General features: G+C 39.9%; 2 protein-coding genes across 2 annotated transcripts; both read right to left on the bottom strand.

Annotated features, from left to right (window-relative positions):
• Positions 1–26,253: 26,253 nt before the first annotated feature.
• LOC130949543 (uncharacterized) lies at positions 26,254–27,767 on the bottom strand. The gene is made up of 3 exons (XM_057878228.1): positions 27,224–27,767; positions 26,893–27,125; positions 26,254–26,781 (listed from the first exon to the last, which is right to left on the bottom strand). Exons 1-3 carry the CDS (start codon positions 27,765–27,767, stop codon positions 26,254–26,256), a joined length of 1,305 nt encoding a protein of 434 aa, XP_057734211.1.
• A 9,384-nt stretch (positions 27,768–37,151) lies between these two features.
• On the bottom strand, positions 37,152–38,951 carry LOC130949542 (uncharacterized). Its single transcript, XM_057878227.1, has 2 exons — positions 38,718–38,951; positions 37,152–37,868 (listed from the first exon to the last, which is right to left on the bottom strand). Exons 1-2 carry the CDS (start codon positions 38,949–38,951, stop codon positions 37,152–37,154), a joined length of 951 nt encoding a protein of 316 aa, XP_057734210.1.
• Positions 38,952–53,856: the final 14,905 nt, after the last annotated feature.

Genomic DNA, 53,856 nt, shown 5'->3' with positions numbered 1-53,856 from the left:
CACCTTAATCATACTCCATCACTATCCTCTCTCTCTGCCAAGCTAATTCCTCTAATCACAGTTCAACTCCAAGCATAACCATCAAACTTACTTTCTTTTTTTCAAACCCTCGAATTTCTATATGACTTGCTGTTATAAAGTCTCTGACTCATTAATCAAAAACCCCTTTCATTTCTAGAAATCAAATGTGTTTGGAATAATAAGCTAACAAAATCATAAGAATCCGGCTTCCTTTAATAATCTATAAAAGTATTTGAAACACATCTCTTTTGTTAAAGTTATTCAAATCAAAGGTCCTTCTCAAAACTATAACCAACACTCTTTCAAATTCTTGGAAAAAATTGACAGCACCTCTCCTAAAAACTGGAGTTTACCACCCGTCACGGGTTCCCTCAGACCAATCTCAGTACCACATCAGTATTTCAATTTAATGGTTTTCACATTTGTCTTTCAAAACCAATCATTATAAATCTCAATCTAAATCCAAGGTCACTATGATCAAACATCATAGTACCCATCTCTCAAACATGACAACTTGCACTCTCTCATCATCTAAATCCAATTAGGTATCAATGATAATTTCCTCATCTGCTTTAGAACCATCAAAGCTCGCAGCCACAATTAATTCCAACTATTTGGGGATCATTACTTGCAATAACCCGCTTAACCCTTCTAGTATTCAAACTTAAGATATTATAGTAAACTTTTACAGCTCCTATTCGTAGCTATCATGTGTTACTGCTTCTGTAAGTTTCTACTGCTTTATTCTGATCTTTCGTCTAATACTAGCTCTATGATGACCCTCATTCACTACCCCTTTTAAAAATTTAGTGAACGAGTTCTTTTGGCAAGCGCACCAAAATTATCGCCAAGTAATAACCCACAGTGGAGTGGGATCATTTCCACAAGATTGGCAAATCCAAGCAGTTTTAATTGATTGATGAATTAGTAAAGTGGATTAATAATATTGTGAAGTGCAGAATTGTAAATGGCATAAATGTAAATGACTAGAATGTAAAGAAAAGCAATAAAGTGCAGGAATAGAAATTGGAGAATGTAAATTGCTGAATCATAAATGGCTTGAATGTAAATGGAAATGGGGAAGTGCTGAATGTAAAATTAAGTTATAAAGAAATGGATAGATAAGAATGGGGGAATTCATTGAGATTGGGAGATGTTGCCTCTCTGGATCAAATCTAGCTTATATCTTCTTCAATCATGCAACTCATTGACCTCTTGACAATCATGATTGATTGAGCCCCAATCCCTTGGTGACTTAATCTCTCAGATCTTGATCAATAGCCAATTCCTTGGTCTAATTGCTAATGAAGAGAGATATGCTCGGACCCTCATTATACCACACACCCTTGTAGATTCAAGTAGAGGGGGGATTATATGTCACGTATCCCATCACCAAAACCCATAATCTACTTAAATGTGAGAAGGAATTTTAAGCATGGTTTCATGTTTCCTTTCCCAAGGTTCCCATGAAACCCAATTGCATTCATTCTTTTTCCCAAGATGATTGAATACTAAGCATTAAAAATAAAATTCCTCCTAGCAAATCAAGAGAAGATGAAGAGAAGAAGAATTTCACTATTATCAATTTATCAAGTACAACAGAGCTCCCTCTCTCAATGAGAGGGAAGTTAGCTACTCATAGCTTAGAAAGTACTCAAAAATAGAATGTAAAAGTGGATCTAGAACTAGCTGTTTATCCCCTTCTTCAGTACTCTTTTGGGGTATATATACTACTCTTTGTAAAAATAAAAGAATTACAGAAGTGGAAAAGGGAAAATTACATTTTGGAGGGAAAGAAAGCACTCAATAAACGTGACCCCTTAGCTGGCGTGTGACTGGCACTTCTCAAGCGTGTCACGTGCCCTTCAAAATGGCTTGGCATGCTACGCTCAATCCTTCAAGTGGCACGCTCCTCCCCCTACCAACCTTGGCGTGCCACGCCTTCGAACTCAAGTGGCACGCCGAAGTGGAATTCTTGTGTTGGCGTGCCACGCCTTCGAGCTCAAGTGGCACGCCCTTTGCTTTTCCTATTTCCTTTGCCTCTGGAAAATTGAACTGGTGTGCCACGCCTAAAGGTTGGCATGCCACGCCCTTGTTGTGTGCTTGGCTAAGCTCTCTGAAAAGTTGAACTAGCGTGGCACGCCCAGGGTCTGGCGTGCCATGCCCTTGTTAGGTGAATGGCCCCTCTGCTTGGCGTGCCACGCCACGAACTCATGTGGCACGCCCTAATGCTTCCTTGCCTCTGAATGACACTGGCGTGCCACGCCTTGTTGCTCAAGTGGCACGCCTAAGTGAGGAATAGTGAATGGTGTGCCATGCCTTCGAGCTCAAGTGGCACGCCCCATGTAATTGGACTCTTCCACCCTCTCTGGAAAGTTATACCAGCGTGCCACGCCTGAAGGTTGGCGTGCCACGCCTTGGCCTTCAAGTGGCACGCCAAAGTGACTTTTTTGGAACTGGCGTGCCACGCCTTCGACACCAAGTGGCACGCCCAGTTCTTGCATGTGTTGTCTTGTGCATTGGCGTGCCACGCCTGGTTGCTTAAGTGGCACGCCTAAGTAAGGTTGAGAGGTTGGCGTGCCACGCCTTCGACTTCAAGTGGCACGCCCAGTCTTCGATTGCCTTCGGCCCCTTCTTTGGATTATTGTACTGGTGTGCCACGCCATGCAGCACAGGTGGCACGCCCATGTATTTGTTCACTCTTCAAGCTTGGCGTGCCACGCCTGGGTCTTCAAGTGGCACGCCAAAGTGACTTTCTGGAACTGGCGTGCCATGCCTTCGACTTCAAGTGGCACGCCCATAGTATTTGATGGATCCGGCATGCCACGCCCGGCCTGGCGTGCCACGCCCGGCCTGGCGTGCCACGCCCGGCCTGGCGTGCCACGCCCTTCTTGTGTCCTCCTTTTTGCTCTATGGAATTTATTACTAGCGTGCCACACCCAGTCCTTGGCGTGCCACGCCCTCATGCATGCTTGGATCTACCTCTGGAATCTAGTACTGGCGTGCCACGCTTAGCTCCTGGCATGCCATGCCAGTGCATTTTTATGGCGTTTGCCCTCAAGTGTCATGCCAGTTTCACACGCCCAACTTCTTGCTTGTCTTTTACCCATTTTTGATACCTTTTTCACCTGCAATTCAGCACAACTCATCTCAAAGTAGTGTACCATAATATTCATCAAATAATGCATGAATTGTGCTGATCAAATGAGATTTGTGCCCTTTTATGGTCTTCTTTATGCAAGAAAGAAGGGTAGATGATGCAAGTCATCACAACACCAAACTTAAGTTTTGCTTGTCCCAAGCAAATCAATGTGAGTAAACTTTTATATATTGAGGCCTTGGCTTCAAAAGATTTCAATACAACTAAGAGTAAAACTAAGTGTCTAACACATGTATGAATGTTTTAATTGTCATGGAAAGCTCTTGGATCCTTGAGGGTTCACTCAGGTATAGGCCTTAGGGGTCCTTTCTATTGATTGTCACCATGAAGTAGTAAATGTTGTTTTGCTTTCTTGACAACGACTCTAAATGTTTTGTCTCAAGACAACCCTTTAATTAGGATTTCAATTAGCACTTGGTGCACGAAATTGTGATCATCAACAATGGCACCAAAAACTTGGTAGCGCTCTCAAACGTGAATCACACTTAGTCACAACTCTGCACAACTAACCAGCAAGTGCACTGGGTCGTCCAAGTAATACCTTACATGAGTAAGGGTCGATCCCACGGAGATTGTTGGTATGAAGCAAGCTATGATCATCTTGTAAATCTCAGTCAGGCAGATAATAATTGATTATTGGGTTTTCGAATAATAATAAATAATAAACATAAAATAAAGATAGAGTTACTCATGTAATTCAATGGTGGGAATTTCAGACAAGTGTATGGAGGTGCTGTGTTCCTTCTGAATCTCTACTTTCCTACTGCTTTTATCCAATCCTTCTTACTCCTTTCCATGGCAAGCTGTATGTAGGGCATCACCGTTGTCAATGGCTACATCCCATCCTCTCAGTGAAAATGGTCCAAATGCTCTGTCACAGCACGACTAATCATCTGTCGGTTCTCGATCATGTTGCAATAGAATCCCTTGATTCTTTTGCGTTTGTCATCATGCCCAACAATCGCGAGTTTGAAGCTCGTCACAGTCATTCAATCCCGGAATCCTACTCGGAATACCACAGACAAGGTTAGACTTTTCGGATTCCCATGAATGCCGCCATCAATTCTAGCTTATACCACGAAGATTCTGACTAAGGAATCCAAGAGATATGCGCCCGGTCTAAGGTAGAACGGAAGTGGTTGTCAGTCACGCGTTCATAGGTGAGAATGATGATGAGTGTCACGGATCATCACATTCATCATGTTGAAGTGCAACGAATATCTTAGAATAAGAACAAGTGGAATTAAATAGAAAATAATAGTAACTGCATTGAAACTTGAGGTACAGCAGAGCTCCACACCCTTAATCTATGGTGTGTAGAAACTCCACCGTTGAAAATACATAAGTGATGAAGGTTTAGGCATGGCCGAATGGCCAGCCCCCAACGTCATCAGAAGATTGAAAAATACAATCCAAGATGTCTAATACACTGGTAAAAAGTTCTATTTATACTAAACTAGCTACTAGAGTTTACAAAAGTAAGTAATTGATGCATAAATCCACTTCCGGGGCCCACTTGGTGTATGTTTGGGCTGAGCTTGATCTTTACACGAGCTGAGGCTTATCTTGGAGTTCAACGCCAAGTTGTAACGTGTTTTTGGCGTTCAACTTTGGTTCGTGACGTGTTTCTGGCGTTTGACTCCAGAATGCAGCATAGAGTTGGCGTTGATCGCCAGTTTACGTCATCTAATCACAAATAAAGTATAGATTATTATATATTTCTGAAAAGCTCTGGATGTCTACTTTCCAACGCCGTTGAAATCGCATCATTTGGAGTTTTGTATCTTCAGAAAATCCATTTCGAGTGCAGGGAGGTCAGAATCCAACAGCATCAGCAGTCCTTTGTCAGCCTTTTATCAGAGTTTTGCTCATGTCCCTCAGTTTCAGACAGAAATTACCTGAAATCACAAAAAAACACACAAACTCATAGTAAAGTCCAAAAATATGAATTTAGCATAAAAACTAATGAAAACATCCCTAAAAGTAGCTAGATCCTACTAAAAACTACCTAAAAACAATGCCAAAAAGTGTATAAATTATCCGCTCATCACAACACCACACTTAAATTGTTGCTTGTCCCCAAGCAACTGAGAATAAATTAGGATAAAAAGAAGAGAATATACTATAAATCCCAAAATATCATTGAATATTAATTCTAATTAGATGAGCAAGACTTGTAGCTTTTTGCCTCTGAACAGTTTTGGCATCTCACTTTTTCCTTTGAAGTTTAGAATGATTGGCATCTATAGGAACTTAGAATTTCAGATAGTGTTATTGATTCTCCTAGTTAAGTATGTTGATTCTTGAACACAGCTACTTTTATGAGTCTTGGCCGTGGCCCTAAGCACTTTGTTTTCCAGTATTACCACCGGATACATAAATGCCACAGACACATGATTGGGTGAACCTTTTCAGATTGTGACTCAGCTTTGCTAAAGTCCCCAATTAGAGGTGTCCAGAGCTCTTAAGCATACTCTTTTTGCTTTGGATCACGACTTTAACTACTTAGTCTCAAGCTTTTCACTTGGATCTGCATGCCACAAGCACATGGTTAGGGACAGCTTGATTTAGCCACTTAGGCCTGGATTTTATTTCCTATCCATTGATGCTCAAAGCCTTGGATCCTTTTTACCCTTGCCTTTTGGTTTTAAGGGCTATTGGCTTTTTCTGCTTGCTTTTTCTTTTTCTTTCTATTTTTTTGCCACTTTTTTTTCGCAAGCTTTTGCTATTCACTGCTTTTTCTTGCTTCAAGAATCAATTTCATGATTTTTCAGATTGTTAATAACATTTCTCTGTATTCATCATTCTTTCAAGAGCCAACAATTTTAACATTCATAAACAACAAGATCAAAATTATGCACTGTTCAAGCATTCATTCAGAAAATAAAAAGTATTGTCACCACATCAATATAATTAAACTAAATTCAAGGATAATTTCGAAATTCATGTACTTCTTGTTCTTTTGAATTAGAAACATTTTTCATTTAAGAGAGGTGAAGGATTCATGGAATTATTCATAGCCTTAAGACATAGTTACTCAATACTAATGATCATGAGGTAGAGACACAAAACATAAACACACATATAGCATAAAAATCGAAAAATAGAGATAAGAACAAGGAAGTTAAGGGATGAGTCCACCTTAGTGAGGGTGGCGCCTTTTTGAAGGACTAATAGTGCTTTTTGAGCTCCTTTATGTCTCTTCCTTGCCTCTGTTGCTTGATCCCTAGTGATTTTGGTGCTCTTATCTTTAGTTGTTCCTAATAGTTGTGTGGAGGAAAATGTATCCCCTGAGGTATCTCAGGGATTTCTTGATTAGGGAATTCCTCATGCTTTCTTGATGTACAGTCAAATGCTCTTTTACTGAGCTATGGACCCTTTGAAATGAATTTCTCCATCTCCCATGACTTCGGAGGTGGAAGAATTTTTTGTCTTCCTTTTTTCTTCTTTTTTTTTTGAGGTTTCTTTGGCCTTAGGTGCCATCAATGGTTATGGAAAAGCAAAAAAAATATGCTTTTACCACACCAAACTTAGAATATTGCTCGTCCTCGAGCAACAGAAGAAAGAATAGAAGAAGAAGAAGAAGATATGGAGGAGAGGGAGAGAGGTGTGTATTCGGCTATGTAGGGTGGGTTTGGGTGGGAAAGAAATGATAGATGTGAGTGGTGAAGGTGGGTAATTGGGAAGAGAGATTGAGGTGATTGGTGAAGGGTTTTTAGGGAAGAGTGGAAGGATGTGAGTGGTGAATGAAAAACAGAAGGGATGACCGTGAATGGAGAGAGAAAGGGTGAGGTAGGTGGGGATCCTGTGAGGTCCACAGATCCTGAGGTGTCAAGGATTTACATCCCTGCACCATTGAGGCGTGTAAAATGCCTTTGCATGCAATTCTGGCATTTAAACGCTAGATTGATGCTTGTTTTGGGCGTTCAGCGCCAGCTTTATGCTTATTCTGGGCTTTCAACGCCCATCTGCAGCATGTTTCTGGCGTTGAACGCCAGCTTTCCTCAGTGTGCAATCATGGCGTTTAAATGCCAGAATGCTGCATGTTTCTGGCGTTTAATGTCAGATCCATGATCTGTTCTGGCGTTGAACGCCAGCCAGATGCTCTTTACTGGCGTTTAAACGCCAGTAAGTCCTTTCTCCAGGGTGTGATTTTTCTTCTGCTGTTTTTGATTCTGTTTTTAATTTTAATATTTTTTTTCGTGACTCCACATGATCATGAACCTAATAAAATATAAAAGAACAATAAAATAAAAAATAAAATTAGATAAATAAAAATTGGGTTGCCTCCCAATAAGCGCTTCTTTAATGTCAATAGCTTGATAGTGGGCTCTCATGGAGCCTCACAGGTGATCAGGTCAATGTTGTATAGTCCCAACACCAAACTTAGAGTTTGGTTGTGGGGATTCAACACCAAACTTAAAGTTTGGTTGTGGCCTCCCAATACCAAACTTGGAGTTTGACTGTGGGGGCTCTGTTTGACTCTGTACTGAGAGAAGCTCTGCATGCTTACTCTCCATTGTTACAGAAGGATAGCCGTGTACCTTAAACACAAGGTAGTCCCCATTCAATTGAAGGACTAATTCTCCTCTATTAACATCTATCACAACTTCTGCTGTGGCTAGGAAAGGTCTTCCAAGGATGATGCATTCATCCTCCTCCTTCCTAGTGTCTAAGATTATGAAATCAGCAGGAATGTAAAGGCCTTTGACCTTTACTAACACGTCCTCTACTAATCCATAAGCTTGTCTTACTGACTTGTCTGCCAATTGTAATGAGAATAAGGCAGGCTATACCTCAATGATCCCCAGCTTCGCCATTACAGAGAGTGGCATAAGATTTATGCTTGGCCCTAGGTCACACATAGCTTTCTCAAAGATCATGGTGCCTATGGTACAGGGTATTAAGAATTTCCCAGGATCTTGTTTCTTTTGAGGGTTTGCTGAACCCATGTATCAAGTTCACTAATGAGCAAGAGAGATTCACCTTCCCAAGTCTCATTACCAAATAACTTAGCATTCAGCTTCATGATGGCTCCTAGATATTGAGCAACTTGCTCTCCAGTTACATCTTCATCCTCTTCAGAGGAAGAATGATTCTCAGAGCTCATGAATGGCAGAAGGAGATTTAATGGAATCTATATGGTCTCTATATGAGCCTCAGATTCCTTTGGATCCTCAATAGGGAACTCCTTTCTGCTTGAAAGGCATCCCATGAGGTTTTTCTCATTGGAATTCACGTCCTCTCCTTCCTCTCTAGGTTCGGCCGTGTTGACTATGTCAATGGCCTTGCACTCTCTTTTTGAATTCTCTTTAGTATTGCTTGGGAGAGTACTAGGAGGAGTTTTAGTGATTTTCTTACTCTGCTGGCCCACTTGTGCCTCCAGATTTCTGATGGAGGACCTTATTTCATTCATGAAACTTAAAGTGGCCTTAGATAGATCAGAGACTAAATTTCTAAGTTAGAGGTATTCTGTTCATAATTCTCTGTCTGTTACTAAGAAGATGATGGATAAGGCTTGATATTGCTGAGCCTATTTCTTCCATCATTATTAAAGCCTTGTTGAGGCTTTTGTTGATCCTTCCATGAGAAATTTGGATGATTTCTCCATGATGAATTATAGGTGTTTCCATAAGGTTCACCCATGTAATTTACCTTTGCCATTGCAGGGTTCTCAGGATCATAAGCTTCTTCTTTAGAAGATGCCTCTTTAGTACTGTTGGATGCATTTTGCTATCCATTCAGACTTTGAGAAATCATGTTGACTTGCTGAGTCAACACTTTATTCTGACCCAATATGGCATTCAGAGCATCAATTTCAAGAACTCCCTTCCTCTGAGGTGTCCCATTATTCACGGAATTCCTCTCAGAAGTGTACATGAACTGGTTATTTACAACCATGTCAATAAGTTCTTGAGCTTCTGCAGGCGTTTTCTTTAGGTGAATGGATCCACCTGCAGAATGGTCCAATGACATCTTAGAGAACTCAGATAGACCATAATAGAATATATCTATCATGGTCATTCTGAGAACATGTCAGAAGGACATCTTTTGGTCATCTGTTTGTATCTTTCCCAAGCTTCATGGAGGGATTCACCATCTTTTTGTTTGAAGGTCTGAACATCCACTCTAAGCATGCTCAGCTTTTGAGGAGGAAAGAACTTAGCCAAGAAGGTCGTGACCAGCTTATCCCAGGAGTCCAGGCTATCTTTAGGTTGAGAGTCCAACCATGTTCTAGCTCTGTCACTTACAGCAAAAGGGAAAAGCATGAGCTTGTAGACTTCAGGATCTACTCCATTAGTCTTTACAGTCTCACAGATATGCAAGAACTTAGTTAAGAACTGGTAAGGATCTTCTGATGGAAGTCCATGAAACTTGCAGTTCTGTTGTATTAGAGCAACTAATTGAGGTTTCAGCTCAAAATTGTTTACTCCTATGGTAGGAATTGAGATGTTTCTTCCATCAAACTTGGACGTAGGTGTGGTATAATCACCAAGCATCCTTCTTGCATTATTGTTGTTGGGTTCGGCTGCCATCTCCTTTTCTTGTTCAAAAATTTCAGCAAGGTTGTCTCTGGATTGTTGTAATTTAGCTTCTCTTAGTTTCCTCTTCAGAGTCCTTTCAGGTTCTGGATCAGCTTCAACAAGAATGCCTTTTTTCTTGTTCTTGCTCATATGAAAAAGAAGAGAACAAGAAAAGAAGAGAAGAGGAATCCTCTATGTTACAGAAAAGAGGTTCCTTATTGTTAGAAGAATGATGAGCGGATAATTTATACGCTTTTTGGCATTGTTTTTAGTATGTTTTAGTTAGTTTTTAGTATATTTTTATTAGTTTTTAGTTAAAATTCACTTTTTTGGACTTTACTATGACTTTGTGTGTTTTTCTGTGATTTCAGGTATTTTCTGGCTGAAATTGAGGGACCTGAGCAAAAATCTGATTCAGAAGCTGAAAAGGACTGCAGATGCTGTTGGATTCTGACCTCCCTGCACTCGAAGTAGATTTTCTGGAGCTACAGAAGCCCAATTGGCGCGCTCTCAATGGCGTTGGAAAGTAGACATCCTGGGATTTCCAGCAATGTATAATAGTCCATACTTTGCCCGAGATTTGATGGCCCAAACCGGCGTTCCAAATCAGCTCAAAACTGCCCGGCGTTAAACGCCGGAATTGGCACAAGGATGGGAGTTAAACGCCCAAACTGGCATAAAAGCTGGCGTTTAACTCCAAGAAAAGTCTCTACACATGAAAGCTTCAATGCTCAGCCCAAGCACACACCAAGTGGGCCCGGAAGTGGATTTTTATGTCATTTACTCATTTTTGTAAACCCTAAGCTACTAGTTCTCTACAAATAGAACCTTTTATGATTGTATTTTCATCTTTTGATCATTTTCGATCTTAGGATCATCTTTGGACATCTAGTTCTTAGATCAGATCTTTGGATCTTTGATCATCTTTAGATCTTTGAATCCTTTGATCATGTTTTGGGGGCTGGCCTCACGGCCATGCCTAGACCTTGTTCTTATGTATTTTCAACGGTGGAGTTTCTACACACCATAGATTAAGGTGTGGAGCTCTGCTGTACCTCGAGTATTAATGCAATTACTATTGTTCTTCTATTCAATTCAGCTTATTCTTGTTCTAAGATATTCATTCGTACACAAGAACATGATGAATGTGATGATTATGTGACGCTCATCATCATTCTCACTTATGAACGCGTGCCTGACAACCACTCCCGTTCTACAACCAAACAAGGCTTGAATGTTTATCTCTTGGATTCCTTAATCAGAATCTTCGTGGTATAAGCTAGAATTGATGGCGGCATTCAAGAGAATCCGAAAGGTCTAAACCTTGTCTGTGGTATTCTGAGTAGGATTCAATGATTGAATGACTGTGACGAGCTTCAAACTCCTGAAGGCTGGGCGTTAGTGACAGACGCAAAAGAATCAATGGATTCTACTCCAACCTGATTGAGAACCGACAGATGATTAGCCGTGCCGTGACAGGTGCGTTGAATATTTTCACTGAGAGGACGGGATTGTAGCCACTGACAACGGTGATGCCCAACATACAGCTTGCCATGGAAAGGAGTAAGAAGGATTGGATAAAGACAGTAGGAAAGCAGAGAGACGGAAGGGACAAAGCATCTCCATACGCTTATCTGAAATTCTCACCAATGAATTACATAAGTATCTCTATCCTTTTTTTATGTTTTATTCATAAATCATCAATAACCATTTGAATCCGCCTAACTGAGATTTACAAGATGACCATAGCTTGCTTCATACCAACAATCTCCGTGGGATCGACCCTTACTCGCGTAAGGTTTATTACTTGGACGACCCAGTGCACTTGCTGGTTAGTTGTGCGAAGTTGTGAAATTATGTTTAGACCATGGTATTGAGCACCAAGTTTTTGGAGCCTTTACCGGGGATTGTTTGAGTTGTGAAAAGTAGAGATCACAATTTCGTGCACCACGTTTTTGGCGCCGTTGCCGGGAATTGTTGAGTTTGGACAACTGACGGTTCATCTTGTTGCTTAGATTAAGTATTTTTCTTCAGAGTTCTTAAGAATGAATTCTAGTGTTTCAAGGTGATGTTATTATCATCACCAAAGCTGATTGATTCTCATCAATTTAGCTCTTGAATGTAATGTCCTGCTGAAGCTTGGCTAGCCATGTCTAATTCCTTTAGACTAAAGCTTTAGACTAACATTGCATGACTCTTGGAATTCTCATTAAGAATTTTGATACCTTTATTTTCTTTTCCACTTAATTTTCGAAAAATCCAAAAAAAATTACAAAATCATAAAAACCAAAAATATTTTATGTTTCTTATTGAGTCTAGTGTCTCATGTTAAGTTTGGTGTCAATTGCATGTTTCTGTTCTTCTTGCATTCATTCATGTGTCTTAAGTGATCTTCAAGATGTTCTTGATGATTTCCTTGCTCTGATCTTTGAATTCTCTTGACTTGAGTGTTTTGTTATATGCATTCTCATTTTGCTAGTGTCAGCAGTAGACAAACTGCTAAGTTTGGTGTCTTGCATGCATTGTTTATTTGATTTTAGTTGCATTTTGATTATTCCTCATTATTAAAAATCCAAAAATATTTTTAATTTGTGTCTTTTCAAGTCAATAATACAGAGAATTGAAGATTCAGAACATACAGCAAAGGAATTACACAAAAAAAGCTGGGCGTTCAAAACGCCTAGTGAGGAAGGCAAACTGGCGTTTAAACGCCAGCCAGGGTGCCTAGCTGGGCGTTTAACGCCCAAAAGGGTAGTGCTTTAGGCGTTAAACACTAGAATGTGCACCATTCTGGGCGTTTAACGCCAGGATGGCACAAGAGGGAAGATTTTGTTTTCAAATCAAATTTTTTTCAAGTTTTCAAAATCTTTTCAAAATCAAATCTTTTTCAAATCAAATGTTTTCAATCAAATCTTTTTCAAAATCAATTTCTTTCCATTTTCAAAGATACTTGCTAACAATTAATGATTTGATTCAACATTTCAAGTATGTTGCCTTTTCTGTTGAGAAAGGTTTAATGTTTTAATCATATCTTTCCTTGTTAGCCAAGTCATTAATTTTCAAAATCAAATCTTTTTTTAAATTGTTTTTCAAATCATATCTTCTCACTCACATCTTTTTAAAACCATAACTTTTCAATCATATCTTTTTAATCACATCTTTTTCAAAATAGTTTTCAATCATATCTTTTTAATTTCTAATTTCAAAATTTTTTCAAAACTCACTTGATTTCTTTTCCACTCTTGGTTTTCGAAAATCAATTAGTGTTTTTCAAAATGTTTTCAAAATGTTTTTAATTTATTTTAAAAAATTTCTTCCCCTCTTCTCACATCCTTCTATTTATGGACTAACACTACTCCTCAATGCACAATTCGAACTCCATCTTTCCTTGATAAGTTCGAATTTTCTACCTCTTCCTTCTATTTTTCTTTTCCTCTGACACCTCAAGGAATCTCTATACTGTGACATAGAGGATTCCATATTTTCTTGTTCTCTTCTCTTTCATATGAGCAGGAGCAAAGACAAAAGCATTCTTGTTGAGGCTGATCCTGAACCTGAAAGGACCTTGAAGCGAAAGCTAAGGCACAACTCTCTATAGAGGATCTAACAGAAATCTTCAAAGAAGAAGACATGGCAGCCGAAAACAACAACAATGCCAACAATGCAAGGAAGGTGCTGGGTGACTTCACTGCACCTACTCCCGACTTTTATGGGAGAAGCATCTCTATCCCTGCCATTGGAGCAAACAACTTTGAGCTTAAGCCTCAATTAGTTTCTCTAATGCAACAGAATTGCAAGTTCCATGGACTTCCATTGGAAGATCCTCATCAGTTTTTAGCTGAATTCTTGCAAATCTGTGACACTGTCAAGACTAATAGGGTTGACCCTGAGGTCTATAGACTTATGCTATTCCCTTTTGCTGTAAGAGACAGAGCTAGGATATGGTTGGACTCACAACCTAAAGAAAGCCTGAACTCTTGGGAAAAGTTAGTCAATGCCTTCTTGGCAAAGTTCTTTCCACCTCAAAAATTGAGTAAGCTTAGAGTGGAAGTCCAAATCTTCAGACAGAAGGAAGGAGAATCCCTCTATGAAGCTTGGGAAAGATACAAACAACTGATCAGAAAGTGTCCTTCTGACATGCTTTTTGAATGGAGCATCATAGGTATCTTCTATGATGGTCTATCTGAACTGTCCAAGATGTCATTGGACAGCTCTGTTGGAGGATCTCTTCATCTGAAGAAGACACCTACAGAAGCTCAAGAACTCATTGAAATGGTTGCAAATAACCAATTCATGTACACTTCTGAAAGGAATTCTGTGAACAATGGGACGAATCAGAAGAAAGGAGTTCTTGAGATTGATACTCTGAATGCCATTCTGGCTCAGAACAAAATATTGACTCAGCAAGTCAATATGATTTCTCAAAGTCTGTCTGGAATGCAAGCTGCACCAGGCAGTACTAAGGATGCTTCATCTGAAGAAGAAGCTTATGATCCTGAGAACCCTTCAATGGAAGAGGTGAATTACATGGGAGAACCCTATGGAGACACCTATAATTCTTCATGGAGAAATCATCCAAATCTCTCATGGAAGAATCAACAGAGACCTCAACAAGGTTTCAACAGCTATAATGGAGGAAGAAACAGGTTTAGCAATGGCAAGCCTTTTCCATCATCTTCTCAGCAACAGACAGAGAATTCTAAGCAGAGTCACTCTAACTTAGCAACCATGGTCTCTGATCTAATCAAAACCACTCAAAGTTTCATGGCAGAAACAAGGTCCTCCATTAGAAACTTGGAGGCACAAGTGGGTCAGCTGAGTAAGAAAGTTACTGAACTTCCTCCTAGTACTCTTCCAAGCAATACAGAAGAGAATCCAAAAGGAGAGTGCAAGGTCATCAACATGGCCGAACTAGGAGAGGAGGAAGAGGCAGTGAACGCCACTGAGAAAGACCTCAATGGACGTCCACTGGCCTCCAATGAGTTCCCTAATGAGGAACCATGGGAATCTGAGGCTCACACTGAGACCATAGAGATTCCAATGGATTTACTTCTGCCATTCATGAGCTCTGATGAGTATTCTTCCTCTGAAGAGGATGAATATGTCACTGAAGAGCAAGTTTCTAAGTACCTTGGAGCAATCATGAAGCTAAATGACAAGTTATTTGGTAATGAAACTTGGGAGAACGAACCTCCTTTGCTCACCAAAGAACTGGATGACTTGTCTAAGCAAAAATTACCTCAAAAGAGACAAGATCCTGGTAAATTTTCAATACCTTGTACCATAGGCACCATGACCTTTAAGAAGGCTCTGTGTGACCTAGGGTCAAGTATAAACCTCATGCCTCTCTCTGTAATGGAGAAGATAGGGATCTTTGAGGTGCAACCTGCAAGAATCTCACTAGAGATGGCAGACAATTCAAGAAAACAAGCTTATGGACTTGTAGAGGATGTTCTGGTAAAGATTGAAGACCACTACATCCCTGCTGATTTCATAGTCTTAGAGACTGGGAAGTGCATGGATGAATCCATCATCCTTGGCAGACCCTTCCTAGCCACAGTAAAGGCTGTGATTGATGTGGACAGAGGAGAATTGATCATTCAAGTAAATGAAGAATCCTTTGTGTTTAAGGCTCAAGGATATCCCTCTGTCACCATGGAGAGGAAGCATGAAGAGCTTCTCTCAAAACAGAGTCAAACAGAGCCCCCACAGTCAAACTCTAAGTTTGGTGGTTGGGAGGCCATAACCAAATTCTAAGTTTGGTGTTGAACCCCCACATTCAAACTCTAAGTTTGGTGTTGGGAGGTTCCAACATTGCTCTGAGTATCTGTGAGGCTCCATGAGAGCCCACTGTCAAGCTACTAACATTAAAGAAGCGCTTGTTGGGAGGCAACCCAATGTTATATTTATCTATTTTCCTTTGTTATTTTATTTTTTTTAGGTTGATGATCATGGAAAGTCACAAAATCAATTGAAAAAGCAAAATCAGAATGAAAAATAGAAAGAAAAATAGCACACCCTGGAGGAAGACCTTGCTGGCGTTTAACTGGCGTTTAAACGCCAGTAAGGGCAGTAAATGGGCGTTTAACGCCCAGTCTGGCACCATTCTGGGCGTTTAACGCTAGAAAGGGGCACCAGACTAGCGTTAAACGCCAGGAAAGGGCAAGAAGTTGGTGTTAAACGCCAGAAATGGGCACCAGCCCAGTGTTTAACGCCAGAATTGGCATGAAGAGCATTTTTGCTCGCCACTTGGTGCAGGGATGAATTTTCCTTGACACCTCAGGATCTGTGGACCCCACAGGATCCCCACCTACCCCACCACCCTCTCTCTTCTTCTTCACCCATTCACCAATCACCTCAACCACTCTTCCCTAAAAACCCCTCACCTATCAAATCCCATCTTTCTCTTCACCACTCACATCCATCCTTCATAAAACCCCACCTACCTCACCATTCAAATTCAAACCACTTTCCCTCCCAAAACCACCCTCCAATAGCCGAACCCTACCCCCTTCTCCACCCCTATATAAACCCATCTTCACCCCTTCATTTTCACACAACCTAAACACTACTTCTCCCCCTTTGGCCGAATAGCAAAGCCATCTCCATCTCCTCTATTTCTTCTTTTTCTACTCTCTTCTCCCTTCTTTTGCTCGAGGACGAGCAAACCTTTTAAGTTTGGTGTGGTAAAAGCATTGCTTTTTATTTTTCCATAACCATTTATGGCATCCAAGGCCGGAGAAACCTCTAGAAAGAGGAAAGGGAAGGCAAAAGCTTCCACCTCTGAGTCATGGGAGATAGAGAGATTCATCTCAAGGGTGCATCAAGACCACTTCTATGAAGTTGTGGCCATGAAGAAGGTGATCCCCGAGGTCCCTTTTCAAACTCAAAAGGTCAACTTTAATCAAAGGTTGGACCAAGTCCTCATGGATATCTGTGTGGAAGGAGCTCAATGCAAACAAGAGATCCCACTCATCATGAAATCCCTGAGATACCTCAAGGGATGCACTTTCCTCCACAAAACTATTGGGAGCAAATCAACACCTCCCTAGGAGAATTGAGTTCCAATATAGGACAACTAAGGGTAGAGCACCAAGAACATTCCATCCTCCTCCATGAAATTAGAGAAGATCAAAGAATCATGAGAGAGGAGCAACAAAGGCAAGGAAGAGACATTGAGGAGCTCAAGCACTCCATAAGATCTTCAAGAGGAAGAACAAGCCGCCATCACTAAGGTGGACCCGTTCTTTAATTTCCTTGTTCTTTATTTTCCTGTTTTTCGAACTTTCATGCTTATGTTTATCTATGTTTGTGTCTTATGATCATTAGTGTCTTAGTGTTTATGCCTTAAAGTTATGAATGTCCTATGAATCCATCACCTTTCTTAAATGAAAAATGTTCTTAATTGAAAAAGAGAAGAATTGCATGAATTTTAAATTTTATAACAGATTAATTATTTTGATGTGGTGGCAATACTTCTGTTTTATGAATGTATGCTTAAACAGTGCATATGTCTTTTGAATTTGTTGTTCATGAATGGTTGGATCTTGAAAGAATGATGAAAAAGGAGACATGTTACTGAGGATCTGAGAAATCATAAAAATGATTCTTGAAGCAAGAAAAAGCAGTGAATACAAAAAAGAAAAAGAAGGGAGAAAAACAAAAAAAAAAGAAAAAAATAAAGTTGTGATCCAAGGCAAAAAGAGTGTGCTTAAGAACCCTGGACACCTCTAATTGGGGACTCTAGCAAAGCTGAGTCACAATCTAAAAAGGTTCACCCAATTATGTGTCTGTGGCATGTATGTATCCAGTGGTAATACTGGAAGACAGAGTGCTTTGGGCCACGGCCAAGACTCATAAAGTAGCTGTGTTCAAGAATCATCATACTTAACTAAGAGAATCAATAACACTATCTGGATTCTGAGTTCCTATAGAAGCCAATCATTCTGAATTTCAAAGGATAGAGTGAGATGCCAAAACTATTCAGAGGCAAAAAGCTAAAAGCCCCGCTCATCTAATTAATACTGATCTTTATAGATGTTTTTGGAATTCATTGCATATTCTCTTTTTTTATCTTATTTGATTTTCAGTTGCTTGGAGACAAGCAACAATTTAAGTTTGGTGTTGTGATGAGCGGATAATTTATACGCTTTTTGGCATTTTTTTAGTATATTTTTAGTATGTTTTAGTTAGTTTTTAGTATATTTTTATTAGTTTTTAGTTAAAATTCACTTTTCTGGACTTTACTATGACTTTGTGTGTTTTTCTGTGATTTCAGGTATTTTCTGGCTGAAATTGAGGGACCTGAGCAAAAATCTGATTCAGAGGCTGAAAAGGACTGCAGATGCTGTTGGATTCTGACCTCCCTGCACTCGAAGTCGATTTTCTGGAGCTACAGAAGCCCAATTGGAGCGCTCTCAATGGCGTTGGAAAGTAGACATCCTGGGCTTTCCAGCAATGTACAATAGTCCATACTTTGCCCGAGATTTGATGGCCCAAACCGGCGTTCCAAATCAGCTCAAAACTGCCCGGCGTTAAACGCCGGAACTGGCACAAGGATGGGAGTTAAACGCCCAAACTGGCATAAAAGCTGGCGTTTAACTCCAAGAAAAGTCTCTACACATGAAAGCTTCAATGCTCAGCCTAAGCACACACCAAGTGGGCCCGGAAGTGGATTTTTATGTAAACCCTAAGCTACTAGTTCTCTACAAATAGAACCTTTTACGATTGTATTTTTATCTTTTGATCATTTTCGATCTTAGGATCATCTTTGGACATCTAGTTCTTAGATCAGATCTTTGGATCTTTGATCATCTTTAGATCTTTGAATCCTTTGATAACGTTTTGGGGGCTGGCCTCACGGCCATGCCTAGACCTTGTTCTTATGTATTTTCAACGGTGGAGTTTCTACACACCATAGATTAAGGTGTGGAGCTCTGCTGTACCTCGAGTATTAATGCAATTACTATTGTTCTTCTATTCAATTCAGCTTATTCTTGTTCTAAGATATTCATTCATACCCAAGAACATGATGAATGTGATGATTATGTGACGCTCATCATCATTCTCACTTATGAACGCGTGCCTGACAACCACTCCCGTTCTACAAGCAAACAAGGCTTAAATGTTTGTCTCTTGGATTCCTTAATCAGAATCTTCGTGGTATAAGCTAGAATTGATGGCGGCATTCAAGAGAATCCGGAAGGTCTAAACCTTGTCTGTGGTATTCTGAGTAAGATTCAATGATTGAATGACTGTGACGAGCTTCAAACTCCTGAAGGCTGGGCGTTAGTGACAGACGCAAAAGAATCAATGGATTCTACTCCAACCTGATTGAGAACCGACAGATGATTAGCCGTGCCGTGACAGGGTGCGTTGTACATTTTTACTGAGAGGACGGGATTGTAGCCACTGACAACGGTGATGCCCAACATACAGCTTGCCATGGAAAGGAGTAAGAAGGATTGGATAAAGACAGTAGGAAAGCAGAGAGACGGAAGGGACAAAGCATCTCCATATGCTTATCTGAAATTCTCACCAATGAATTACATAAGTATCTCTATCCTTGTTTTATGTTTTATTCATAAATCATCAATAACCATTTGAATCCGCCTGATTGAGATTTACAAGATGACCATAGCTTGCTTCATACCAACAATCTCCATGGGATCGACCCTTACTCGCGTAAGGTTTATTACTTGGACGACCCAGTGCACTTGCTGGTTAGTTGTGCGAAGTTGTGAAATTATGTTTAGACCATGGTATTGAGCACCAAGTTTTTGGAGCCATTACCGGGGATTGTTTGAGTTGTGAAAAGTAGAGATCACAATTTCGTGCACCATAGAAGAAGAAAGGGAATAAAGAAAAGAGAATCCAAACAGAAGGGTGAGGATAGGGGTAGTGATTTGAGATGAAGAAAGGTGAGGAGAATTGTTAGTAAATAAATAAATAAATAGAAGAAGAGGAGATGGAAGGAATTTCGAAATTAAATTTTGAAAAAGTAGTTAATGATTTTCGAAAATTAAGATAAGAATTAAAATTAAAATTAAAATTTAAAACAATTAATTAATTAAAAAGAATTTTTGAAAAAAAAAAGAAGGAAGTATTTTCGAAAATTAGAGAGAGAAAAGTTGTTAGATGGTTTTGAAAAAGATAAGAAACAAACAAAAAGTCAAATAGTTAGTTGAAAAAGATTTGAAAATCAAATTTGAAAAGATAAGAAGATAAGAAGCTAGAAAAGATATTTTAAAATTAAATTTTTGAAAAAGATAAAATTTTGAAAAAGATATGGTATAAAAGATAAGATAAAATAGATTTAATTTTTAAAATTAAAATTAATTACTTGACTAACAAGAAACTAAAAGATATGATTCTAGAATTTAAAGATTGAACCTTTCTTAACAAGAAAGTAACAACTTCAAATTTTTGAACCAATCACATTAATTGTTAGCATAATTTTCGAAAATAAAGATAAAATTAAGAAAAAGATTTTTGAAAATTTTTTTAAAGAATTTTCGAAAATAAATAAGAAAAATGATAAAGATTTAATTTTTGAAAAAGTTTTGAAAAGATAAGATTTTTAAAATTTGAAAATTTGACTTGACTTGTAAGAAACAACTAATTTTAAAAATTTTTGACTAAGTCAACTCAAATTTTCGAAAATTATGAGAAAATTAAGGAAAAGATATTTTTTATTTTTGAAATTTTTTTATTATGAGAGAGAAAAACATAAAAATGACTCACGACATGAAAATTATGAATCAAAACACATTATGCATGCAAGAACACTATGAATGTCAAGATGAACACCAAGAACACTTTAAAGATCATGATGAACATCAAGAACATATTTTTGAAAAATTTTTGATGCAAAGAAAACATGCAAGACACCAAACTTAGAAATCTTTAATGCTTAGAAAATATGAATGCAAAGATGCACATGAAAAACAACAAAAGACACAAAATAAGAAAACATCAAGATCAAACAAGAAGACTTACCAAGAACAACTTGAAGATCATGAAGAACACCATGAATGCATGAATTTTCGAAAAATAATGCATAAATTTTTAAAAACATGCAATTGACACCAAACTTAAAAAATTGACTCAAGACTCAAACAAGAAACACAAAATATTTTTGGTTTTTTATGATTTTATGAATTTTTTTGTATTTTCTTTTATTTTTTTCGAAAAAACGTATAGGAAAAGAAATTAAGAGATTCAAATTTTTTAATAAGAATTTTAGGAATCTTTCAATGTTAGTCTAAAGCTCCAATCCAAGAGTTGGGCATGGCTTAATAGCCAGCCAGCTTTAGAAGATATAAATCAGGCATGCAACAGCTGATATTTCATCCAACTCCATATACATACCCGTTATGTTGACAAGTGGAAGCCTCAATCCAAAAGGATTTGGATATGGCTTTACAGCCAGTCAGGCTTCAACATGTTACTATGAAACTCTAGAATTCATTCTTAAAAATTTTGGAATAATTTTCGAAAACAAAAGGAAAAATTTTTTGAAAGATTTTTGAAAAATTTTTTAAAAATAAAACAAAAAGAAAATTACCTAATCTGAGCAACAAGATGAACCGCCAGTTGTCCAAACTCGAACAATCCTCGGAAATGGCGCCAAAAACTTGGTGCACGAAATTGTGATCATCAACAATGGCGCCAAAAACTTGATAGCGCTCTCAAACGTGAATCACACTTAGTCACAACTCCGCACAACTAACCAGCAAGTGCACTGGGTCGTCCAAGTAATACCTTACGTGAGTAAGGGTCGATCCCATGGAGATTGTTGGTATGAAGCAAACTATGGTCATCTTGTAAATCTCAGTCAGGTGGATAATAATTGATTATTGGGTTTTCGAATAATAATAAATAATAAACATAAAATAAAGATAGAGTTACTCATGTAATTCAATGGTGGGAATTTCAGACAAGTGTATGGAGGTGCTGTGTTCCTTCTAAATCTCTGCTTTCCTACTGCTTTTATCCAATCCTTCTTACTCCTTTCCATGGCAAGCTGTATGTAGGGCATCACCGTTGTCAATGCTACATCCCTCCTCTTAGTGAAAATGGTCCAAATGCTCTGTCACAGCACGGCTAATCATCTGTCGGTTCTCGATCATGTTGGAATAGAATCCCTTGATTCTTTTGCGTTTGTCATCACGCCCAACAATCGTGAGTTTGAAGCTCGTCACAGTCATTCAATCCCGGAATCCTACTCGGAATACCACAGACAAGGTTAGACTTTCCGGATTCCCATGAATGCCGCCATCAATTCTAGCTTCTACCACGAAGATTCTGATTAAGGAATCCAAGAGATATGCGCACGGTCTAAGGTAGAACGGAAGTGGTTGTCAGTCACGCGTTCATAGGTGAGAATGATGATGAGTGTCACGGATCATCACATTCATCATGTTGAAGTGCAACGAATATCTTAGAATAAGAACAAGCGGAATTGAATAGAAAATAATAGTAATTGCATTGAAACTTGAGGTACAGCAGAGCTCCACACCCGTAATCTATGGTGTGTAGAAACTCCACCGTTGAAAATACATAAGTGATGAAGGTTCAGACATGGCCGAATGGCCAGCCCCCAAACGTGATCAGAAGACAGAAAAATACAATCCAAGATGTCTAATACACTGGTAAAAAATTCTATTTATACTAAACTAGCTACTAGGGTTTACAAAAGTAAGTAATTGATGCATAAATCCACTTCCGGGGCCCACTTGGTGTATGTTTGGGCTGAGCTTGATCTTTACACGAGCTGAGGCTTATCTTGGAGTTGAACGCCAAGTTGTAACACATTTTTGGTATTCAACTCTGGTTCGTGACGTGTTTTTGGCGTTTGACTCCAGAATGCAGCATAGAGCTGACGTTGAGCGCCGGTTTACATCGTCTAATCACGAATAAAGTATGAACTATTATATATTGATGGAAAGCTCTGGATGTCTACTTTTGAACGCCATTGAGATCGCGTCATTTGGAGTTCAGTTGCTCTAGAAAATTTATTTCGAGTGCAGGGAGGTCAGAATCCAACAGCATCAGCAATCCTTTGTCAGCCTTTTATCAGAGTTTTGCTCAAGTCCCTCAATTTCAGCCAGAAATTACCTGAAATCACAGAAAAACACACAAACTCATAGTAAAGTCCAGAAATGTGAATTTAGCATAAAAACTAATGAAAACATCCCTAAAAGTAGCTAGATCCTACTAAAAACTACCTAAAAACAATGCCAAAAAGCGTATAAATTATCCGCTCATCAGCACTCCCAAACCAGTTGGTTTTAGGGTACTCTGTGTTGAGACAACCCTAAGAATTTACTTGCCCAAGTCTCTTCTTGACACATCTTCACCACAAGTATCTACTGGGATTATTTCTTTTTCAGCTTTTTAATGTTTCTTTTTCTTTTCTATCCCAGTAGTTGATGCTCAGAGCCTTGGGTCATTATTGCTTACTACCTCTTGGTTCTATGGATATTCAAGGAATACCCCTTAGCCTTCCCTTTGTTATACCTTCTAGGACTAGTTCTCTCCATGACTCATTTTCTTTTTAGTTCATCCAAGGTTCTACACTTAATTTCTTGGTTCTTGGTTTGTTTGATGATCCTTCTTGGCCTTGGTCTCTCTTACTATTTTTGCACAACTCACAATAACTCATATGGACATAAGTTGTACTTTTATTTAATTGAAGTGAAGACTTGAAATACATTGCATTTTCTTTCTTGAAAAAAAAACTCATAAAGACTTCAGACAGAAATTTAAAACTAAGCATGAAACATAAACTATCCTAGCATGATTATTCAAAGAGTAAATAAAACAAAAGCTTAAACATATTTCAGGAATGGGAAAGTGTCAACCATGGGACTCAACAACCTTGAGCAGCTTCATCTTCAGTTCATTGGCCCCTTCCCTTTGTCCTTCTTCTTGGGAGGAGGTGAGCCACATTCATCTGGCTTAGAGGAACCTTCTTGAGCTTTGCTATCCTTGGGCTTGGGCATCCAATATCCTAGCCTCCTCATGTAGGATTTTACATTCTCCTTATGTTGGTATGCTATTTCTTCTTACCTTGAGCTGAGTTCCTCCAATTTCTGCATATAGGTGGGGTAATTGGGGTTCATGTTAGCCATTGCATTACACAGGTAGCTCAACTTTGTGAATAGCAATCATATTCCGTTCTGGCTACAGTCCTTGCTTCATAAAGGTGTCTGAATTCAGCAAGACTCCCCATTTATTGTAATTGTCGCTCCAAAATCATTCCTAGGCTGCCTCGCATCTCTCTCCAGTTAATCTGGTCTTGCTGATCCTTGAGGTTCTCAAAGCCCCCTTGGAGTTGTTGAATGTTTTGGTTGACTTGCCTCCATTGTTGTTGCTGAGCCTCCTGGAATTGGTTGACATCTTCCCTCAAGTGGTGTAGATCTCCCCTCATTTGGTGTACATCTCCTTGCATTTGCTCCTAATTGGAACCTTCTGAAAATTATTGATATTGGTAGTGTGGTGGTGGTTGAAGTGCTAGGAATTGAGGTTGCTCTTCTGCCCCTCCCTCTGCTTGTTGTTGTTATGGTTCATGAGCATGGGCTCTTCTTTCTCTAGCCCTGTTGAGTGGGTAGACAGCCACCACCTTTGCCATCTTCTTGGCAGTGATGAACTTGTCTTGCTTCACAAGCACTTCATCAATTATCTTTTCAACTCCAGCCTCATCACACAGCCTTTGTATGATGCTGGGAAATGCCAACCTTGTGTTGTCATTGGTGCTTTTCAGCACTTTGTTGATGTTGTTGGCAATCATCTCCCCCATATTGATGTTCTCTCCTCTCATGATGCTGTAGATGAGCACAGCTCTCTCCTTGGTCACCTCTGAAGTGTTGGATATAGGGATTAGGGATCTCCTCACAAACTCTAGCCACCCTCTAACTTGGGGGCTCAAATCTCATCTCCTCAATTGGTTGGGTATCAAATCCTTGTCGTTGATCCACTGCACATTCATCATACATATTTCGTTCAAAATCTCCTTAAACCCAAGGTCTTGTTGCTTCATTCTCTCTTCATAGCTCCGAGTGGAGCTTGTCCTCTTCACCATTAGCATTCTCTCTATGCTAGAGGAGCTGTAGTCAATGGATTTACCCCTCATATAGCTAACGTAGCCATATTGTTGCCCTGGTTAAGGTACCGCCTTGGCATAAAACTCCCTCACCAAGCTCTCTACCACTTTCCTTGGTGGGTTGCATAGACGTGACTAACCCCTCTGCTCAATCTCAATGTTGATTTTGATGTGTTCATTTCTTTCTAGTTGAAACCCAACGTCTGGAATGATTTCCCTCTCACTCACCCAACCATAAAATTGATTTTGGTTGAATGCGGAGAGGAACTTGTAGTTATTATAGGAACTTGAGGATCCAGAGGTTGGTTCCCTTGTTCTTTTTTTCTTTGAGGCTAAACTTTTTGGTGGTGCCATTAGGTTGGGAGAGTGTGAAAAAAAATAGGGGGATTGAAAGAAAGAGAAGGCAAAACAAGATTTTTCTCCAACACCAAACTTAGGACTTGATTGTCCCAATCAAGAAAAAAAAAAGAAAGTAGGGGGTAGTAGAAGATGAGAGGAGATGCGAAGGTGAGTGTTGTTGGGTTGTTGAAGTGGGAGGGGGAGAGATGGGGAGTGAGGCTTTTATAGTGGGTGAATGGTGATGTTCGAAGGTGGGAAATAAAAGGGAAATGAATGTTTTCCCACTTTGGGAAGTGGCGCCTAGCGTCGGAATAGGTGCCAACTCCTTTCTCACTGTGTCTTCTGCGTGTGTTGAGTTCCAAAGTGCAAGTACACTTTGACTTCCTTGTTTTGTGAGTTGTTTACCATGTGGGCCCCATCTTCTCTCCTGAAATTGAAACTGAACCCATTAGTGATGATAAAATAACCCCTTCATATTCCTTCTCATCAAGAATAAATTGGGTTGCAACTGATGGGTGTCCCTTGGGACACCAAACTTAATTCCTTGGCATCTTAATAAATTGGTTTCATCATTGTGAATTTAATGTGTTCATAAGAGTGGAGTAACATAGATCCTTTCATTTTCTTTTGATTCCAGCTCTATTGAACTCATTAACTCACGTTCATTTCTTATCCAAAGTATTAAGTGCTTTCAACTTGGGTGAATTGGGCTGCTATGTGATTATTGGAGGTGGCCACACCAAACTTAATCTCTGGGCTTACTCTTCAAAATCATACTTTTAATTGTGTGTAAGCCTAGATTAAGTGGATGAGAGGCCACACCAAACTTAGCACTTTAGCTAGTTCTCAGCCCATTCACTCATCATTAGTTATGCATTCATCAATTTGCAACTCCCAAATAGAAAGAAATAAAAGAGTGTAAAAAAATCTAACTATCAAAGCTAATTTCAGACTTCCTAATCTACAATTGTAAACTAATCCTAATGAAATTATCACAGAATTTAAACTACTTCTAAGAAAGTAATTAAATCAAAAGGATAAAGTGTTGAGGTGCCTCCCAACTAGCACTTCTTTATTGTCATTAGCTTGATATTCCTTCATCTTTAGCTGAGCTTGTAGCTCACTCTCTGCTCCTCCAATGAGCCTCCCAAGTAGTGTTTGAGTCTATGGCCATTGACAGAAAAAGTTCTCTGAGTCTTGTCTTCCATGAGCTCCACATGACCATAGGGAAACACTTTGAGTATGGTGAAAGGTCCTGACCATCGAGACTTAAGCTTTTCAGGGAAGAACTTGAGTCTTGACTTGTAGAGTAACACCTTTTGTCCTTCAGTGAACTCTCTTCTTGCTATCTTTTGGTCATGCCACCTTTTTGTGTTCTCTTTGTAGATTTTTACATTCTCATATGCTCGATTTCTAAACTCTTCCAGTTCATTGAGTTGCATTAATCTCTTTTCTCCAGCAGCCTTTTCATCAAAATTGAGTAGTTTTAGAGCCCAGAAAGCTCTGTGCTCTAGTTCAACTGGTAAGTGGCAAGCCTTGCCAAATACTAGTTGGTATGGTGACATCCCAATGGGGGTCTTGAAGGCTGTCCTGTAGGCCCATAGAGCATCATCTAGCTTCCTAGACCAGTCCTTTTATGAGCTCCCAACAGTTTTTTCAAGTATTCATTTTAGCTCTCTATTGGAGATCTCAGCCTGCCCGTTGGTCTATGGGTGGTATGGAGTTGCCACTTTGTGCTTTACTCCATATCTGAGAAGGAGTGCTTCCAATTGTTTGTTGCAGAAGTGTGACCCTCCATTGCTAATAAGAGCTTTGGGAACTCCAAATCTGCTGAAGATATTCCTTCTCAAGAAGTTTATCACAACCTTGTTGTCATTTGTTGCAGTAGCTATGGCCTTTACCCATCTTGAAACATAATCAACAGCCATTAATATGTAGCTATTTGAGTAGGAGGTAGGGAAGGATCCCATGAAATCTATTCTCCATACATCAAATAGTTCCAGCTCTAGTATATATTGATGTGATATCTCATTCCTCTTGGTTAGATTACCAGCCCTTTGACATTCATCACACCTTGATACCATTTCCTTGGCATCCTTAAAAACTGTTGGCCAGTAAAATCTGGATTGGAGCACCTTTGTTGCTGTCCTTTCTCCACTGAAGTGCCTCTATATGCTGATCCATGGCATTGCCATAACACTTCCTGCCCTTCTTCATGGGATATACACCTTCTTAGGACACCATCAGTACACTTTTTGAACAAATAGAGATCATCCCATATGTAGTGTTTGGCATCCTTGATTAGCTTCCTCCTCATGTGCTTATTGATGTTTGTTGGTAGCTCCCCAATAGCCTTGAAGTTGGCTATGTCCGCGAACCAAGGGGCTACTTGAATCATCATCAATTGTTCATCAGGAAAGCTTTCATTTACTGCTACTTGTTGCATTTCTTCTTCTTGTGGGATCCTTGAGAGGTGGTCAACTACTTTGTTCTTTGTCCCGCTTCTATCTTTAATCTCAATATCAAATTCTTGGAGTAGCAAGATCCACCTTATGAGTTTAAGCTTAGATTCTTGTTTGGTAAGCAAGTACTTGAGTGCTGCATGATCAGTGAACATAATTACTTTTGAGCCAATGAGATATCATCTAAACTTATCAAAAGCAAAAACTATGGCTAAAAGTTCTTTTTCTGTAGTGGTATAGTTCCTTTGATTCTCATTAAGGACCTTGCTAGCATAGTAAGTAACATGTACTAGCTTGTCTTTCCTCTGTCCTAGGACAGCACCAACAGCAAAATTAGATGCATCACACATTAGTTCAAAGAAAAGATCCCAACTTGGTGGTGCTATAATAGGTGCAGAGGAGAGTCTCCTTTTAAGTTCATCAAAGGCTACCATGCATTATCTATAAAAAAACAAAAGGAGTATTTGAGACAAGTAGGTTGCTAAGAGGTTTCGCAATTTTTGAAAAGTCTTTAATAAACCTCCTTTAGAACCCAGCATGTCCCAAAAAGCTTCTGATTGCTTTGATATTGCAAGGTGGAGGTAATTTTTCAATTACTTCCACTTTTGCTTTATCTACTTCTATGCCATCTTTTGAAATCTTGTGACCAAGAACCACCCCTTTAGTCACCACAAAATGGCACTTCTCCTAGTTTAGAACAAGGTTGGTTTCTTGACACTTTTTTAGCACAAGAGAAAGATGGTATAGGCAATCAAAATATGAGTACATCCCCAAACACAGAGAAGTCATCCATAAATACTTCTATGAACTTCTCAATTATATCCGAAAAAATGGAGAGCATACACCTTTGGAAAGTTGTAGGTGCATTGTGATGTGCGGAAAACGATCCGACACAAAACTCACCGGCAAGTGTACCGGGTCGCATCAAGTAATAATAACTCACATGAGTGAGGTCGATCCCACAGGGATTGAAGGATTGAGCAATTTTAGTTTAGTGGTTGGTTTAGTCAAGCGAATTAAGTCTTTGATTGAGTGGTTTGTATTTAACAGAAGCTAAATTGCTTGGAATGTAAAGGGGGAAGGGAAAATTGCAGTAAATTAAAGAGCATGAAAATAAATTTGCAGAATCTTAAAGAACAAGAAAGTAAATGACTGAAACTTAAAGTGCAAGAAATGTAAATTGCAGTAACTTAAAATGCAAGGAATATAAATTGCTTGAATGTAAAAGGGAATTGAGGAATGGGATTTCAGAATCTAAGCAAAGAGGAACTGAATTGCAACAATTAATAGAGCAGAGATTGAATTAAAAGCAATTAGAGCTCAAACAGTAAGGAAATCAAGTGCAGCAAAGGTTCACAGAAGAACCAAAAGGAAATTGGGATCTCAGGTCTCAAGAGACTAGAAAGCAAAGTCTAGATCTCAATTGCCTTCCCAGATCCAAGTTCACAAAGCAATTGACAAGAAATAGAAGAAGAAGTAGTAAAGGGAATGTAAATGGATTCAATTATGCAGAAGAAAAATTAAAGAGCTCTTGAGTGGAGATTGAGACAGAATTTCCTCAATTCTTCACACCCAAAACTCAAAACAAGAAAAGTAAAAGTGCCCAAGCAAGAACGAGGAAGAAGAGAGATCAATTCTCCTCCCTAATTCTCTGAAATCTCAGTGAAGTCACCAAGAGAAGTTGCAAAATTCAAAGCTCCAAAGAAAGTGCCAAATTCTCAAGTCAAGTAAAAGGTGAATGCAAAAGTCCTAATTACATCAAACTAACTCCTATTTATACACTTTCTATTCTTGGATCTTGGGATTTGGATGGGCTTTTGATTTGGTGAAAAAATAAATTAAATTAGATTTTTAATTCAATTTTTGGCCCAAGATCAATTGCTTCCAAGAGGCTGCCCTGCCCTTGCGGAGGGCAGGGCAGAAAATTGATGCGGCTGGCCCATGGTGCGTGCGCGTGGTGCGAGCTTGGTGCGCAGGATGCTGCCGAAGCCTCCTTGGTGCGCCAGAATGGTGCCTTGGTGCGCCACAACAAAATGCTGCCCTGCCCTCGCGGAGGGCAGGGCAGTGTTCCCAAATTGAAGCCCCGTGTTCGATCCTTGAGTGACGCACACGCTACTTCTTTTCTTTGATATTCTTGGCACCAAAGTGAGACTTAGTTTCTTGTTTCCTCATGGTTCTGTGTTCGACTCTTGTGGTAAGCAATGGTGGGCTTTTTCTTTGAATTTTTCCTTTTTGAGAGCCCGATACTACCCTTGTGGAGGGCAGGGCAAGGTTTTTCCTTCCTTTGATCCAAGGCACAATTTTGTGCTCTGCCCTTGTCGTGGGCAGGGCAGAGTTGCCTTCCAAGCCTTGTTCCCTTATATTGCCCTCCTAGAGGGCAGTGTGCCCTTGTGGAGGGCAATGCTTGCTTTCCTCCTTCATACGCCACATCTCTACTTCCTTTGACCACTTTTTCTTCTCCTTGGGCCACACCTTCTTAGGCCATGTTTTTCCTTTTTTCTTTCTTTCTTCACCTACAATAAACCAAAACAACCACTCCAAGCATCACTAAATTCAAAAGGCTTATAAATCAATTAAAAATCAATTAAATTTAGCTTAAACCTCATGAGTTAACATTAATTTCATGGTGGTTGTTTGATTTAAAGAAGTTATGCATTTTCATTCCAAATCACTTACTTAGGATGCAAGAAAGTGCATAAAGACTAACAAAACAAGTGAAATTAGCTTGAAAAATGGGTATATGATGACTTGTCATCACAACACCAAACTTAAATCTTGCTTGTCCCCAAGCAAGCATCAAAACTGAGAGGAATTGAAATGAACAAGAAAAGAACACATATCCTTATTAGGCATATAGAAGAACTTGATTTATGGGGTCTTTATGCAGACAATGATAACTCAAGTTATTGCTTGCTGTTACATAGTATACATTTTTCATCAAAGGCTTGCTAAACTTGCTGTTATAAGACTTACTTTTTAATTACTCCCTTGCTAACTTTTCTTTCTTATAATGCTTAACAAGCTTATTCTTTTGGAGGTTTGGTGTCTAATGTTGCAGTAATAGCCTTTGACTTTATTTTTTTTTCTTTTACTCAACATCTTTCCACCACAGACACATGGCTCACTATTTCCTCCTAGGATCATTGATGCCCAGCATCTCTTTGGATAACTAAATGTTCTGTATCTAAGTTGCTCTTTATTGTGGACTTTCAATTGGCCATCCCAAATCAGTTGATCTAAGTGACCGGGTTTTAAAATACCCCTTAGAATTTACTCATCCAAGCATATCTTAGTACAAAAATACCACAGGCATATGTCCTAGGGTCCAAGCTATTGGTGTCCAACCTTTATTCTTTGTTTTTCTTGCCACTTTGGCTTTTTCTTCTGTTTTTGTCTTTCTGTTTTTGTTCTCAAGGGCTTTTTCTCTATTGATAAGGGTCTTTATAACAGCAAGCTAACTCACACTTGAATGAGAATGATATTATGCAACAATTATTTCATGAGTTATGCATTTAATCAAACATATATACCACCATTAACTTCCATTCTACTTATGCAACATTGGATATTTCACTTTTCAATTCAAACAATTCTCTTTTATTCAAGCATATGGGAAACAAAACAAAATTAAAGCTAAGTGATGAATGACAAGCATTATGCAGATTTAGCATACTTAATCAAACAACTTCACTTGCAACTAGATAAACACTTTAGCAGGATATATAATGGTTTCCATGTTCAAAACAATTTACAGCAGCTAGGATTAAGTTTAGATACAACCTTTGAAGTTGCAGCCCTTTGATTTTTCCTTCTGCTGTGTTTTCTTTGAGTTAGGATGCACAATATCTTCAATTGTTGACTTATGTCCTGCATATTTCTCAAAGTTGCTTGCTTCTCAAGCCCTTAAGTGTATGGTTAGTATGCATAAATTGAGTGTGGCTCTTGGATTTGTTTTGGTGTGTGAACACCAAACTTAATTGTTTGCCACTGTCTCAGATGCAACAAGTTAACCATATTTGAAACCTTGTGTCCTTGCTAAAGGTTATGGAATCAAAGCTAGAAAGCAGTTAAATAGTTGAATAATTTGTCTGATTGCTTGGAGCTAGCATTAAGCAAGGGGTGAGAATGTGCTTTTTAAGTGAGATTTTGGTGGAACACCAAACTTAGAATCCTTCATTTTCCCTTAAATTATTTTGGTGTGCAACACCAAACTTAGCTCCTTGCAATGCATACCAATTATTCAACATTTTTATTGAAAAAGCTATGAAAAGAAAACTACCTCAGGTTGGGTTGCCTCCCAACAAGCGCTCTTTTATTGTCACTAGCTTGACATTGAACTCCCTTTAAGGTGGTTGATGCTGGTGATGTCTCAACTTGTCACCTCTCACTGTAAGCTTTCTCTGTGTGCCTTGATGCTCAATTTCCATATGCTCAAGAGAAAGTATTTGGTTGACAGTATAATAATCTTTTGTTCCCAACTGTTGATACACTAGTTGCACCTTGTCACCTTTGGCAAATCCTTCAGTTGGGATTTTCTTATTCTTCCACCCTTTGTAAGCCTTTTTCTTGTTTTTCTTCTTTTTCTTTCTTGTTGATCTTTCTTTCTTGGCAGTGACTTGGGTTGTGACACCTTCCTTCTTGTTTATCATCCCAGCTTCTTTTTGAATTCCTTCTTCTTCTTGTAGATGCTTGTTTTTCTGTTCTACTGCCTTGTCGGTTGCTTGCCTTGGAAGGAAGTCACCACTTGTCTTGCTTGTTTCTTCATTCCTTTGTAATTCTGGAAAGACTTTCAAGGTGATGCTCTCCTCATGCATCCTGAGGGTTAGCTCTCCCTGCTCTATATCCACAATGGCTCTAGCAGTGGCCAAAAATGGTCGACCAAGTATTATGGAGTCATTTCCATTTTCTGAAGAATCCAGGATCACAAAATCTGCCGGATAGATGAACTTGTCAACCTTAACTAAAAGGTTCTCAATCAGCCCTTTAGGATATACTACTGATTGGTCCACCAACTCCAAGGACATCTGTATTGGTTTCACCTCCTTTATGCCAAGCTTCTTTACTAAAGAAGATGGGATTAGATTTATGCTTGCTCCTAAGTCACACATCCCCTTGTTGATGAATAGGTTTCCAATAGTGCAGGGTAAGAAGAAACCTCCAGGATCTTCAAGCTTGGGAGGGAGTCCCTTTTTGATGAGTGCACTGCATTCTTCACTAAGCATTACAATCTCTTTCTCATTCCAACTTCTCTTCTTGTTGATGAGCTCCTTTAAGAACTTGGCATACAGAGGCATTTGCTCCAATGCCTCAGCCAATGGTATGTTGATTTCCAACTTCTTGAAAGTCTCAAGAAATTTGTGGAAATGCTGATCCTTTGTCTCTTTGTGGAATCTTTATGGATAAGGTAGTGGTGATGTTAAGCTCTTCTCCCCTTGAAGTTGTCTTGGAATTGGCTCTTCCATGATCTGCTTTCCCTTCTTCAGATTCTGTGGTTGGTTATTTTCCTCTGTGAGTTTTTCTGGGACATTCTTGCTTGTCATGTCTTTGTTGATGGCTTCATCATTCCTTGTTGGCTCATTGTCATTCTCCATAAGTTTCTTGGTTGCTCCTTGGTTACCATCCACTAACATCTTTCCACTTCTTAGTTGCACGACCTTGCATTCTTCCTTTGGGTTAGGAATGGTGTCACTTGGTAGTGAGCTTGATGGTTTTTCAACAGAAATCTGTTTGGAGATTTGCCCAATCTACCTCTCTAGGTTCTTCATGGAAGCTTCTTGGTTCTTTGTTGTCAATTCTTGGTTCTTCATCATTTTCTCCATGAGCAGCTCTAGATTAGTGATCCTCTGAGAGTCTTGTGAGATTGGTTGGTTTTGGGGTATTGATGGATGATGGTAAGTGCTTTGGTTAGTTGGGTGGTTATTGTGTAGGTGATGGTTAGAATTGAGGTAGTTATTTTGTGGTTTTCTGTATGTGTTTTGGTTAGTGTTTGGCTGGGGGTTGTGGTTTGGGCTTTTCCAATTGTTCTGACTTGAGTTTCTTTGCCATGGTTGTTGGTTTTGATTGTGGTTGTCTCCCCATCTGAGGTTGGGATGGTTCTTCCAAGATGGATTGTAAGTATCACCATAGACTTCATTTGTTCCAGGATTTTGGTTGTGCATGTATTGGACTTGCTCTTGCTGTTGCTCCTCTTGAGTTTCTTCACTTTGCACCCATGTGGTTGATGGTTGGCTTGTGGTGCTCACTGCTGCTACTTGCAGGCCATCAATTCTTTTGGCCATTTGCTCAAACTGTTGTTGAATCTGCTGCTGCATCATCTTGTTCTGAGCTAGAATTGAATCCACTCCTTCTAACTCCATTACTCCTCTTCTCTGTGATGGTTGGCGTTGTCTTTGATGAGCAAAGAAATATTGGTTGTTGGCCACCATATCAATGAGGTTTTGAGCTTCCTCTGTAGTTTTCATGAGTTGTAATGAGCCTCCAGCTGAGTGATCAAGTGCTTCTTGGGCTTTCAGAGTAAGTCCTTCATAGAAGTTTCGCAACTTATCCCATACAATAAACATCTCTGGTGGACATTTTCTCAATAGAGCTTTATATCTTTCCCATGCTTCATATAAATTCTCAGCCTCCATTTGAGTGAATGTCTGCACCTCAGTCTTCAATCTTATGATTCTTTGAGGGGGATAAAATTTGGCAAGGAACTTGCTCACCAAGTCATCCCAAGTGTTGATGCTTTCCTTTGGGAACGTTTCTAACCATTGAGTGGCTTTGTCTCTGAGAGAGAATGGAAAGAGCAACAACTTGTAACTGTCAGGAGGCACACCATTGGTTTTAACAGTGTCACAAATCCTCAAGAAGGTGGATAAGTGTTGATTTGGGTCCTCCAATGGTCCTCCTCCAAAAGAACAATTATTTTGGACCAAAGTGATGAGTTGTGGCTTTAGTTCAAAATTGTTTGCATTGACATTGGGGGGAAGAATACTACTCCCACTGTGTCTAGCATTTGCAAATGTGTAGGAAGCCAATACTCTTCTTTGTTGTTGGTTATTATTGGCTCCTCCTTCTGGTTGATTGGGATTTGATGGATCTCCTTCCATTTCTTGGAATTCCTCCTCAGATTCTTCCTCTCCAATAACGTTTTTCCCTCTTTCAGCTCTTCTTATTCTTCGAAGAATTCTTTGGTCAATTTCAGAGAGAATTGGGGAAGATCTTCCTGTACCTGACATGCAAACACACAACAATGAACACACAGATCCAGAAACTCAATAAAACTTCAATCTATTGCTAGAATGAAATTTCAGTTAGTTTAAGCAAAAATTCAAACAGTTAGTGTGTTAGCCAAAATTAAAACAACAGAAAAGAAAAAGTGCTTGATCTAGACCTCCACTTCACTTAATCATTGTCAATCTATTTCAATCCCCGGCAACGGCACCAAAAACTTGATGTGCGGAAAACGATCCGACACAAAACTCACCGGCAAGTGTACCGGGTCGCATCAAGTAATAATAACTCACATGAGTGAGGTCGATCCCACAGGGATTGAAGGATTGAGCAATTTTAGTTTAGTGGTTGGTTTAGTCAAGCGAATTAAGTCTTTGATTGAGTGGTTTGTATTTAACAGAAGCTAAATTGCTTGGAATGTAAAGGGGGAAGGGAAAATTGCAGTAAATTAAAGAGCATGAAAATAAATTTGCAGAATCTTAAAGAACAAGAAAGTAAATGACTGAAACTTAAAGTGCAAGAAATGTAAATTGCAGTAACTTAAAATGCAAGGAATATAAATTGCTTGAATGTAAAAGGGAATTGAGGAATGGGATTTCAGAATCTAAGCAAAGAGGAACTGGATTGCAACAATTAATAGAGCAGAGATTGAATTAAAAGCAATTAGAGCTCAAACAGTAAGGAAATCAAGTGTAGCAAAGGTTCACAGAAGAACCAAAAGGAAATTGGGATCTCAGGTCTCAAGAGACTAGAAAGCAAAGTCTAGATCTCAATTGCCTTCCCAGATCCAAGTTCACAAAGCAATTGACAAGAAATAGAAGAAGAAGTAGTAAAGGGAATGTAAATGGATTCAATTATGCAGAAGAAAAATTAAAGAGCTCTTGAGTGGAGATTGAGACAGAATTTCCTCAATTCTTCACACCCAAAACTCAAAACAAGAAAAGTAGAAGTGCCCAAGCAAGAACGAGGAAGAAGAGAGATCAATTCTCCTCCCTAATTCTCTGAAATCTCAGTGAAGTCACCAAGAGAAGTTGCAAAATTCAAAGCTCCAAAGAAAGTGCCAAATTCTCAAGTCAAGTAAAAGGTGAATGTAAAAGTCCTAATTACATCAAACTAACTCCTACTTATACACTTCCTATTCTTGGATCTTGGGATTTGGATGGGCTTTTGATTTGGTGAAGAAATAAATTAAATTGGATTTTTAATTCAATTTTTGGCCCAAGATCAATTGCTTCCAGGAGGCTACCCTGCCCTTGCGGAGGGCAGGGCAGAAAATTGATGCGGCTGGCCCATGGTGCGTGCGCGTGGTGCGAGCTTGGTGCGCAGGATGCTGCCGAAGCCTCCTTGGTGCGCCAGAATGGTGCCTTGGTGCGCCACAACAAAATGCTGCCCTGCCCTCGCGGAGGGCAGGGCAGTGTTCCCAAATTGAAGCCCCGTGTTCGATCCTTGAGTGACGCACACGCTACTTCTTTTCTTTGATATTCTTGGCACCAAAGTGAGACTTAGTTTCTTGTTTCCTCATGGTTCCGTGTTCGACTCTTGTGGTAAGCAATGGTGGGCTTTTTCTTTGAATTTTTCCTTTTTGAGAGCCCGATACTGCCCTTGTGGAGGGCAGGGCAAGGTTTTTCCTTCCTTTGATCCAAGGCACAATTTTGTGCTCTGCCCTTGTCGTGGGCAGGGCAAAGTTGCCTTCCAAGCCTTGTTCCCTTATGTTGCCCTCCTAGAGGGCAGTGTGCCCTTGTGGAGGGCAATGCTTGCTTTCCTCCTTCATACGCCACATCTCTCCTTCCTTTGACCACGTTTTCTTCTCCTTGGGCCACGCTTTCTTAGGCCACATTTTTCCTTTTTTCTTTCTTTCTTCACCTACAATAAACCAAAACAACCACTCCAAGTATCACTAAATTCAAAAGGCTTATAAATCAATTAAAAATCAATTAAATTTAGCTTAAACCTCATGAGTTAACATTAATTTCATGGTGGTTGTTTGATTTAAAGAAGTTATGTATTTTCATTCCAAATCACTTACTTAGGATGCAAGAAAGTGCATAAAGACTAACAAAACAAGTGAAATTAGCTTGAAAAATGGGTATATGATGACTTGTCATCACATTGCACAATCCAAAGGGCATTCTCCTATAAGAAAATACACCATATGGACAAGTAAATAAAGTTTTTTCCTGATCCTTGGGATCTACAACAATTTGGTTGTAGCCCGAGTATCCATCTAGGAAACAATAATACTCATGTCCTGCCAGTCTTTCAAGCATTTGGTCCATAAATGGTAGGGGAAAGTGATCCTTCCGGGTGGCTTCATTAAGTTTTCAGTAGTCAATGCACATACGCCATCTGGTTACTGTTCTTGTGGGTATCAGTTCATTCTTCTCATTTGCCACAACAGTGATCCCTCCCTTCTTAGGAACTACTTGCACCGAGCTTACCCAAGGGCTGTCCAAGATGGGGTAGATCACCCTTGCTTGCCACAATTTCAGAACTTCTTTCTGAACCACTTCATTCATAGTTGGGTTCAGCCTCCTTTGTTGCTGTCTTGAGGGTTTGGCATCCTCTTCAAGTAAGATTTTGTGCATGCACATTGAAGGACTGATCTTCTTTAAATCTGAAAGTGTCCACCCTATGGCATCCTTGTGTTGTCTCAGCACTTGAATAAGTTCCCCTTCTTGTTCCTTACTCAGACTTGAATTTATGATCACTGGGTAAGTGTTGTTAGCACCCAGATATGCATACTTCAAGCTAGGTGGTAAGGCTTTCAGCTCTAGTTTTGGTGACTCTGCATCTTTGTTGTCTGTGGTAGTTGGCATGATTGAGCTCCTCATGGTTGCTTGTGGTAGTTTTCCATCTGGAGGTGCTTGCTCCAGCTCACTGTTCTCTTCACATTGTTCTTCTTCCATGACTTCTTGGACTATCTGTTCCATGGTGTCTACCAGCATGCATTCTCCTATGGGTTCCTTGGGGTAACTCATTGCTTTAAAAACGTTGAAGACCATTTTCTCTTCATGAAATCTCAAGACTAGCTCCCATTTCTGCACATCAATGATCTTCTTAGAATAATTGATGTGTTGGCTTCTTCTTCCATGTCTAGAACAACAAAATCTTCCACCACTTCATGTGGAAACTTAAATGTTCTGTCAGCCAGTTGGAGTGCCATTCTTGTTGGCTTGGCCTCCTCAATCTTCATCCTTCTCATCATGGTTAGGGACATAAGATTTATGCTAGCTCCCAAATCACACAAAGCTTTCTCAATGGTGATGTCCCCTATGATGTAGGGGATTTGAAAACTCCCTAGATCTTTTAGCTTTCGAGGCAACTTCTTCTGTATGATGGCGCTGCACTCCTCAGTCAACACTATGGTTTCTTTTGCTCCCCAGTTCCTCATTTTGGTTATAAGCTCCTTCAAGAACTTGGCATAGAGTGGCATTTGCTCTAATGCCTCAGCAAATAGTATGTTGATTTGGAGCTTCTTAAAGATCTCTAGGAACTTAGGTAGCGTTTGGTGGAGAGACAGAGACAGAAAGACTAAGACTGAGACAGAGACTAAGAGACATAGATTGAAATAAATCTCAGTATTCTGTTTGGTACAAAGTGGGAGACAGAAATTGAAACAAGAATGAAACTCTAATTTAATTTGCACAAAGGGTAAAATTGAAATTAATTAATTGAAATGATGCTATTTTAGCTATAAAATATTATTAAAGTTTCAATCTCCATCTCTAAAAATTTTAGTCCCCTATGTCCCTATATTTTGGAGGTATTGAAATATTGAAATTTTAGGGACAGAGACAGAAATTTTAATACCAGTCTCTGAACCAACAAACATAATACTGAGTCTCAGTCTCCCAGTCTCTGTCTCAGTACCTCAAAACAAACGCTACCTTAGAGAACTGGCCATCCTTCTCATCTTTTCTTAATCTTTGTGGGTATGGTGCTTTTGGCACATAAGGCTTCAAAACTGGTTTTGGTAGAGGTGAAGCTGGGATCTCCCCTTCATCCTCTTTTCTATGTTTTGAGGCAAACTCTTCATGATTGTCTTTGCTTGTGGTTCCTTCCTCTACAGCCTTCCCACTCCTTAGAGTTATGGCTTTGCACTCCCCTCTTGGGTTAGCCATGGTATCGCTAGGAAATGTGTGAGTGGAAAGTAGGATTTGCTTGGACAAAATCCCCACTTGTGCCTCTAACTTTGAGATTGCTGCACCTTGATTTTTCATATTTGACCTGTATTCCTCTTGATTAGCATCTATCCTTCTGTCGGTTTGTGCTTATCTGTCCATGAGGGAGGAGACTGCCCCTGAAATCTGGGATGATAGTTGTGCTATTGCAGCCTCCATCCTCTCAAAGTTACTCTTGATTTCGCATGGTTTCATAGTTGAGGATGGTACATCTTGATTGAGGTTGTTGTGTATGGGTTGGTTGTTATGGTATGATGTGTTTTATGAGTTATGGTAGGGTCTATGGTTCCCTGTTTGATGGTTGGGGTTGTGGTTTTGTTGATTTGATGGATAAGGTTTGTTGTGGTCCTGGTTGTGGTTTTGCTGATTTCCCCACCCAAAGTTTGGGTGGTTCTTCCAACCTGGGTTGTATGTCTTAGAGTGTGGGTCATATGGTGTTCTGGGTGAATTGTGTACATAATTGGCTTGTTCCCAGTCACCTTCAGATTCTGATGCATTTCCCTTCTTGTTGAGGGGTTTAGTCTTGAATGACTGAGGCTTGGTTGGCCTCCATCTTCTTAGTTAGTGCTGCTATTTACGCTGCAATTGCCTTGTTCTGAGCTAACAAAGCATCTACAGAGTTAAGTTCTAGCACTCCCTTCTTCTGAGTCCTTTCTGAGGCATAGAAATACTCATTTTCAGCTACAGTCTCAATGACATCTATAGCCTCTTCAATGGTTTTCTTTTTGTTGAGTGAGCCTCTTGAAGAGTGATCCACTGCTTTCTTTGCTTCATAGGATAGTCCCTTATAAAAGATGTGTAGTTGTACCCACTCATTGAACATTTTCAGTGGGCATCTTCTTGTTAGATCTTTGAATCTCTCCCTGGCCTCATAGAGTGTTTCTCCATCTTGTTGTCTGAAAGTTTGCACCTCATCTCTTAGTCTATTGATTCTTTGTGGAGGGTAAAATCTTGCAAGAAATCTGTTCACGACCTCCTCCCATGTAGTTAGGCTATCCTTGGGGAATGATTCTAACCACTTTGCTGCCTTATCTCTGAGTGAGAAAGGGAAAAAGAGTAGTTTATAGATGTCGGGGTGTACTCCGTTGGACTTTACAGTATCACATATCCTCAAGAATGTGCTGAGATGTTTATTAGGATCTTCTTGGGCACTTCCTCCATATGAGCAATTATTCTGAACAAGTGTAATGAGCTGAGGCTTCAGCTCAAAATTATTGGCATGAATTGTTGGCTTTAGGATGCTGCTGCCACAATTCCCTGGATTTGGGTTGATGTAAGAGCCTAAGACTCTCCTTTCTTGCCCATCATGATTGACTGGGCCTCCCCTGGCATGGTTATGAACTTCCTCCTCATGATGATTCTCCATATTCTCCTCCATGTTTGTCTCAAAATACTCTTCCTCTTCCTCAGCACCAACGACTCTCTTCCCTCTTGCTTCCCTCCTTAATCTAAAGAGGGTTCTCTCAGGTTCAGAATCAAAGGAAGTTAAAGCTCCGCTTTTCCTACCTGTCATACAACCAATCAAGACAAAAGCAAGAAAGAAAGTGGGTGAATGAATTACTTTGTTAGAGTGGTTGTTAGTGTGAGTGGTGCAATTGACCAAACAGTTAGAAGAGTGGAATGTGGATAATCAAAGAAGAAAGAATTAGAGCACAAAATAAAATAAAAAAATGCTAAATAAAAGAAATTAAAATAACAAGGAAATTAAATTGCTTAATCTAGCTCTCCAATCAATTTAATCACTGTCAAATTTAAGCCAATCCCCGGCAACGGCGCCATAAAACTTGATGACCCTCATTCACTACCCATTTTAAAAATTTAGTGAACGAGTTCTTTTAGAAAGAGCACCAAAATTATCGCCAAGTAATAACCCACAGTGGAGTGGGATCGTATTCACAGAGATTGGCAAATCCAAGCAGTTTTAATTTATTGATGAATTAGTCAAGCAGATCAATAATATTGTGAAGTGCAGAATTGTAAATGGCATAAATGTAAATGACTAGAATGTAAAGAAAAGCAATAAAGTGCAGGAATAGAAATTGCAGAATGTAAATTGCTGAATCATAAATGACTTGAATGTAAATGGGAATGGGGAAGTGCTGAACGTAAAATTAAGATATAAAGAAATGGATAGATAAGAATGGGGGAATTCATTGAGATTGGGAGATGTTGCCTCTTTGGATCAAATCTAGCTTATATCTTCTTCAATCATGCAACTCATTGACCTCTTGGCAATCATGATTGATTGAGCCCCAATCCCTTGGTGACTCAATCTCTCAGATCTTAATCAATACCCAATTCCTTGGTCTAATTGCTCATGAAGAGAGATATGTTCGGACCCTGATTATACCACACACCCTTGTAGATTCAGGTAGAGGGGGGATTATATGTCACGTATCCCATCACCAAAACCCATAATCTACTCAAATGTGAGAAGGGATTTCAAGCATGGTTTCATGTTTCCTTTCCCAAGGTTCCCATGAAACCCAATTGCATTCAATCTCTTTCCCAAGATGATTGAATACTAAGCATTAAGAACGAAATTCCTCCTAGCTAATCAAGAGAAGATGAAGAGAAGAAGAATTTCACTATTATCAATCCATCAAGTACAACAAAGCTCCCTCTCTCAATGAGAGGGAAGTTAGCTACTCATAGCTTAGAAAGTACTCAAAAGTGGAATGTAAAAGTGGATCTAGAACTAGTTGTTTAACCCCTTCTTCAGTACTCTTTTGGGGTATATATACTACTCCTAGTAAAAATAAAAGAATTACAGAAGTGTTAAAGGGAAAACTACATTTTGGAGGGAAAGAAAGCACTCAATAAATGTGACCCCTTAGCTGGCGTGTGGCTAGCGCTTCTCAGGCGTGTCACGTGCCCTTCAAAATGGCTTGGCGTGCCACGCTCAATCCTTCAAGTGGCACGCTTATCCCCCTATCAACCTTGGCGTGCCACGCCTTCGAACTCAAGTGGCACGCTGAAGTGGAATTCTTGTGTTGGCGTGCCATGCCTTCGAGCTCAAGTGGCACGCCCTTTGCTTTTCCTTTTTCCTTTGCCTCTAGAAAATTGAACTGGCGTGCCACGCCCTTGTTGTGTGCTTGGCTAAGCTCTCTGGAAAGTTGCACTAGCGTGGCACGCCCAGGGTCTGGCGTGCCACGCCCTTGTTAGGTGAATGGCCCCTCTGCTTGGCGTGCCATGCCACAAACTCAAGTGGCATGCCCCAATGCTTCCTTGCCTCTGAATGACACTGGCGTACCACGCCTTGTTGCTCAAGTGGCATGCCTAAGTGAGGAATAGTGAATGGCGTGCCACGCCTTCGAGCTCAAGTGGCACGCCCCATGTAATTGGACTCTTCCACCCTCTCTGGAAAGTTATATCAGCGTGCCATGCCTGAAGGTTGGCGTGCCACGCCCATGATCTTGTCTTGTTCCAGGGGTTAGCGTGCCATGCCTTGGCCTTCAAATGGCATGCCAAAGTGACTTTTTTGGAACTGGCATGCCACGCCTTCGACACCAAGTGGCACGACCAGTTCTTGCTTGTGTTGTCTTGTGCATTGGCGTGCAACGCCTGGTTGCTCAAGTGGCACGCCTAAGTGAGGTTGAGAGGTTGGCATGCCACGCCTTCGACTTCAAGTGGCACGCCCAGTCTTCGATTGCCTTCGGCCCCTTCTCTGGATTATTGTACTGGCATGCCACGCTATGCAGCACAAGTGGCACGCCCATGTATTTGTTCACTCTTCAAGCTTGGCGTGCCACGCCTAGGTCTTCAAGTGGCACGCCAAAGTGACTTTCTAGAACTGGCGTGCCACGCCTTCGACTTCAAGTGGCACGCCCATAGTATTTGATGGATCCGGCGTGCCACGCCCAACCTGGCGTGCCATGCCCTTCTTGTGTCCTCCTTTTTGCTCTCTGGAATTTATTACTAGCGTGCCACGCTCAGTCCCTGGCGTGCCACGCCCTCATGTATGCTTGGATCTCCCTCTGGAATCTAGTACTGGCGTGCCACGCTTAGCTCCTGGTGTGCCACGCCAGTGCATTTTTGTGGCGTTTGCCTTCAAGTGACACGCCGGTTTCACAAGCCGGTTTCACACGCCCAGCTTCTTGCTTGTATTCTAACCATTTTTGATACGTTTTTCACCTGCAATTCAGCACAACTCATCTCAAAGTAGTGTACCATAATATTCATCAAATAATGCATGAATTGTACTGATCAAATGAGATTTGTGCTCTGTTATGGTCTTCTTTATGCAAGAAAAAAGGGTAGACGATGCAAGTCATCACTCTATCACTTATTTCCTCAAATACTCAACCACAACTTAGCATGACTGCCATTTCAAATCAACGTTTCCAAATCCATCATTTAGGACCATTTTTTTTCTATTTAAATCAAAGGAACTAAAAGTCACGGGTTCAATCCGTTTCACCAAAAATCCAGAAATCAACCAACTACATAACAAACACAACACATCATTCTCAACAGAAAATCATTTACATCACAGGCATTTATCCATTTGTATTAAGGCAAATCCTTACTCGGACCATCCGGTTTGGTTCTCAGTCTAATATTAAGCTCGACATTCCCAGTTTTACTATACAGGCGGTATTATAAAATCATGCACTGTTCTTTAAGCCTGATTATTGCAATTACCTCAATCTTACTATCGCAATCAGCCCGCATCCAGACTCTCTCCTTGTTGGAAATTTCTTGATACATGCCCTGGTAACCCGCACTTGTAACATACACCTAACCCCAATCGGCACGGCCTATTTAGGTGATGACTTCCACATCTCTGGCAGCTCGAAACATCAGAAGTAGCCGCTGCCCGTTTTCCCTTACCATTTCTTTGGAACTCCTCACTCGTCGCAAAGTTATTCCATCCTTGGGGAAAGTATTGTATGTATCCTCTCTCCTTAAACTCTCGACCCCTTGGTGTGAATCCTTGGTTGTGCTTTCTATGACTTCCTTTCTCTGCAGCCCTCCTTTTCACACACTCTTTAGTAATTCTGCTCTTATTCACCAACTCTAACAAAGTTCAGATCTCCATTGGTCCCACTGAACTTAAGATGTCGCTCCGGAGCCCTCCTTCATACTTAATGCATTTCCATTCCTCGAAGTTTTTCAGAGCTCCCTGACACATGCGAGAAAACCTGAATAGCTCCTCAAATTTGTTTGTATACTCAGATACGGACATAGCACCTTGCTTAAGCTATAGTAACTTCAATTCCTTGGCTGTCCTGGCGGAATTCGGAAAGTACTTCTTATAGAATTCTACCTGGAAGGCATCCCAAGTGATAGGATCATCCCCCTGCTGCAGGAGGTGTTGGGCCCCTTGCCACTAATGTGATGCTTCCCCAGTAAGCAGATAGGTAGCAAATTCAACACACTACTCCTCGGGTACTGATGAGCGGATATTTTATACGCTTTTTGGGGGTATTTTCATGTAGATTTTAGTATGTTTTAATTAGTTTTTAGTAGAATATCATTAGTTTTTAGGTAAAAATTATATTTCTGGACTTTACCATGAGTTTGTGTGTTTTTCTGTGATTTCAGGTATTTTCTGACTGAAATTGAGGGAGCTGAGTAAGAATCTGATTTAGGCTGAATAAGGACTGCTGATGTTGTTGGATCCTGACCTCCCTGCACTCGAAATGGATTTTCTGGAGCTACAGAAGTCCAATTGACACGCTCTCAATTGGGATAGAAAGTAGACATCCAGGGCTTTCCAGCAATATATAATAGTCCATACTTTGCGTGAAGATAGATGACGTAAACTGGCGTTCAACGCCAGTTCCATGCTGCAGTCTGGTGTCCAGCGCCAGAAACAGGTTACAAGTTGGAGTTCAACGCCCAAAACACGTTACAACCTGGCGTTCAACTCCAGAAACAGCCCAAGCACGTGAGAGGCTTAAGTCTCAGCCCCAGCACACACCAAGTGGGCCCCATAAGTGGATTTCTGCACCAATTATCTTAGTTTACTCATTTTCTATAAACCTAGGTTACTAGTTTACTATTTAAAACAACTTTTAGAGACTTATTTGGTAGCTCATGACATTTTCATATCTGAATTACATACTCTTTGACGGTATGAGTCTCTAAACTCCATTGTTGGGGGTGAGAAGCTCTGCAGCGTCTCGATTAATTAATGCAAGTACTTATATTTTTCCATTCACATATGCGTGTTCCTATCTAAGATGTTCATTCGCGCTTAATTAGGGAGAAGGTGATGATCCGTGACACTCATCACCTTCCTTACTCCATGAACGTGTGTTTGACAACCACCTCCGTTCTACATCAGATTGAATGAGTATCTCTAAGATTCCTTAATCAGAATCTTCGTGGTATAAGCTAGATTGATGGCGGCATTCATGAGAATCCGGAAAGTCTAAACCTTGTCTGTGGTATTTCGAGTAGGATTCTGGGATTGGATGACTGTGACGAGCTTCAAACTCCTGAAGGCTGGGCGTTAGTAACAGACGCAAAAGAATCATTAGATTCTATTCCAACCTGATTGAGAGCCGACAGATGATTAGCCGTGCTGTGACAGAGCATTTGGAACGTTTTCACTGAGAGGATGGGAAGTAGCCATTGACAACGGTGACACCCTACATAGAGCTTGCCATGGAAGGAACTTTGCAATTATGTTATTGAGTTGAATATTACATTGCAGGGATTCAGAGGACAAAGCATCTCCAAAACCCCAACATATTCTCCATTACTGCATTACAAGTAATTAATTCAAGCTCTTTTATTTTTCTAATAATTCAAACTGATAATTTTAATTGAAATCCTGACTAAGAATAATAAAATAAACATAGCTTGCTTCAAACCAATAATCTCCGTGGGATCGACCCCTTACTCACGTAAGGTATTACTTGGACGACCCAATGCACTTGCTGGTTAGTTGTGCGGATTGCAAAAGTGTGATTGCAATTTCGTGCACCAAGTTTTTGGCGCCGTTGCCGGGGATTGTTCGAGTTTGAACAACTAAAGGTTTATTTTATTTCTTAGATTAGGAAGATTTTGGCAATTGGGTCAGAGTCTTTTATTTTCTTTTCAAAAATATTATTTTTCTTTATTAATTTTTAATTTTTGTTTGAGTCTAGTGTCTTGTTATAAGTTTGGTGTTAATTGCATATTTTATATTTTCCTTTAAAATTTTCGTATAAGTGTTATTTGTTCTTCCTTGATCTTCAAGTTGTTCTTGTTTATTTTTCTTGTTTGATCTTTAATTTTTCTTGATCTGTGTCTTTTCCTGTTTCACTTGTGTTCTTTTCAAAGCATTAATCCTCCAAAAGGAATATACCTATTTAGAACAAGTGTTACATTTACTGCCCAATTGGCTAGAGCGTTGGTCTATGTTCTTGGTAATTGGGTATCTTTATCTCAAAACTTTTTTTTCAAAAATAATTTTTCTTGATTTAATCTTGTGCCAAACTTTAAGTTTGGGTTTTCTTGTTAATCTTTTCATAACTTTTGAAAATTTTATTAAAGTTTTCTAAAAATTTTAAGTTTGGTGTTCTTTCTTTTGTTCTTGGTGTTCTTGTGAATCTTCAAGGTGTTCTTGAATCTTTCTTGTGTTTTGATCTTAAAATTTTTTAAGTTTGGTGTTCCTTAGTATTTTCCCTCCAAAATTTTCGAAAACAAGGAGCATTAGATCTAAAAATTTTAAGTCTTGTGTCTTTTATGTGTTTTTCTCTTTCATCATAAAATTCAAAATTCAAAAAAAAATTTTTATCTTTTTCAAAAATATCCTAACCACTTTCTCCCTCCCTACTTTTTCGAAAATCTTCATAAAATTTTTCAAATATTTATTTTAATTGTTAATTTTCTTTCTCTATTTATTTTATTTTTATTTTTTTATTTCAGTTTTTATTTTATTTTATTTTATTATTTCGAAAATCCATTTTCTTTATATAATAAATTAAATAAAATAAACAATATCAACATCCATACCATCTCCCTTGCTCCATCATGGAACTAAGTGGAAATGAACAGTCCAGGAGGACTCTAGGGTCATATGCTAACCCCACTACTGCTTCATATGGGAGTAGTATCTGTATACCCTCCATTGGAGTTAGTAGCTTTGAGTTGAATCCTCAGCTCATTATCATGGTGCAGCAAAGCTGTCAGTATTCCGGTCTTCCACATGAAGAACCTACAGAGTTTCTGGCACAATTTTTACAAGTTGCTGATACAGTACATGATAAAGAAGTAGATCAGGAGGTCTACAGATTATTACTGATTCCATTTGCTGTAAAAGATCAAGCTAAGAGGTGGTTAAATAACCAACCTAAGAACAGCATAAGGACATGGAAACAGCTGTCAGAAAAATTCCTGAATCACTATTTTCCCCCAAAACGGATGACACAGCTAAGGCTGAGCATCCAAGGCTTCAAACAAGGAGACAATGAATCTCTTTATGATGCTTGGGAGAGATACAGAGAGATGCTGAGAAAATGCCCCTCTGAAATGTTTTCAGAGTGGGTGCAATTAGACATCTTCTACTATGGGCTTACAGAAAAAGCTCAGATTTTTCTAGATCACTCAGGTGGTGGATCTATACATATGAGAAAAACAATTGAAGAAGCTCAAGAGCTTATTGATACAGTTGCCAGAAATTAGCATCTGTACCTAAGCAGTGAATCTTCCATGAAAGAAGAAGCTAAAATAGTACCTGCTGAACTCAGTCCTGCAGATCAGGCTAATGAATTTAATCAGCAGCTGGATTTTCTAACTCAGCAGCTAGCCGAATTCAAGGAAATACTACAAGAAACAAGAATGGCTAACAAGAATATGGAAGTACAGTTAAAATAAACAGAAAAGCAACTGTCAAAACAAATAACAGAAGAATGCCAAGCAGTTCAATTAAGAAGTGGAAAAATATTAAATACCTCACTTCAAAGCAGCAGGAAGCCAAGAAATGAACAAATGGCTACTCAAAATCCCTCTGAGGACAGTCAGAGCCCAGAGAGGAATAATGCTGGCACTGAACGCCCAAACCATGCTCATTCCTGGCGTTCAACGCCAGAAACAAGCAAGGATTTGGCGTTGAACGCCCAAAGGGAGCACAGTTCTGGCGTTCAGACGCCAGAAACAGATAAGGAGCTGGCGTCTAATGCCACTCCAGCTTCCACCCCTGGTATTCAAATGCCAGTGGGGGATCAGACACATACAAGTGCTAATAACAACCCTTCTAAAAAGGCTTCCCAATCCACATCTGTAGGCAATAAACCTGCAGCAACTAAGGTTGAGGAATACAAAGCCAAAATGCCTTATCCTAAAAAACTCCGCCAAGCGGAATAGGATAAGCAATTTGCCCACTTTGCAGACTACCTCAGGACTCTTGAAATAAAGATTCCGTTTGCAGAGGCACTTAAGCAAATATCCTCTTATGCTAAGTTCATGAAAGAGAGCTTAAGTCATAAGAAGGATTGGAGGGAAACTGAAAAAGTTTACCTCACTGAAGAATGCAGTACAGTCATTCTGAAAAGCTTACCTGAGAAGCTTAAAGATCCCGGGAGCTTTATGATACCATGCACATTAGAGGGTAATTGTACCAAGCAAGCTCTATGTGATCTTGGGGCAAGTATCAACCTAATACCTGCATCTATTATCACAAAGCTTGGTTTGACTGAAGAAGTCAAACCAACCCGGATATGTCTTCAACTTGCTGATGGCTCCATTAAATACCCATCAGGCGTGATTGAAGATATGATTGTCAAGGTTGGGCCATTTGCCTTTCCCACTGACTTTGTGCTGCTGGAAATGGAGGAGCACAAGAGTGCAACTCTCATTCTGGGAAGACCTTTCCTAGCAACTGGCCGAACCCTCATTGATGTTCAAAAAGGGGAAGTAACCCTGAGAGTCAATGAGGATAAGTTCAAGTTGAATGTTGTCAAAGCCATGCAGCATCCAGACACCCAAAATGACTGCATGAGCGTTGATATTATTGACTCTCTGGTAAAAAAAGTCAATATGGCTGAGAGTCTCGAATCAGAGCTAGAGAATATCTTTAAAGATGTTCAGCCTGATCTAGAGGAACCAGAGAAAATAATAGAACCTCTGAAATTCCCTCAGGAAGAGGAGAAACCTCCTAAACTCGAGCTCAAACCATTACTACCATCCCTGAAATATGCATTTCTGGGAGAAGGCGATACCTTTCCTGTAATCATAAGCTCTACCTTAGGGCCACAGGAAGAGGAAGCACTAATTCAAGTGCTAAGGACACACAAGACAGCTCTTGGGTGGTCCATCAGTGATCTCAAGGGCATTAGCCCAGCCAGATGCATGCACAAGATCTTACTGGAGGGTGACGCCAAGCCAGTGGTTCAACCATAAAGGCGGTTGAATCCAGCCATGAAGGAGGTGGTGCAGAAAGAGGTCACTAAGTTACTAGAGGCTGGGATTATTTATCCTATTTCTGATAGCCCCTAGGTAAGCTCTGTCTAAGTCGTCCCCAAGAAAGGTAGCATGATAGTGGTTCATAATGAAAAAAATGAACTGGTTCCTACAAGAACAGTCACAGGGTGGCGTATGTGTATTGATTATAGAAGGCTCAATACAGCCACCAGAAAGGATCATTTTCCTTTACCATTCATAGACCAGATGCTAGAAAGACTAGCAGGTCATGAATACTATTGCTTCCTGGATGGATATTCAGGTTATAATCAAATTGCAGTAGATCCCCAAGATCAAGAGAAAACGGCATTCACATGTCCATCCGGAGTATTTGCATACAGAAGGATGCCATTTGGCTTGTGCAATGCACCTGCAACCTTTCAAAGGTGCATGCTCTCAATTTTCTCTGATATGGTGGAAAAATTTCTGGAAGTCTTCATGGATGACTTTTCAGTATTTGGAGACTCATTCAGCTCCTGTCTTGACCATCTAGCACTTGTTCTAAAGTGATGCCAAGAGACCAACCTAGTTTTAAACTGGGAAAAATGTCACTTTATGGTGACTGAGGGAATTGTCCTTGGGCATAAAATCTCAAACAGGGGAATAGAGGTGGATCAAGCTCAGGTAGAGGTAATTGAAAACTTACCACCACCAGCCAATGTTAAGGCAATCAGAAGCTTTCTGGGGCATGCAGGATTCTATAGGAGGTTTATAAAGGATTTTTCAAAAATCGCCAAACCTCTAAGTAATCTGCTAGCTGCTGACACGCCATTTATCTTTGATAAGGAGTGTCTGCGGGTGTTTGAAACTCTGAAAGCTAAGATGGTCACAACACCAGTCATCTCTGTACCAGACTGGACATCACCATTTGAATTAATGTGTGATGCCAGTGACCATGCCATTGGTGCAGTGTTGGGACAAAGACATGACAAGCTTCTGCACGACATTTACTATGCCAGTCGTGTTTTAAATGACGCACAGAAGAATTACACAACCACAGAAAAAGAGCTGCTTGCAGTGGTTTACGCTATTTACAAGTTTAGATCCTATTTAGTAGGATCAAAAGTGATTGTGTACAATGATCATGCTGCTCTTAAATATCTACTCACAAAGCAGGATTCGAAACCCAGACTCATCATATGGGTGTTGCTTCTGCAAGAGTTTTATATAGAAATAAGAGACAGAAAAGGGACAGAAAACCAAGTAGCAGATCACCTGTCCCGAATAGAACCAGTAGAAGGGGCGTCCCTCCCTCCTACTGAGATCTCTGAAACCTTTCCGGATGAGCAACTCTTTGCCATCCAGGAAGTGCCATGGTTCGCAGACATTGCAAACTACAAGGCAGTAAGGTTCATACCCAAAGAGTACAGTAGGCAGCAATCAAAGAAGTTGATCACGGATGCAAAATACTATCTTTGGGATGAACCATATCTCTTCAAGAGATGTGCAGACAGAGTAATCCGTAGATGTGTGCCTAAAGAAGAAGCGCAGAGGATCCTATGGCACTTCCATGGATCACAGTATGGAGGACATTTTGGAAGTGAGCGAACAGCCACAAGAGTCCTCCAATGTGGCTTCTACTGGCCTACTCTCTATAAAGATTCACGAGTGTTTGTGCTTAATTGCGACAGTTGCCAAAGATCTGGTAATCTGCCACACAGTTATGCCATGGCTCAACAAGGGATCTTGGAGATTGAGTTGTTTGATGTATGGGGTATTGACTTCATGGGACCTTTCCCACCATCATACTTAAACACTTATATTCTGGTGGCGGTGTATTATATATCCAAATGGGTAGAAGCTATTGCTACACCCACTAATGACACTAAGACAGTGTTAAAATTCCTCTAGAAACACATCTTCAGCAGATTTGGCACCCCTAGAGTACTAATCAGTGATGGGGGCACTCATTTCTGCAATAAACAGCTCTATTCTGCTTTGGTTCGTTATGGAGTTAGCCACAGGGTGGCCACTCTATATCACCCACAGACTAATGGGCAAGCTGAAGTCTCAAATAGAGAACTCAAAAGAATCCTGGAATGGACTGTAATTAACCGTAGAAGGGATTGGGCAAGAAGCTTGGATGATGCTCTATGGGCATACAGAACAGCATTCAAGACCCCTATAGGGACCTCTCCATACCAGCTTGTATATGGAAAGGCATGTCACTTGCCAGTGGAACTGGAACATAAGGCCTTCTGGGCAACCAGATTCCTGAACCTTGATGCCAAGTTAGCTGAAGAAAAATGATTGCTCCAGTTAAATGAGCTAGAGGAATTTAGACTCAATGCTTTCGAGAATGCAAAAATATATAAAGAGAAAGCAAAAAGATGGCATGATAAGAAATTGTCATCCAGAGTCTTTGAGCCAGGGCAGAAAGTTCTGCTATTTAATTCTAGGCTCAAATTATTCCCCGGGAAATTGAAGTCCTGGTGGAGAGGTCCATATGTGATCACAAGCGTATCACCATATGGATACGTAGAGCTCCAGGATAATGATTCTAATAAAAAGTTCATTGTTAATGGACAGAGAGTCAAACATTATCTTGAAGGCAATTTTGAGCAAGAATGCTCAAAACTGAGGCTTGATTAAAGCTCAGTAATAGTCCAGCTAATGACAATAAAGAAGCGCTTGCTGGGAGGCAACCCAGCCATTTACAAAGTTTATTTGTTAAATAATTGATTTTTACAGGTATATGTCAAAGTATCTTCAAGGTAAAGTAGCAATTGCTTGAATTCACAAAGTTACAAGGGAATTGGGAAGGTCACTGGCGTGAAAAAGCCAGTAAGAAACATTTTGGGCGTTGAACGCCCAAAAGAAGCACCCACTGGGCGTTCAACGCCAGTAAGGGTAGCCATCTGGGCGTTAAACGCCAGAAAGGAGCATCTTCTGGGCGTTGAACGCCAGAAAGAAGCACCTTCTGGGGGTTTAACGCCAGATTAATAGCGTCCTGGGCATTCAGAAAAACACCCAGTGACAAAGGACTTCCTGGCGTTCAACGCCAGAAAGAAGCAACAGCTGGGCGTTGAACGCCCAGGAGAAGCAGCAATCGGGCGTTAAACGCCCAAAACATGCAGCGTTTGGGCGTTTAACGCCAGAATGGTGGGGAGGAGGTAAAATTCGTTTTTCTTCACAAATTTTCTAATTTTTATATTTCAATTCATGATTTCTTGCATAAACATGTTTCAAAATATCATCCTTCAATTCCAAAAATTTTAATCCTAATTTCTAAAAACCCTAATTTCTAAAATCCTTTTTCAAAAATATTAAATGCATCTTAATCCATAAAAACAAATTGTTTTCCAATCAAATCCAACTTTTTTTTTAAAGTTTTTCAAAACTCAATTATCTTTAAAAATCTTCTTTCAAAATTAAAATTAAAATTTATCTTTTCCAAATATCATTAACAATTTTTTTCTTTATATCTTTTTCTTATCATATTTATCTTTTATAAATCATATCTTCTATCTTATCTTTTTCTTCTTATTTTCGAAACCCACCCTCCCTCCCTTTATATCCATATTCGGCGCCCCTCTCATCATCCACCATTCCACACTTGCTCTCCTCTTATCCCTCTCCTTTCTTTTCTTTTGCTTGAGGACAAGCAAACCTCTAAGTTTGGTGTGCTTATCCGTGATCACAAAAACATACTCACTTTGATCATGGCCCCTAAAGGAAAATAACCCACCCCAAGAGGCAAGAAAGAGAGTATTTCAAAACCACTTTGGAATCAAGGGAAGTTCTTGACTAAAGAACATTCAGACCATTACTACAAAATAATGGGTCTAAGATCAGTGATCCCGGAAGTCAAGTTCGATCTGAAAGAAGATGAATATCCGGAGATCCAATAACAAATTCGAAACAGGAACTGGGAAATCCTAGCTAATCCTGAAACAAAAGTGGGAAGGAATATGGTTCAAGAGTTCTATGCTAATCTGTGGCAGACAGACAGGCAAAGAATAATTGGAGTTGCCCTCTATGACCATCGGACCTTAGTCAGAGGAAAGATTGTTCACATCCATCTTGACAAAATCAGGGAGATCTTTAAGCTTCCTCAACTGAAAGATGACCCAGACTCCTTTAATAGGAGAATGATGAGGATAAACAAAGGCCTGGACAAGATAAGGATATATGCATCCCTAGAGCCAGGTGGACCACCAGCACCACTGGCATCCTAAATCAACTCAAGAGAGAAGACCTCAAACTAGTTGCCAGAGGCTGGATGGACTTTATTGGGCATTCTATATTGCCCACCAGCAACCGTTCTGAAGTTACTGTTAAAAGAGCAGTGATGATTCACTGCATCATGTTGGGAAGAGAAGTAGAAGTTCATCAACTAATTTCGTGTGAACTCTACAAAATAGCAAACAAGAACTCCAAGGACGCCAAATTGGCCTATCCAAGCTTAATTTCTATGCTCTGCAGAGATGCCGGAGTGAAGATGGGAATA

This window comes from Arachis stenosperma, chromosome 9 (assembly GCF_014773155.1).
Source record: "Arachis stenosperma cultivar V10309 chromosome 9, arast.V10309.gnm1.PFL2, whole genome shotgun sequence".
NCBI classification, from domain to species: domain Eukaryota; kingdom Viridiplantae; phylum Streptophyta; class Magnoliopsida; order Fabales; family Fabaceae; genus Arachis; species Arachis stenosperma.
This window is presented reverse-complemented; position numbering and strand designations above follow the sequence as displayed.

Coding starts and splice junctions, on each gene's coding strand:
- LOC130949543 (XM_057878228.1), bottom strand. CDS start 27,767: ATGTTCACTGATCATGCAGCACTCAAGTACTTGCTTACCAAACAAGAA. Junction 27,126..27,223: donor GCCAAGGAAATGGTATCAAG/GTGTGATGAATG, acceptor TATGGAGAATAG/ATTTCATGGGATCCTTCCCT. Junction 26,782..26,892: donor CACTCCTTCTCAGATATGGA/GTAAAGCACAAA, acceptor AGCTCATAAAAG/GACTGGTCTAGGAAGCTAGA.
- LOC130949542 (XM_057878227.1), bottom strand. CDS start 38,951: ATGGCTAACCCAAGAGGGGAGTGCAAAGCCATAACTCTAAGGAGTGGG. Junction 37,869..38,717: donor AGGATGGCCAGTTCTCTAAG/GTAGCGTTTGTT, acceptor ATTGATGTGCAG/AAATGGGAGCTAGTCTTGAG.